This window comes from Balaenoptera ricei, chromosome 11, assembly GCF_028023285.1.
Source record: "Balaenoptera ricei isolate mBalRic1 chromosome 11, mBalRic1.hap2, whole genome shotgun sequence".
In the NCBI taxonomy this organism is placed as follows: Eukaryota; Metazoa; Chordata; class Mammalia; order Artiodactyla; family Balaenopteridae; genus Balaenoptera; species Balaenoptera ricei.
In genome coordinates, this window is record NC_082649.1 from 80,119,747 (window position 1) to 80,191,835 (window position 72,089).

Below are 72,089 nucleotides of genomic sequence, written 5' to 3' on the forward strand. Positions count from 1 at the left end.
CTCAGAATGGGAGACAATATTTGCAAATGAAACAATGGACAAAGGATTTTTCTCCAAAATATACAAACAGCTCATAGAGCTCGGTATTGAAAAAACAAACAATCCAATTAAAAAATGGGCAGAAGACCTAAATAGACATTTCACCAAAGAAGACATACAGATGGCCGAGAGGCACATGAAAACATGCTCAACATCACTAATTATTAGAGAAATGCAAATCAAAACTACAATGAGGTATCAGCTCACACTGGTCAGAATGGCCATTATCAAAAAACGTAGAAACAATAAATGCTGGAAAGGGTGTGGTGAAAAGGGAACCCTCCTGCACTGTTGGTGGGAATGTAAATTGATACAACCACTATGGAGAACAGTATGGAGGTTCCTTAAAAAACTAAAAATAGAACTACCATATGACCCAGCAATCCCACTACTGGGCATATACCCTGAGAAAACCATAATTCAAAAAGATGTATGTAAAACAATGTTCATTGCAGCACTATTTACAATGGTGAGGACATGGAAGCAACCTAAATGTCCATCAACAGATGGCGCATATATACAATGGAATATTACTCAGCCATAAAAAGAAACGAAACTGAGTTATTTGTAATGAGGTGGATGGTCTGTCATACAGAGTGAAGTAAGTCAGAAAGAGAAAAACAAATACCGTATGCTAACACATATATATGGAATCTAAAAAAAATTTTTTAAATGGTACCGATAAACCTAGTGGCAGGGCAAGAATAAAGACACAGACATAGAGAATGGACTTGAGGACATGGGGTGGTGGGGCAGGGGGAAGGTGGGGGTAAGTGAGAGTAGCATCGACACATACACACTACTAAATGTAAAATAGATAGCTAGTGGGAAGCAGCCGCGTAGCACAGGGAGATCAGCTTGGTGCTTTGCAATGACCTAGAGGGGTGGGATAGGGAGGGTGGGAGGGAGGCTCAAGAGGGAGGGGATATGGGGACATATGTATGCATATGGCTGATTCACTTTGTTGTACAACAGAAACTAACACAGTATTGTGAAGCAATTATACTCCAATAAAGATCTATTAAAAAAAAAAAAAGTAAACCTGAAAAGGAAAAAAAGAAAAGGAAAGTAGTATTTGGAGAATTAATGGAAAGAAACAAAGTATCACTGGTTCAAAACATTTTCATTGATATCCTATCTTCCTTGATGCTACCATTAAATTTCTATTTGTAATTAAAAATAGCAATTTTTAATTACTTAATATTTTATTCCTAGTTTTTTTCCATTTCCATGTGAATAAAAGTATTCCATATTACGTGCAAAAAAAAAAAAAAAAAAAAAAAAAAAGAAATATCAAAACTTCTCTTGGCACATCTTCTTAATTCTTCTGCCCTCTGCCATCCAAGTTTTCCTGCTCCTAAGCCCCACATCATGTGGAGAATATGTCCACCCAATCCTTCCCAGATTATATCTCTTCCATCTTTTAAAGTTAACACAGACTAAGCAGCAGTCTCTTGATCTCAATTCCAGATTTCCAGAATTACCCCACTCAGTCCTTCTCGGGTGAGGCATCTAACCTGAACAGTGGTAATCAAGATGGTGAGGTCACATATACCAAGCATGGCTGCCAATGAGCCAATCTGAATGAAAGATACAGGTAAATGGATCTGCAAGGCTATGTGGTGGTTGAACCTGGGCTCTAGAATCAGACAACTGGGTTTGATTTCTGGTTTCATCGTTTATACGTATGTGAAGCTGGGAAGGCTACTTGATGTTGCAAGTCTCAGTTTCCCCATGTATAAAATGGAAGCAATAAAGCCTACGTCATAGGTTGTTGAGAGGGCTAAATGATCTGATGTATGCAGATATCTTAGCATATGGCGCCCTGCACCCAACCATTAACGTGTGGGAGGCAGACAAAACAAGGTGTCTATTACAATTGCATCACAGCACATTTTGGTGAGTGAATTTTAATTCCTCAAAAACATGGCATTAAAATGCCAAGATTATGAGCTCCCTTGAAATATAACATCTTTTGTGCAGGCTGTCATAGTTGGAGATCCCAAGGGCTAATTTAGAATTTCATTGAAGAAAATAATGTAATTTTTTCTTTTATTTTGAGTACGTCAATTCTAACATAGAAACTGCAAATTAAATGAGGTTATTAGTTCCAGAAGAAAGCCGTAAACTCTGCTCAAATCACTAGATACGTCTCAGGTAGAATAGAAGCTTGGTATCAATGGCAACTCTAATCCGTTTCTGTAAAGGGAAGTGTAAATAGAATTCATAAACACTGTTTGCCGTTAATGTGAATTTATGAATTCACATTAATGCGAATTTAATGTGATTTGGGCTCTGAACTTGAAAGTGACATTCTTGTTTTAGATGCATCCTGCATTTAAGATGTGACTGAGGCCATTTTCTCCTGCCATTGTAGCAAATATCTTGCCGTATGAAACATAAGATTCCGTTCACCCTGGGACTAGAGTCACTCTTTTATACTATGTTAGGCATTTAGGCAGGGGCCCTAATTCTTTCAAGTCAAGTCTTTTCAGTCTGCAATATTATTCATCTACTGCTCAGGGAGACATAAGCCTTGGGGAAAATTAGGTCTGTAAAAGCTTCCACTGAAAGACTCATTTTTTACAGGCACTTGGATATAAAGAACGTGACTGAAATACGATGATGTGTGTTTGTCAAATATATATGTATCTATGTGTGGATAGATGGATAAATGGCTGGCTGGCTGGCTGAGCTGATGGATGGATGACTGGATGGGTAGATGGGTGGGTAAATGGATGTCTGGGTAGGTGGTTGGCTGGATGGGTGGATGGCTGGGTATTTAGCTGGGTAGGTAGATGAGTGGATGAATGGGTGGATGGATGGATGTGGAGATGGGTCTTATAATGAATATTTATTTATTTATTTATTTATTTGATTGTCCAGCATCCCATCTTGGGAAGGTACTATAACTATTAAAACTTTTTCTCCTCTTAGAAATGTGTCATTGTGTGCATTCTTGGGAACTGGAAAGCAACTGGGGCCAAATTCCCTTCATTTCCATTCTGGCAAGTTCAGGAGCAGGCATTTGACTTCAGCGTGGCCGATCGGACAGTCCTTTACAGCACTTGGAATTTGAGTAAGTGCTGTAGGGTGTGGTGGATTTGAAGGAAATCATCATCTTCACAGCAGAGGTGGCCTGTGGATATATGAATGGACCTGTTCCTACTGGGAGAACTGCTCTGGTTCCAGATGCCTGGCCCTCCAGAAGTTGCTTGGTTTGGGCTTGTTTTCTAAGCCTGTTTCTGCAGCCTGCCTGGTCCTCTCATAACTTCTCTTTTGCTTAAGTCACCAAGATTTTTTTTTTTTTTTTTCTATTGCAAACTGGAAGTCTGACTAATATGAGATACTGAGAAGTAACTAAGTGCCAGGCACATTCTAAGTTTTTTACAGACATTAATTTATTTGATATTCACAAGGATGCTATGAGTAAGTACTTTCATTTATTCTTGTTTTACAGAAGAGTAAACACAGAAAGCCTACATAATTTCTCAAGATCACATAGTTACTGAAAGCAGAACTTGGATCTGAATCCTGGTAGCCTGACTGGAGGGCATATTTAACTGCGTTCCTAACTGTTTTGCAATATTACTTCTGCAAAGATGAGAGAGGGAGGGAGAAAGCAAGGAAGAGAGGGAGGGAGGGAGTGTGGCAGAGACTATGACATGTTCACCAAAACCTTTCCCTTCTCCTCTTGGTATTCAGTTAGATTATACCTCCCTGCCTCATTTTCACTTGGATGTAGACGTACAAGTGAGTTCTGGCCAATAGAATGTGTAGAGAAACGATTTGTGTCATTTCTAATTCAAAGTAGTTAAGATGTGGGTGTGCTTTCCCAAATCCTCTTTTTCCCACTGCTGGCCGAGCGAAGAGGACCCTGAGGGCCTAGAGGAGGGTGGAACCACACGATGAAATGACCAAGTAGAAGGTTCACTAATATAATTTTAGGGTTGTCTTGTAAAGCCTCTAACCCACCCTAGTATGGGTATAATAAGTAGATGGTGGGTAGAGAGATGATAGAGCAAAGTAAACTTGGATTCCAATGTGGGGACTCCAATGCCACTTTCACAGGTATGTGTTTTTCTACCTGGAGGTGAAATTCTAATTCCCTGGAGAATTCTTCCTAGAATCTCCATTGCTTCATTATCACTTCTATCAGTGCTTTAAAAAGTTCTGGTTTTCAGAGTTTTCTCTCTCTCCCTAAATGACTTCGTATCTTTTTCTACTGCATCCCAAAGCAGATGGGGTAAGGAGACTGAGTCATATTTTACAATCTGCCTTTTGGAACTCATCCAAAACCTTTGATTAGCCTGAACCTGTACTCTCACCTCTCGAGCATTCTTTTGTTATAAGTCATATCTTGCATTTTAGAAGTGAACATTTTTCCTCCATGCCCACAAATTTTGGTGCTAGGCAAGAATAAAATATGGTAATTTCATGACATTGAGCTTGTTAAATTATGTACTGATGAGGCTTCATATTTCTCCTTCTAATTAGAGGGTAAGATTTGAGTAATAGCAAGTAAATTGCTGCAACATGTCTAAACGTAATATTTTATTTTGAATGACACCCTGGTAGTAAAAAGGACTAGTTTCACAACAAATCTCTTATCTCAAAATATTATATATTTTCAAAAGCATTCCTACCTGTAAAACATCTTCTGGGAAGTATAAAACCCTGCCTTATGGGGAAAATAATTAGCAGGGGATAGGGATGCTGTCTATCAAAGAATTATTAAACTATGTGAGATTATATAAAAGGGTTTTTTCACTGCATTTGCTAAATTGTACAAGGAGAATTTCATCAAATACATGTGAAACCAAAATGGATGCCGGGCAGATTTATTCATCAAAATGGGGGCAGGTATACTTAGGATCATGACACAGGTTGTGAATGATATCTTTGATTAAGTTAACTCAGACATTTGCCCTTGAGCCCCATCAAAATGAAGATACCATGTATAAACCAATTTTTGTGTATTTTCAGTTTAGATCAGAGACTCAGAAGAAGGACTAGATGACCTCTCAAGACCCCTACAATTATGACTACTGTATGAGTTACCCTTTTTATCCACGAAGAGGGCAGAGATGGTCAGCACCCTTTATTTTGTCAATTAAAATTGGGTCTATTTAAGAATTATATCAAAGAAGTCACTAATACATGGTCAGCCACAGTATCAAAATATGTAAGATTTGAAAGAGATCTTAGGCAGTCATCTAGTCCAATGCCTTTGTTTTATTGATGAGGACATTGAAGTCCAGAGAAATAAAGTGATTTGCTCAAGTTCATCTATCAAGTTATTGTTCGATATAACTGAGAAATCTAGGAGTGAAAAGCCTACTGAGTACAGTAACAGCTGGATCCAGGGGCTCAAACGTCATCAGCAATCTGTCTCCATCCATCACTTGGCTCTGCTTTTTTCTGTGTTGCTTTCTTCTCGTGCAATGATACGATAATTCTAGTCTTAGTTCCTTCCAACTCAGTGGCTCCAGCCAAAAGAGAGCTTCTTTATGCTACTGGTTCAAATAAAAGTCATTAGCCCAGTTTGGGTTATGGCCTAGTTCTGAACCAACCACTGGCCAGGGGCATTGTACATTCTGATTTTCTTGGTCTGGGTCAAGGTGCCCACCAATAAGGCAGGGAGTCAGGTCAGTGTCACCTAAACCATATGGGACTGTGCCTGGGGGACAGTAGTTCTCAAAGGAAATTCCAGGCAAAGTTGCCAGAAGAAGCGGAAATGATGCTGACCGGAAAAAAGCAAAAAATGTCTACTACGCACAGGGATGCTTCATGAATCCCCTTGTCAGGTTAAGAAATAACTTCATTATTTCTTTCATGGAATATCATGAAGAAGTGATTTTATTTTTATTTTTTAATTTAGATCTGTATTATATAATAAAATTTTAAATGATCATCGTTAGCAATCACTTTATATGTGAAAAGAAATGCAACTTTTCTCCTTTAAGAGGACAGACACTAGTTAATCTACTTTGAATCAATTCTGGAACAAAAATGCATTTTAAAAGAACATCATATCTTATTTAGTTTGAGGATTGAATGGTTATTAAAATAGAGATCAGGATTTAACAGGTGTTACAGCATCAAAAATAGATTTTTTAAAATGGCTTCATGACTCCATTGCTTGGAAGGCTTGGATTTTTCACTTTAAAATTAACTGGTTTATTTTTAATGCTTTTCTGTTTTGTTTCCAAATGGCAAGTTAGTAAGAAACTTCAGGGCTTCTATTTGCAACGTTTTTCTGCAAACAAACCATCATATGGGTAGTCATTATTATCTCCAATAAATCAAAAGCCAAATTGACTCTAATCACCATTGAAGTTCTTTTATTGAGTAAGGCATGGTAAGGCAATAGAGTCATCCTGACATGTGTGGTTTAAAAATTCTGATCAGATGAGTCAAGGTATGAATCTAGAAGGTACCAAAAATTGGGGAAGATTGTAGATTTGTTATCATTTGCATGATCATTGATGTCTTGCTTTTCTCCTGCTTCCTATCTTTATTCCGTCTAGTAAGAGTATAAATTAAGCAAAATATGTGAACAATAATAATAAAAAACCAAACAAAGCTATGTAACTGTAAAGCCCCTAAGTTGGTCAACAGCATTTAGCTGAGTGAAAAGTGACCACATAAACTTAAAAGTGCTAATGATAAGAGCTGCAAGTCCTCAGCGTATTCTGTTTTGTTTTGTTTCTTTAATGGAAAAAAACTTCACCTCATTATTTGATATTATAATTATACTCCAATAAAGATGTTAAAAAAAATCAAAATGAATGCAGATACCCCAAATCTCTAACAATGTAAACCCTCAGAATACCTCCAGTGACTCCTGGGGGTTTGCAAAATGCAGGTTAGCAAATATTGGCCCACTCCTGGCTCTTTTCCATGTCACTGTTCATTCCATGAAGACTGTTCCTTTCTAAGGATGGCTGCCCTCTCGCCTCAGGTGATAACCAGTTGAGAACCTCAATTGGTACTATCGGTGTCTTCGTTTCTCTGCTTTGTTATTATGAGGAAAAGTCCCAAGTCTTTGCCTCTCATGGGTCGCCATGTCATGGGCGCTCATAAGGCATTACGGGTGGAATGTGGCATTTGGAACCAGGCAGAACTGGGAAATGTTAGCCCTTTCTTTTGACATTGGTCCAGCTTTTCACCTGATCTAAGACAATCTCTTCACCTCTGAGGGAGCCATGAGCTTCACTCTACTGGTGAGCTACATGGCTCAGGACTGGGACTGTCTAGACCCAGAACCCCGTCTCCATCACATGCCAGCTGTCAATCTCTCTAGGCTCCAGTTTCCTCATGTGAAGTGGGATAATAGTAGTCCACATCCCTTGGGGCTGTTGCAAAGATTATATAATCAGTTGTGTGTGCAAGACAGAACCACTTCCTCTCAAATCTTCTCTTCATCCTTTTCTACCCCATTCTGTGCCTGGTAGGCTGACCATATGGACTACATCAATGGGCTCCCACACCCTGTGGATTCTGCTTGACCGGTGTGAGAACAGCAGGAGACCTGAGTGCAAGAGGAGCATGAGGTCAGGATACTGATTTCTCCAGGTCCCTCCCTTCTAGGTTGCCCCTCAGAAAGACCACAGCTCCCCTTAGTTGACTCTCTTCACAGAGTTCTCTCCATGTTCTCGTGACCCTTCCTTCCCCCGGTTGCTTCAGGCTTATCTTCCTCTTTGTAAATAACATCTTTATTAATGTCTCTTCAAATTGGAATGTGCCCTCTTGTTCCTGTACACACACCATGTGTTTCCTAGCACACATACCATGAAAAGTGCTTAGCCTGGCCCATCAAGCACTTGCATGGTTGTTGGGAGGATTAAATGAAACTATGTGCATAGAAGGATTGGTGCAACATAGGGGTCAATTCATGGTAGTGATAATGTATTATTAATACTATAACAGGTATTATTTTAAGTACTCATTATAACAAAGCACTAGACTAGCACTTTATATTCATGATTTCATGATGTTCTCCCAACCCCCAAATCTACAAGTAGTTACTCTTTCCCCCAATTTATGAACAAGAAAAGAGAGACTCAGAGAATTGAAGTAACTGGCCCCAGAACACACATCAGGTTTGTTCTGACTCCAAAGCTCGTTCTACTAATGGCTTCACTGCCATCATAGGAGTTTCTAGTTCTGTTTCCTGATAGAGACTTTTGCTTTCAAATATCAAATTATTTTAATAAAGAATTCAGGTTGGAATAGTATTTAACTTACAGGTAATTTTGGAGAGACTTGACTAATTTCCAGAGTAGAATATTCCTATCTGTTAACATGGTAGCAATTTTTTTAGCTTTATTCCCCAGTATCATAAAAATGTTATAAATGAAGACTTTTAAAATCAATTTTCTAAATCTTTGATGCAGATGTATAGAGTTATTTTTTGTACTGATTTTATATCCAATTACTTTTCTTAAACTCTCCTCTCATTCATTCTAATAATTTGGAGATGATTTTGAGCTTTTTGAGCTTTATCGTTTGTCAATGACAGTTCCATTTCTTCCTTTCTAAACCTTATAATTTTGTTTTCTTTTTCTTGTCTTACTCCAAATTCCTGCAATCTCCAGGATAATAGAAGAAGTTAGAGTGGATATGAGGGGATTTTCTTGATTTTAAGAGGAGTGCATCACCATTAAGTGTGGGGCTTGCTCTAGGCTTTTAGTAGGTAACCTTTTCCAGGTTAAAGATGTTCCTTCTATTTCAAATCTCCACATTCTATTATTGTCCTCTGATGGAACTTTTTCCTTGTTTACCAGTCCTGTTATAGATACTTAAAAATGTCTTCTTTGTTTTAAAGTGTTTAGAACAGCAGAACTAGATTTGGGTCCTCAGGCAAACACATAGATACTCTCAGTGTTTAACTTTTTTTTTATTAATAAATTTATTTTATATATTTATCTTTGGCTGCATTGGGTCTCCTTGCTGCGTGCGGGCTTTCTCTAGTTGCGGGGAGCGGGGTCTACTCTTCGACGTGGGTGCGCGGACTTCTTATTGTGGTGGCTTCTCTTGTTGCGGAGCACAGGCTCTACGCGCATGGGCTTCCGTAATTGTGGCACATGGGCTCAGTAGTTGTGGCGCACGGGCTTAGTTGCTCTGCAGCATGTGGGATCTTCCCGGACCAGGGATCGAACCAGTGTCCGCTGCATTGGCAGGTGGATTCTTAACCACTGTGCTACCAGGGAAGCCCAGTGTCTAACTTTTGAAAGATGCAAAAATCAAGGGGATTATTTATATGTCAAGAAATTCCCCCCAAACTCCCACGCCTCCCCCACCCAAAGGCAGCATGATTCAACGCCAAAAAGCTCTAGACTTCGAGTGAGGAGGTCAATATTCTCAACCTAACTAACTGATGCCGGCTTTTCTCAAAGGCCTCTTTGCAGGTCACCTATTTTCACTGCTGTTGCACCACCACTTGGGGATTTGCTTGAATGATTTAGAAAAGCTGAGTTTTATGGTAACAGGGCCTCCACTTCTGGTTTTTCTGAGACGGTATTGCATGGACAATCCAGAAAGCACAGTTGTCAGGCCCCTCTTTTCTCCTCTCTCTTAGCATATGAAGGTAAACTAAAGCTTTAACTGGAGCAAGGAGAAAGAGGTCATTCAGAAGGAAAAGAGCTTTACTCAGTCTGAGAGGAAACACAGTTCTTAATATCTCAGACTTTCCACCTGAGTGAGAGAAAATTGCACAGGTGCTGTTCAGCGTGCTGGGATCAATCCACTGTGAGCCGAGAGAGACGTTTCCTTAGGTGGTCTTGGGAGAGAAGGCAGTAGCTGGAGGGAAAACAATGCCTCTTGATGTTAGCTGAGGTGTGATGTTGAAAAAGACAGACTCAGCCCTTTTCGGAGGAGAAGAGGCCCTAGACTCGCGGAAATGAGGTTTGAAGGACGGGATTTAACACTTGTGCTCCCAGGGAAGGTTAAGAGTGAATAACAGGGGCTTCTTTTCCTGCTTTGTCGGTGGCTGCTGACACTACTGATAGCAGTCATGTTGTGTCTCTTAGTATATAATCGTAGGCCTATTGCTCCACAGAAAGCAGAGGAGCTCATTAAATCCACCCAGCAGTTCAGAGTGGAGGATTTCAGTTCCTCCTCTGAGACATTTTGTGGGTGAACACAGCTCAGTTTTATTTATATGTAATTTTTGCACTCAAAAGCCTTTTTTTTACTCCTACTTGAAAAGTATCTGTCCATCCATGCATCCATCCATTCACCATTGAGTCAGCATGTATTATAATAATAATTATTATTATTACTAAAAGCTAATGTTAGTTGAACTCTTACAAAATTTCACTAATTTTACAGGTACTTTCTCACCTATTCTTCACACCACCTATGAGGTACTTACTGCTATTATTCCATTATACAGATAAGGAAAGTGAGGCATAAGGAGGTGAAGTAGATTTGCTCAGTCTCAGAGTTAGTAGTTGAAAGAGTCAGGACACAAACCCTAATCTTTTGGATCCAAGAGCCTTTTCCAGTGGCAACTGAGGTCAAATCCTACCGGTTCATAAGAGCCAACTGTTAAATATTCAGGAATGTTGAGCACCCATTGCTAAATGCAGCCATTACTAAAAATTAAATTACACAAACTTTTGACTAAATAAATTGCAATAAAACAAAGGTAATAAAAACTCCAACTCATCACTTCCTAATTATTTTAGTACATTCTACTTTATCCCTGCTCTTCAAGTCATTTTTGTATATTAAATCTCTACGGTGGAAATACTGTGTAATGGTGTGTTACGGCATATCTTTTTGCAACTCTGCATTCAATGACATCACATCGGTAGATTGAAATTGGCGATGGTTGACTATTCACACCATGGAAATAAGCAAAAGCTACAAATCAGGGGGACTTTTTTCTCCTAGGGAACCAGTTGTTAAACACCAGTGCACAAGTGGCCCTTTCTCTTTAGAACTGTGACATATACCTCCATATAATGCCATGATATTATGTACTAGGCGTTATGCTGGATGCAGAGGATACAAAGTTGAATCAGTCACAGTTGAGGGAAGGAAGAGAAAATCTCATCCTCCACAATTAAAAGATTGTGGAGGCTGCTTAATTCCATTTTGAAACGTCAGGTCAAATAAATTGTCCAGGTACAGTTTTATGTATGGCGAAATAAGGCTTAAGGTAGCCAGGAAAAATATAATCTAGGCTTTAACTTAAGTTTCCTCAGACTCTCTTCACTTTTATTCAAGAGAACACAGAAGGAATCAACTGTACTGTGAGGTGGACCCATTTCAGGTACAGTGTACCCTGAATTTGAATGAGTCCCATCTTGTATCTTTGAAATATATGGCTTTTTGACCAAGAGAAATACCATTCCTTATCTTGAACCCTTTTGTTTAAGAACCAACTAACTAATCATTAAACCAGCTGGATGCTTTGTACAGTCAGGAAAATGAATCCTCTAAGGGACAGTTAAAGCCCATTGATATGGTAATTTCCCCACCGGATATCTTTCTAATAGAATGTCACACCAGCTTGGACAGTCTGGTCAGCCAGATTCATTCTCAGTGACCCTGTGGAAATGGATGTACAGAAGGGTAGAAAGCAAGAGATGAGGTTAAGAGTAGGGCAATCAAGATACATGGGTATAGCCCCAGCTCTGCCATTTCCCGACAAGTCATTTCCCCTTTCTGTGCTTCAACGATTCTGTTTATAAAACGGAGTTAGATTATCAACATTTTTTCAAGTGTAGCCTTCATAAGCATCACCAGTTGAGCTAATTAATATTCGGGTTCTCAGATCCCACCTGCAGATCGTTAGCTCATTAGCTCTTGGTCATGCCCAACAATTTGCACTTTAAGCTAGCACCTGAGTTAATTCTCCTCCCCGTGGTCTGCTCTGTCACACATCCAGATCACCAGACTAGGTGATCTCTATTCCTGCCTGAATCTGCTGCAGTGCTGAGGTTAAAAGCAATACATTTTCAATGTTAGTGAATACCTTTTTGATTGTAAATAGCAGTCTTAAATGTCACTTGAAATATACACTTAAGGAAGAGATATTTTGCCTTGTATTACCTACCGGTTTACTTCTTCTATTTGAGTCTCACCTGTTATTTCCCTAATTTGATAAAAGTCATCTGTATCCTTTCATCTTTTTTATTTCTGATAGGCTTTAGTGTGTATGTTTATGCTATCTGGGTGACGGAAAAATTTAACTGCTAGTTTTAGTGGCTAAGAAGCATTCCAATAATGGATTTCCTGAAAGGGAGAAAAATATAAAGCTATCACCATGTGTTTGCTGGGAATGATTCTGAAAGCAGTTGGAAAGTGACCAAAATCTGAATTATTGTACTACTGAATTCAAGTCAGTATTGTAGGAAACAGTGTGTGTATGTCAATCCCCAACTCCCAATTTTTCCGTTCCCCCTACCTTTCCTCTTTGGTAACCATAAGTTTGTTTTCTGCGTCTGTGAGTCTAACAGCTTTCTTTTGGTCACTTGAAACCAAACTAATCCTAACTGATTCACTATACAACTGGCCCAAATGTAAATTGGGCATGTAAATTCTCTAAGCTACATGGCTTTAGTTTTAGGGGTTTTTTTAATGTATGCAAAAGGAAGGTACAAATTTAAAAAAAGCTTTAATTCTCCCAAGCAGTAATACAGTTATTAGAATATATAAGCATATATAAGAAAAGAAAGGAAGAAACTGGTAATAGTGTTTTCCTTGAAGAATGGAGAATTAGAGTTAGGAGGGAGACAGTTTTCACTGTAGATCCTTTTGTACTATTTGTGTTTTTTACTTTTATTATGTATACATTTTACCGATTGAAAATCCCAATTACATGATTCTACAAAGTTACTTTCTTTGACAAGCAATAGCATGTTTTTTATTTACATACCAAGTACATCTTTTCAATTTACTACTTGGTAGCATTATGACACAGTGAATAAATGCTAAAGTGTATTTTTCCATTTGTTAAGATTCATTTTTCCCCCAAATATGCTATAACAATGACAATGACACAAACATTTAAATTAATCTTCAGATGCATCAAAATATACCATATGCTTTATTCATGCTTTCTGAATTTTGTAGACAATGTGTCTCCTCCCTCATTTCCAGAGTATTAATGTATCAAGATGCCATCTGTTCCATTCCTCTAATCCTCAGCTCACCCATTTTGAAGATGAGACATCTCAAAGTAAATGAGATATTCAAATTCTGGACTTAGGGGTGGCTTTTGTAATTCTATTTCATTGCTTCTTCTAGCCTCAGGCATGGGTTATGCCATTTCATTTGATTTCCCACTGTCCCTACCTCATCTTATTACTTGGTTTTTGGCAAACAGAGCTTATTGAAATGACTGAAGAGAAACTTCTGCTCAGACGAACGGAAAAACAATATCTAGAAATGAGATCTATAAAGATGAATATTAATTGGGTATATTTTGATCCTCCTGTATTTTATTTTCTTTATCTTCATGAAATTACCTACCAGGGTCAGAACCAGGTGGTCTTGAGAGGCTTGTTCCTTGGCCCAGCTATTAATTTTCTGCCCCCTTCTCCTTCAGGCGTTGATTACAATATCATTCGTATTTTCGATCTGAACAGTAGAATTGTAAAGACCCTTTTAGAATTCAAGGATCTAGGGGGTACTTTTCTGGTGGTCCAGTGGGTAAGACTCCACGCTCCCAATGCAGGGGGCCTGGGTTCGATCCCTGGTCTAGGAACTAGATCCCACATGCATGCCACAACGAAGATCCCGCATGCCCCAACTAAGACCTGGCGCAGCTGAATAAATAAATAAATACTTAAAAAACAAAACAAAAAGGATCTAGGGGTACTTTGGCAGTCGAGACCCAGTGTTGTAACTTTACTCCCAAGGTGGTATAAAATCAACTAAATAGCACTAAGGATAAGAAGACTATAATTAATAACAGCTAATATTATTTAGTAGCCCATGTCAGGTATTTTACTAAATGTTTAATACTCATTTAATTCTCTCAATATCACTTTTAAGCAAGTACAATTATTATTCCCATTGTACAGATGATAAAAAGGAGGCATGCTAGCCCCAGTTGTATAAGTTGTCCAAACTGTCCAAGGTCCCACATGTAAAAAATGGTAGCCCAGGGATTTGAACTCTGGTAACCTGATCCCAAAACCTGTGACCCTCAATGGGCTCAGGCTCGCGTAGAGAGACAGATCACAGCTCAAACCAATAGATAAGGGTGAAAGCGGGCTCAAGCACAGGCACAAGGATAGATTAGAGGAGGGCATGATTAATTTTATCTGGAGGGACCAGAGAGGCTTCCTAGAGGAGGTGATGTAATAAGTGGGTTTTGAAAGGTGAATGGGTGTTTATCAGGCAACCACAAACTGCATGTGCCAAAAGCAAAGGCACAATTTTACTCACTGATCTCTAAAATTTAACTTCAAACTATCATAGCATATATGTGCAAACCAAAGGATAAGATGCTAGAAGTAAAAATAAATTTCAGCATTGAAACAACTTATAGCTGCCTTCCTAAAAGAATTAACTCTCTTCAGTCCTTAGGGATGTACTTAGATATTAGAAGATGCATAACAATGCTTGCCAAATACACAACATCACAGAGAAATGCTAGTTCTTATTATGTAATTTTATATGGCACGTTGTTTGCGTTATTGGCCTCAATTTTTTTAACCCTCTCTTGTAGCCTCAACTTTTGCCACTTGACTTTGCAATTCCTTTCACCAAAGAGGCAGAATCTACTTCCTCACCCTTGAACCTGGGCTGTCTTAGTTACTTGCTTTAGCCATGGGGATGTTAGCAGACATGACACAACAGATGCTTAAAAAGGCACTTGAAAAAAAAAAAAAAAAGGGAAAATATAAGATGTATTTTGAAAAAAATGATGAGGGAATAAAAAGCACTTGGGCATTTGTGCTTGTGCTTGCTCTTCTCCCATCTGGAGACCATGCCTAGGATAGCCTGGAGGACAAAAATCATTTGGAGCAGAGCCCCTGGCCCCTTTGTTTCAGCCTAGGCTACCCTGAAGCAGCCCACAGTCAGCTGACCTTAGACACGTGAATGAGATTGAGTCCAACTCAGATCAGCCAAGCCCAGCTTGATCGACGGTACCCTGCAGACTCAGGGGTTAAATCAATGCTTATTATTGTAGGCTGCTGAGTTTCCATCTGAATTCTCTCTTTCTATAGGTAGTATGAGGGTTACAGTAACTGACCTTGCAGTTACCCCAGGGGAAAACATGAAATATTCTACTACTCTCAGGGAAGTGATGTTGCTATGTCAATTTCGCCTAGTTATGTAGCATCACCACGGCACACTGATAACTGATACAGTGTATAAGACCATTTCATAACAGCAGCAACATGGAAAACTCCTGGAAGTCAGAGTCTTCTATTTATGTTATGTTCCAAATAAAAGCGGAAGCAACAGGCACATGGTACATACGTTTTAGACAAAAAACCCAACAGCAATCTGGCTTCTTTGACAGTAGTAGAATATTTCATGTTTTTCCCTGGGGAACTGCAGGGTGAGCTATGTAACCCATCACTTGTCAAGTAAAATCACGAACTATTTTTACACAGGAATAGCCAGCAGCTAACTTAAATGCCTTTTGGAACCAATAGGTAGAAAGAGGTGGGTATGTTATAATTCAGGGGTTTTTTTTCATTGTTCTTTAAGGAGTTTTAAACCAGAGTTATTTTTGAAAAAGCCTTTAAACTTCAGACAGGGAGGAATTGAAATTACAATATTAGGAACGTTCTTGAATGTTTTGTAGTCCAGGTTTTTCAGATGCCTTTGCGTATGGGAAGAGATGAGCCAACCTTAATTTCAAGAACATATTATTTCACTTGTTCCTAATTGTAATTCTATACATGCTCAACATAGAAAATGGGGAAAATAAAAGAAAGCAAGTAAAAATGTTTCCATCATTAAAATACAGTCATTGTCAATCATTGGTATTTTAAATGTATTTTTATCGTATTTTATTTTAATAATGGTAGCACACTTTCTGGCTCACTGCGAATTTTACATTCATTTCTTCCTTTAACTGTCACAACCCAGTGAGTTGATATTACCTCCACTTTTTCAGGTAAGGAAATTGAGAATATAATGAGAGGAATGTGGCTGACCTATTAGCACCCCCTGCCGATATACAAATTCAGCACTCGTGTTCAGGAGGCCTGCAGTTATTTTTCCTTTATTTAACCTTTAATTATGGAAAAATCAAACATACATAAAAGTAGAGCAAAAAGTCTCTATACACCCATCACCTAGCTTCAGCAATTATCAATACACATCAGTCTTGTTTCATTAACTGCACCCACTTTTTGCTCATGTCTTTTGGCTCCAGGTTTCCATTTGGACTTCTCTGTCTGTAGATCACTTGAGGTTACCTCACCCTGCAGATCCTCAAGGGCAAACCTGAAATAGTCCCATACTTTTAAAGAGGCAAGTTTGCTCTGTTAATTTTGCCGAAGAAAGAAAATGTGCCTGGTGCCTGTTATAGTGGGCTTGGCCCTGGTTACAGTGAAGCACAAGGTCCCAGGTAGCTAAACATATAGGCCCTGTCCTGAGATGTACACAGCTACCTACACAATAGGACGGAACAAGATGCTACACAGTTTGCAAAGCACCGACCTAAGTTTTATCATAAGTGATGGAACGTCCCTCTTTGAGAAAATTGCTCTGCTTTGGGCATTGTTTCTCTGGCTCCCAGAGAAAGCCTTCGAACTGTCAAACTGGACTGTCCTCCCTTCAGTCCTTCCCACCTAAAGTCCAGGCTCTTCTTCACCAGTTGGCCTGGCATGCTTGGCTGTGCCAACATCATTGACCCTGAAATGTATAAGTGGTAAATATTCATGAGGGCTTCTACCAGTGGAGTCCATAGAGGCATATGGAGACCACAGCCTCTGTTCTCAGCAAGTTTGCACCAAAGCATGAGTCTATTTACTCACCATTTCCTGATGTTTTGACATTTCCTTGCTGATTTGCCTCATGAATGAATGCCTCATGACACATTCGAGATCGGAAGTGACATCCCAGTGAGCCAAAGATTGGCTTCTCCTGTTGCCATGGGCCATCCCCTCTCATTTTTGCACAGAATAAATGTTGCACTCAAGGCAAAATAAAAGAGGTGGCCGTACTTAATGTCTCCAATTTCTGTCTCTTACGCCTGGTCTCCGTAGATGAGAAAGGAAAGCAGAACAGCCACATAGCTCTACAGCATTTACTTTGGTATGATAACATTCGTCGCTCCAGTCTCGTGAAATAAGAATGAAGACATTATTATTATCATACTTTTTTTTGTGATTTGAAAAGTAAAATATGCTCATTGCCAATACAATGCAAAAAGTGTAAAAAGTATAAAATCTGAAAAGCAAATCTACCTCTCTCATCTCACTCCCAGCCCTATTTGCTTAATTCTCCTCCTTCAAAGTGATTGCTGTTCATTTGGTATGCATATTTCTAGGCCTTTTTCAATGCTTTGATATATATATATCTCAAAGTATATACATATATAGACACACACACATATACACTGTAAATATATGTGTGTGTATACATATACATAGTGTAAAGGAAACATATATGAACACATCCACTCACATATGTATGCGGTTCCTTTTGCATACTGTATTAAATCTAAGATGCCATTGATTATACAATCTGTCGTTATTGTATATAACACCATCAAGACTGTTGCCTGGCCAGTAGCAACTGTAAGACACCATCAGTTATAAGACATAATGATGTGAAAATGTGAAAAATGCACATTTTAAAATCAATGAAATATGGCAATGTTTTGCATTTTATTTTTTCAATTAAGAGTGAAGCACAGTTATATTCTCCCGTCAGTGCAAATGGATCCACTTCTGTTTAAACTGTTGCATATTATAACATAGTTAACTCTCCCACAATTTTTTGAACATTTAATGAATATTTCCCACATAGTGCTAAACATTTAGATTGCTTCCAAACTTATTATTAAAAAATAACACTGGATGAATATATGTCAGCATAAACCTTTGCATACTTATATGAACATTTTATAGAACATATTCCTAGTAGTATAACTGCTGGGTCAGAAGTTATAAGCCAGTAAAATGTTTACAGGTACTGAGAAAATAGAATCTGGTGATCTGAACGCCTGTTTTCCACTGGAGAACACCGGTTCTGAGGACCCAAGTGCCTTGCTCAGGCCCATGTGGTTGCTAAGAGACGGAAGAGTTTGCCAATTGTTTTTGCACTAGGACAGTACTCTCAAGCCCACACTCTCCCTCCTTTGTCTTTTCTACTATGGATTCATCTTTGACAGAACATAAAATGATCAATAAGTTTAACGAGCAGGGATTTCAGTCCTTGGAGAGAGGCATTCTTTTTTTTTTTTTCAAGGCTCTGAGAGTGACCTTTATGGGAACAGCTGTGCACTTTGTGGGCATTTAATGACCTGTGATGGCAAAGACACCTAAATTATTTGTACATGCATTTGAGCAATCAGATTCAGAGCTGATTGGTCCAGTTCAGTAAAAGCTGTTTCTATTTTGTGGGAGGAAAGGAAAAGAAGGCATGGGGGGCTTCTTGGTTTTGTGGAATGGTGTGATGATTTGTGAGTTGCACTGAATTAGACCGTCCAGATTTGGTGAACTGTTCCAATTTTGTAGTCCTTAAAACGGATCCTTGGGCTTCCCTGGTGGCGCAGTGGTTGAGAGTCTGCCTGCCAATGCAGGGCACACGGGTTCGAGCCCTGGTCTGGGAGGATCCCACATGCCGCAGAGCAACTAGGCCCGTGAGCCACAACTACTGAGCCTGCGCGTCTGGAGCCTGTGCTCCGCAACAAGAGAGGCCGCGATAGTGAGAGGCCCGCGCACCGCGATGAAGAGTGGCCCCCGCTCGCCGCAACTAGAGAAAGCCCTCGCACAGAAACGAAGACCCAACACAGCCATAAATAAATAAATAAAAATTAAAACAAAACAAAACAAAACAAAAAAAACGGATCCTCCTCAGCTTTTCACATTCCTCTCTCCACTCATCAGGAAGAATAAACAGTGTGGACCTGGTCACAGCAAACCAAGCAAATTTCTGCTGTAATTACACTCAGGCAATGTTGAATGGAAATAAAAGTTTATTTGAAAACTCATATAATTATTCTGGTTGATAGTCAACACTATGCAAGTCTCTTAAAGTAGTGCTTCTCAAATGTTACTGAGCATATGAATCCCTGGGGTTCTTACTAATTTTAGAATTTATTTTCTAATTTAGCAGGTCTGGGCTGGGGCTCACACTGCACTTCTGGCCCAGGCGATGCCTATGCTGCTGGTCCACAGACACTACTTTTGAGGAACAAGGTCCTGGATGAGCAGTCAGCAAACTATAGCCAGTGGGCCAAATCTGGCCCTCTACCAGTTTTGTAAATAAAGTTTTATTGAAGCACAGCCATGCCCATTTGCTTATGTGTTGTCTATGGCTGCTTTCCCACTGCAATGGCAGAGCCAAGTAGCTACAACAGAGACCTTATGGCCTGCAAAGCCTGAAATATTTGCTGTCTGGCCTTTTACAGAAAAACTTTGCTGCCACCACCCTATATGATTCCTTTGATACTGAATACTTGGTCCTCAGGAAATTATTAAATTGTCTGTTTAATTAGGCACTAAACAATGTGCTAAAAGGATACAGTCATGAACAAGATACAGTCCCTATTCCCATGGAGCTTATATTTATTTTCTTCCTCAATATGTGAGCAAGTGACTACATTCTCTAAGGCTCAGTTTTCTCATCTATAAAATGGGGATAGGGCTTCCCTGGTGGCGCAGTGGTTAAGAATCCGCCTGCCAATGCAGGGGACATGGGTTCGAGCCCTGGTCTGGGAAGATCCCACATGCTGCGGAGCAACTGGGCCCGTGAGCCACAACTACTGAGCCTGCGCATCTGGAGCCTGTGCTCCGCACCAAGAGAGGCCGCGATAGTGAGAGGCCCGCGCACCGCGATGAAGAGTGGCCCCCACTCGCCGCAACTAGAGAAAGCCCTCGCACAGAAACGAAGACCCAACACAGCCAAAAATAAATAAATAAATTCATTAAAAAAAAAAAATGGGGATAAAAATGCCTAACGCTTAGGGTTGACGTAAGGAGAGCGATAGGTACATTGCAAATACTCAGAAAAGGTTAACTATTATTGTATTATTTTTATTATTTTTCTTACTCTCCAGATTTCTGGACAATGAACATCTTCCTTACAGTGTGTGTGTGTGTGTGTGTGTGTGTGTGTGTGTGTGTGTCTGTTTCCCTCCTGGCTATTCAGAAAGAACTGGCGCTGAAAGTGACTTTTTCTTAAACTTTCAAAGAAAGGTTTATCATTTCCATCATAGCTTCTGACATTGAAACCTCTCTTTGATTCTGAGACCAAAGCAGGAACAGTGTTCTTGGTTCCCAGAAGGAGCCTTTCTCTGTTTCTCTAGTTGCTGAATTTGCCATCAATGAGGTGCTAATGGTGGCATGGCCCCTGCTGGGACAGGGTGGAGGAAACAGGAGGAGGGCTGTGCTCCCTCAGCAAGAAGGACAGCCTTTGATGGGATTAGCTAACAACCCCCTGTGGGAGCCACAGACAGCTAAGAGCTAAGCTGAAATTTTCATTTATTATTTATTTGATTTCAAAGAAAGCCTGGATGAACATTGAAAATCTGCATGCATGTTTATGTTATGTGTGTGTCAATTGAGTATTTAATAGATTATAAATTCTTCAAGGTCGGGAATGACACATGCCTTAATTTTGTTTCCTAAGACACAGATCTCTGAAGCAAAGATTCGAGTGTCAGTAGTTTATTTGGGGGGTGAGGAAATCAGTAGAGCAGCGAGGAAACAAGAGAGGGAAGAGAAGGCAGTGACATCTTGCTGTGTTGTCATGACGTAGGTAGCATCTAGCTACCACTAGAGAGCTCCTGGAGTTTAATCCTGCTGTGGAACTCTGAGGAATGGTGTAGAAAATGTGCCTCAGAAGGATCCCGCTGAGAGCTGTGGGTACTGGTGACTTTATACACCAACTACCATCACTCAGTCATTGGTCAAGGGCTCCCGTAGGGGTGTCTGTTAATTTTAGGTATTTCTGACTAAAGAGAGGCCACTACTGTCCACTGGAAGCAGGCAGAGGGACTGAGGTGGTGAGGCCCAAGTGGTAGACATAAGGCACTGAGAGCCTCTGGATGGCTTAGCTGTTTCTACTTCCCATTCCTGCAGTGTGCACAAACTAGGTGCTTATTAACCGTTAACTATTGTATTCTGGATGAATCTAGACATAAAAACCAAACTGGGGGCTGGGGGAGGGGAAGAACAGGGTTAAAACTGCTTAAGTGAATTTAATCACTTGTGGGAAAGTGAATGACAGAGAATGCTTCATTCTATAAAGATTTTGAAGAGAAAGAATAGAGTTACCTTGATGTTGATGGGGTTCCGGACATGCCACCCCCAAATATGGTACCTTGGCATATGGAATATTATAAGATGAAGGAGTTTGAGAAAATGGCAGCAGTAGGAAGGTCACTCTGACCTTCCCCCTCCTGAAGTAGGTCATAAAACACTTCCTCAAATACAAACATTGTAGCAGCAATTTCCTTTTATGACTAACTTCTAATTATCTATAAACACATGCTATTATGAGACGGTTCTCCTCCTTTGATATATAATATCAAACATTTAGGTAGTCAAAACCCTACTTGACTACCCTGCTTGCAGCATTGAAACCCAGGTAGCATAGAGCTGTGGTAGAATCATCTACAGACATGTTAATGTGCATGGTCTTCCCATACATTTTTCTTTTCCCTTCCCTCACTCAAGCAGGTAACAAGGTTTGCTCTCTTGCCTCTGGGAATGCTAGCAGCAAAAAAGAAAGAAGAGGGACAGTTCCCTTTCGGGCTTTGGATCTCAAAAGTCTATGTCCACTTAATAGATGATACTAGATCTCTTTCTGGCAGGGAGAGAAGAGGGAGAGGAGCCTCTATGGGAAACAGGAGTAGAAAAGAAGAAAATTTTTACTTTGGATTAAAAAACGGATTTTTTGAGACAGAGCTGTGTGTGTGTGTGTGTGTGTGTGTGTGTGTGCGCGCGCGTGCGCGCGCCTGCCCTAAGCAGTAGAGATTTGAGCTGTCCCTGGAAGCGGCCTTGGAAGATGTCCCGACTGCCAATAGGAATGAGTGCTTGGGGTCGTTGGAGACCCCAGAAGCTCCAGCCTTCCCAAAGACCCTAGGCGTGGCCCTGAGGAAGTGGTGCCATCAGAACTGGGGGGATGGTGTGGGCTGCAGGCACCATGGACTCTCAGTGCTAACTAGGACGGGTTAAAGTTCATGATCAGAGAAGCTTTCCTGAGGTTGTGATGCTACACAGCCTCTAGGATGTCCATCATCTCTAGGAAGGAAACTCTCTAATAGCTCATTCTCTACCAGTTAGCCAGGAGGTGTGGACTCTGAATTAGAAGCAAGTAGATTGAAGGAAGATAAAGAAAAGAGGGATTTTGTTTTGTTTTGTTTGTTTTGCTTTGTGGTATCTTTCTCTCTCTCCCTCTTTTTTTTTTTTTTTTTTTTTGCGCAGCTAAGCTCATGAACTGAAAATCATACTTTCTGTCTTCATTAGCCACAGGCACAGGACCGGAACTAGTTAAAACTCAGGACCTCTGGCTCTGTCCATTTAGCCTATTTACTCCTCTTCTGAGAATCCACAGCTGGGAAGTGTGGGAAATTCTCTAGCTGTTTGATTCTGTGCTCCAGGTCTTTCCTGAGTCAGTTGGCTTTGATAAATACAGACTGATCCAAAATGGGAAAGGGACGGAGAAACCTAGCACAAACCATCATTCATACACAACCCTGAACAAAACAGTAGCTGAGTGATTTCCCTGGAACTCACAGGAGAGTGACAAGGCAATGAGGGGCATGTTTACTGTAACACATGGCCAGGGGACATTCCAAACTCAAGAGCGTTTCAAATCTACACAGCACAGACTGTGGGCTCATTGAGGGCAGGGACTGTCTTCTCCTAGCTCCCCGCTGTGGCTTGCACAGTGACTGGCATAGAGCAGACACTTAATATATAGTAATTAAAAACATCTCATTGTTGAGAGTCTACTATGTTCCCGAAATTGCCCTAGACATTGGGGAAAATATTACTTCATTTAATTCTCAGTGCAACCCTGTGAGGTAAATTGCTCAAAATCTTGATGTTAATAAGTGGAAAGATTCCAGTTCTGGTCTGGAATCTTTTTTTTTTTTAATTTTTATTTTATATTGGAGTATAGTTGATTAACAATGTTGTGTTAGTTACAGGTATACAGCAAAGTGATTGTTATACCCATAAAGTATCCAGATATGTTTTATAAAAAAAGAATGGATACTTTTTTTTTTTTTTACATTTTTGAGTCTCTTGGTAAATGGTAGTTGTCATAAATTAATCATTTGGGTTTTAATTTGCAATATTAGGGAATCAATAAGGGAGCATTTCCATTCTCCCCTTAATCATCCTTTCAGTCATTCATCCATTCAGTGAAAAAATATATACTGAGTTTTACATGCCAGATCCTTGCCCCTCAAAATTACTTTGCAAATCAGCAGGAAATTTATAGAACTCAGTCGAGTAAGAAAACCGATAGTCAAGTTCTAAAAATATCTGGTTGTCTCATGAGCTGCTTGTTGAGGCTGCCTGGGCTGGTGGAAAGGTTTTAAGATTTGGAATCATAAGACCGGGTTAAAATATTGGGTTAATCATATCCTAGATTACTAGCTAGCTTTTGTTTTGGGCAAGTTAGTTATTCTCTCTGAGTCTCAATATTCTCATCTGTACGATGGGAATAATATCCACATGTGATGAACTTGTGAGGTAATGTATGGTATAGCAATTTGTTAACAAAACCTAAACACATGTAACCTTTACTGTAATCGTTATTGTTGTCTATAAGAAGAGGTTTAAATATACACATTCACACGTAGTAGATTTACTATGGGAAAAACTGGATTGGGGGGGCATATGGTCACTTTGAAATTTGATAAAAGTTGATAAACCTCAGAAATGTTTTTGCTACATCTGAAGAGATACAGAAAGAGACTAGGATAGGAAGGCCATGTACCGTTGTGCATTTTGGGGCTGCACAAAATCATCTGGGAGACAGACCAGGTGGGCTAAAATACAAGCTATGCTTATGGCGGGGAGGGTCTATGTCGGCCCAAAGGAAGAGGTGCGTTTTTGCTTTTTGTAATTTTTCCACCAGAGTGGTCTCCTGTTTGCATTCACACACATCTGGGAGAATTTTTTTGTAATACGTTCAACATCTTCCCTAAAATCAAATCCTGTGACAAGGACTTGGAAACAAGTAGTTTATTTGGGAGGAGACACCAGAAAGCACAGTGAAAAAGAAAGAGTGATACAGGGAGGGAAAAAGTCAGTAGAGTTTACATTAGTAAGCTGCTTCACACTGTTGGCAACTAGAGCTCAATTCCTCTGAGGACCCTGTGAGGAAAATTTGCACAAATTGTCAGTCAAAGAATGGGAGACTGGGGCACTTCTGACTTTCACCCTCCACTGGTTGAGGATTACGCCTCAGACACAAATTACCCCACATTTTGGGGCCATTTCTCCTTCTGAGGCAGAAAAGTGGATAGACTTCCCCAGGCGTGTGAGCTTAAGGTGGGATATTGTCCATATGCATGGAACTGTCCATCACAGAGGTTCTGAAGTTGGGTGGGCTTAGGGGATGTGTTGCAGGGCACAGCTGTAGGCTGGAAGTTTTTCTGAGAGTGCTCTGGCAGAAGTGGGTTTGAGGAAGGAGCATGCTAAACAGAGGTCCTCAGAGTTTACACAGACCTGGCCAAGGGCTGATCTTGTTCAGCTCTCATTTTCATTCCATTTGCCTTCCCCTCAGTCTCCTTGTGCCCATGAATCACACAGAGCCTGGAGTCAACTCCTTCCCCTCTTCCCTTAAATAGCTGTTTGGGCAGCAAGGCATATGACTGGATACAGAGACATTTAAAACGATAACTTGGCTATTCACAGATGAATGTAGACCAGCTGACTCATCAAGCTGCTTAAGTGCCACAGCAAAACATATCTACCAACGATCACGGTCTCCAAGGGCTCTAAAGCATCTCTCTTTCTCTCTAATTCTCTTCATCCCTGCTTTATTTCATTAACATATGTTAATGGGAGTGAAATTATTATCTAAATAATCATAATCATTTTAAATTAATTGAGATATTTATTCATTCAAAAATATTAAACATGTATTGAGTGCCAGCCCCATGCCAAGCTCTAGACAAGGCACTGAAAATACAAGAGTGAACAAGTTTCAAGATTTCTGCCTGCATGGAGTTTACATTCTAGTGGGGAATAAACACAGAATGAGAAGAATATACTGAAGGAAACAAACAGGATGATGGGATACAGAGTTCCTGGGAGGAAGCTAGTTTAGATTAGGTGGTCAGGGGAGGCCACTTCAGAGTTGTTAACTGACTTGAGACATGAATGACAAGAACAAACTTCTTAATTAAGCAAGGAGAAATAGAAATTAAAAGGGCATTAAGTAGGAAGGAGGGTCTGAAAGGAGGCAATGTGCTTTTAGGGATTTTAGAACAGTAGTTAATTGGGTGGGCTCTGAAGCCAGAATTTACCACTCTGTAATCTTGGGCACATCATTTAACTTTCTTGGAGTCTTAGTTTCTTCATCTGTAAAATGGGATAATGTAACTACTACCTCATATAGATGTTGTAAAGGTTAAATAAAATATTGCATGTTAAGTGCTTATCACCATACCTGCACATGGTAAGAGCTCTACAGATTTCACTGAGTTGATCATAAGTCCTTTTCCCTCCAAAATTCAACTCAGACAATAAAGTGAAATGTGTTGTTTCACGTGGCAGAACATTCTAAGATATGTCAAAATTTTAGGTGTGGCTTGATCTAGAGATTTACAACGGACTCTGGTTCTTCTTCCCTTAATTTTCTTAGTTATACCCTCCAGGTGAATCTGAATTTTCATCTGACTGGCTTCCAACATGATGACAAGGCTGACTGCATCAGCCACAGGCCTTATTCTATACATCCCTGCCTAAGTTCTAGGACTCACTCAGGCACTCCGTTCTATCTAGAGGAAGAAAGCATATGCAAGAACATTTCTTGTTGATGTTCTGAGAGTCAGTCTAATTGGATTGGCTTAGGTCACATGCCTTCTCTGAACCAATCACTGCAGCTAGAAGGTGGAATGCACTGATTGGCTTAACTTAGGTCATGTATTCCTGGAGTTGGGAATGGAGTCAGATTTTTAAAGATCCTGTGTCTCTCCAGTGAAAACTGGGAGCTAATGGGAAAGCAGAAAAGGAAATGATGCTGGGGATACAGTAGTATGCCCAGGCATGTTATTTTTTTATTATTATCATTCTAATTAGATAATAGAACATTGGGTTGGGGTAAATTAAGAGACTCATGTCATAATTGTGATCCTCTCATAGCTCTAAGACTTGCATATTCAATTAACCTGTAGAAATCAGTTTCCTCATCTTAAATTTATTTGCTCAACAAATTTCTTAAACTTCTGTTATGGGCAAGACGTTGATAGAGTGAAAATAAGCAGAACCATCCTTGTCCTCATCAGGCTAATGTTCTAGTCTAGTGGGATTTAAATATGAATTTTATAGCTTCATCAAGCAGATGTTCTTAACATCAAGGTGCAATAAAATATGGGGCAATCTGTTTATTTTGCCCTTGTGTCTTGATTCCTCTGTTTTACTTTGCATGAGAGCAGAAACTGAAATATAATATCAGAACTGTAAAAAGTTCATAAAATAGCTTTATTTTAAAATAGCTTTATTTTTTTCTTTTAAACTTCTCAATCCAAGAGAATTTGGATCCTGCTAGAAACTGTTCTGTCAAGATTTCATTAGAATCTGTTTTATTAACTACCAGTTTCTATAAGCATCTGTTATGAAAAATGTTAGGGCATAAAAGTAGAAATAATACAAGGAAATATAATTTATTTGTTGGGAATATAAAAAAGTACAGTAAAGGTTTACCAAATCCCTTGGGGCAAGTGTTTAATAAGGAATCATTCTAATTAACCAGCAAAAATCAGTACTAGAAAATAAAGCACGTAATTCACAGCCTGAAACTCACTCTTTAATTTCTCTAGTTTCCTCTCAAACCGAACTTCCCTAGTTGGAGATATTTGCTGGTTTTGTTTTACAGAAAGATTCTTTTTTTCCTGTTGAAATTTAATGCTTCTTATAAGAGCTGAGAATGGTAGTTCATTTAGCCATTAGTTCTCAACAGAGATTGTTACTGTCAATAGAAAAGGGCTAACCAATCATGGTGATGATAATGATGAAATGTCTCCTTTGGCCACAGCTAAAAATTTTTTTAAGATTTTTTTGATGTGGACAATTTTTAAAGTCTTATTGAATTTGTTACAATACTGCTTCTGTTTTATGTTTTGGTTTTTTGGCCACAAGGTATGTGGGATCTGAGCTCCCCGACCAGGGATGGAACCTGCACCCCCTGCATTGGAAGGCGAAGTCTTAACCACTGGACCGCCAGGGAAGTCCCATAGCTACAATTTTGAGGGGAGATTGATGAATTTCTTCTCCTGACCAGTAGAAATGACAAACCACATCCAACCTATTTTCCCTTTGCTTTGTACCACTTCTTCTCTCCCTCTGCCCTTTATTGGACTATTAGTTAACCAACCACAGTATCACTTACTACTTCTGAAATTCTCCTTTTTTATAAAAAAAAGAATTCCATAGGCATATAGGTATAACTGACCCATAAAATTGTAAGATATTTAAAGTGTACATTGTGATGATTTGATGTATGTATACATTGTAAAAAGATTCTCCCCATTTAGGTAATTAACATAACCATCACATCAGAAATTTATCTTTTTAGAATAAAAATGTTCTTACCAAATAAACAAACAAACAAATAAATAAATAAATTTTCCTGTAAGTCATGTCAAAAGATGAAGCTTTGACCATAGCATCAGGTATCTAGAGGCACCCACCACCCTTTGCCTGGTGTCATCAGGGGGCATAGAGCAGCCAACCGCTTTCGATTTCCTTAAGAGCAAAAATGGTACCTTAAGCCAGGATTCTGAACTTCCTCGGGGACTGCTCCAATCTTAGTTGAGTGTATCTGGGTGAAGTTGAGTCCCCCTCCAGCTCCAGGTGCAGATCTTGTGACCCAGGCCTATGCCAATTGAAGGATTGTTCCCCTTGCCTATATAAGAAATGGGTACAGCACCAAATCAGGGCAGAGGTTCAACTAAAGGCATTTCTTATAAGCTCCTAGAGAAGCAGGCACTCTCCCTCCCACTGGACATAGATAAGGAATCATATAGTCTGAAAAGTGTTGCTGTTTATGTTGGGAGCACATGGAGTGAGGTTGCCCAAAACAGATCCAGCAATGAGGAATCAGAATTAAGAAATGGAAAGAGAGAAACTAAGTCCTGGTAACACATTTTTCAGCACCTAGATCAAAGCTTACCTGAAGCCTGTTGAGCTTTTCAATGACATGAACCAATAAATATTTTTTAATGTTTCCAGTTTGGATTGGATTTTCTTTTGCTTTCAACAAAAAGAGTTTTAGCTGATATGCTATAAAACAACAATAACACCCTATCAGTCTTCTGTTTTAAAATCCCCTAGTAGCTTCTCATTTTCTTCAAGATAAATTCACATGGCTTAGCTTAGCAGAGGATCTGACCCATATAGTTCTTATTCTGAGCTTCTTCCCTCTGGGGATACCCAATTTCCTTGGATCCCTTCAGTGCATTATGATTTTTCTTATCTATGTGCTTTGTATACATTGGCATAACATAGCTCTAGATCTAGAGAAAGACAGTCTCAATTCCATTATCTGTAAACTGGGAATAATAACAGCATGTTCCCTATGGAGTTGATGTAATGAGTCCCATGAGAGAGTATGTGCAAAGTATTTAACACATGTATCTTTTCAATAAGTGTTTATTAAATGAAAAATATAAACACAAATTAAAGAAGCAATTCTCTGATGTTCTGGGTGATTCATGTGATAAATGCTTTATGAGGAATATCTAACATTTCCAGACCCACTTCTCACCATGTTGGAATTTTTACACTGAAATGGTCAGAACATACAATTTCCAACTAATTAAAAGTGCTCTCAAATTGAAAGGGGAGAGGTGATCCATTGGGTCTCTTAACCTCAGAGAGAATTATGGGTTCTCTTTTTTATAATAAGTTCTCCTCTTTGCTCCAGAAGTCCCATGTATTAGTGTCTTCGTAGAGAGATTCGTTTCAATAGTACGTACACTTTGCTTCTACTGAAACTCTACTGTTGATGACTTCACTGAGTTATTAATTCAGGCCCTTTTCAAGTGAGTCCTGATGAGTTCATGGGTCTACTCCAAGCCTCAGTTAACTCAGCTGAGGAGGGCCTAAAACGCATGAAATGGCCCCAGGTGAGCCAGTATAGAATCCAAGTCTCATTCTTCTGGATTCTGTAGACATGGATTTACAGCAGGATGACAATAACGGTGTAGTGATGAAGGAAGCAGAGTGAGTTATGGTTTGGACATGGGCTCAGGAGCTGTGCCGGCCAATACTCCAGCTGCAGTCACTGAGTACTTGACCTGTGACTACAGGAACTGAAGAACTGAATGTTTAATTTTATTTAGTATCAAATTAAACTTAAATTAAAAAGTGGCTACCCAGTTCAGTAATCAGAAACTTTTAAGTATGCTTGGAACAATTTGTGTATGTTTATCTTAATTTTCATCTGTAAGTTTTATGAAATTGAAATACAGATGAAGTATTTCTGCTGGAAATTTAGCATTCAAATGGAGATGTGCTCTAGGTACAAAATACACACTGGATTTCAAAACTTCATATGATTAAAAGGAATGTTAAATATCCCATTAATAATCATTACATTGATCATATATTGAAATGGTATTTTCGATATATTGGGTTAAGTATAAACTATCATTAAAATTAATTTCACCTGGTTCTTTTTACTTTTAAATATAGTTAGTAGAAAATTTTAAATTGTATTATATGCCTTGCGTTATATTTCTGTTGGATAGCCCTGCTCTGGAGTGGACTCATCTAGTTCAAATCTTAGCTCTTATAAGCTGTGTGACCTTAGGCAGGTCGTTTAACCTCTCTGGGTGGAGTGAAACTTATAATAGTAATGTTCATCTTTTGTTCCTTTCTTTTTTAAGAATAACATGACTTAATACATTCCTTGTGCTTCACACAATGACACACCATAGTATGCAATAAATGCTAGCTCTTAATGCGGTCAATGTGTATAAATTATCACTTTGCATATTTATTATCTATGCTACAATTTTCACTTGGGAAAATACCAAAACACTATTATCATGCCTTTGATTCCACTGTAGCCAAGTTCCTCTGGTTTGTTCTAAAAATGAAGATTGATACAATATTAACCAAAGCAATGAGGACATGTGTGGTATGTTAGAAAGAACACTGTTTTTGGAGTCAAGGGGCGTGCCTGTTCATCTCTGACCTGCTGTTGCCTCACAGTGGCACCTTGTTCCACTCACTGTTGGTCTCTGGGCCTCAGTTTCTTCATAAATAAGTTACTGATGCTGGAGTAGATGATGCCTCAGCTCCTTTGCAGATATAAAATCCTGGAATTCATTTGAAGTTGAAGAGCATGAAGCCATGTGTTAGGTGGAAAGGAACCCAGCTGGGAAGGTGAAAAGAGAGAAAGAAAGAGAAAGTGTTTAAAAGTAGAAGTTCTTATAAAAACTATCAGGTGTAGAATGGATAAACAACAAAGTCCTACTGTATAGCACAGGGAACTATATTCAATATGCTGTGATAAACCATAATGGAAAAGAATACGAAAAAGAATATGTATATATACATATATAACCAAATCACTTTGCTGTACAGTAGAAATTAACACAACATTGTAAATCAAGTATACTTCAATAAAGCAACTGTTTTAAAAAAGTAGAAGTTCTTTCCATGAGGCTCTCAATTTAGGTTTTTTCCAAATAAGTCCTGCTGAGGTTCACGGGTCAACCCCAAGGCTCGGTTAACTCAGCTGAGGAGGGCCCAGGAAGCACGAGGCGGCCCTGGGTGAAATGTGTTGTAGGTTTCAATTCTCATTTTCTTGGATTCTGACAGTATATTATTAGCATAGCATTAAAGGAGGCAGAGTGGAATGGTAGTAGTGATTGAATCCCTAAGGATAATTCCTCCCAATTTATAAACATGAACTCATTTGACACTCACAAACCTATGAGGTAGGTTTTATCATGGAGTCTAGTTTCTGATGGGACATGTAGACAAGAGAACTTGAACAAACTGCCCAAGGTCACACTGCTAGCCCTGAATTCAAACCCAGACAGTCTGACCCCAGTTCTCACACTTAGCACTGTGCTGTGCTGGCCTACTCGTGCCAGCACCCTGCCAAGTATTGGGGTTACTGGAGAAAACATGACATATGGTTCCTGCCCTCATAGAGCTTAGAGTGTTTTTGCAGAGACTGTACACATTAAATGCACTAAGAGCTACTGTTTGCTGCATATTCATGGTGTGCAAGGCACTGGGTGAAGCACAGATAATCTCATGTTATTCCTTACAAACAAAGGGGGGAAAATCTATCACAAATGCTACAGAGAAGATGTGAGGAACAATAGCATGAAACTGGGGACCTTGACCTACTTTAGGTGCATGAAGAACATTCAGGAACTTCTTCCTTAAGAAAGAGAAATTGCATCTGACACCTGAGGTTGCGTAAAAGCTAGACAGCAAAGTGTGTGTGCGTGCGTGCAGTCAATACTACTGAGAATAATGGAGAATATTGTAGGCAAACAGAACCTGCAGATGTTGTACTCAATTTCTGTTTATGTAGTTGATAAACCTTCAAGGCTCTTTTTAAGTTCCAGCACTATTCTTTTGTTATCCTGCTTTTGAATTATCAGCTCCATTGTCACTTCCTTGGGAAAACTGTCTCTGACTTTCCCAATCAAGTCAGTCCACCCTTTTGATATACTCTCATAGGGCTGTGCTTGCCTTCACTCAGCCATTAGCATTAAGTTTAAATTTATTTGCATGATTCTTTGATTAATATCTGTCTCTCACCAGACTGTATAATCCATTAGGGGAGGGACCAAGTTTCTATTTGGTCAACAGTATATTACTAGTGCTCAAAATGTGTTGAATAAATGAATCAAGAGGTATTTCAGACTAATATTTTTGTTAGCTTAAAATGATCAATGTGAGTTCATGTTTATCCCTGAAAACATACACCCCCAGATGAAATAAACATGAACTTAGATTATGGACTAATTATAATCTACTAACAGGGCACGAAGTTGGCCTCACCTGCCTTTCTAGCACTGCCTTTACAAATAATCTATATACACGTTGTTTTCTAGGTAATATACATTACGCAAAAGCACACTGACAGGTCTATGAATGAGTTGATAAAATAGGCAATCTAAAAGTTTCTCTATTCTTTAAAGAAAAAATGGGTAACTGTCTTTTAAGAAATAAATTACTGTAGAACCTTTTATATGGTTTCTCCGATTTTTCTAGGTAGTGAATCAGATACATTATTCATAATTAGTGCCTTTGCTTTCTTTCCTGCATGGTTTTACTTTTTATACATCTTTTTTTTAATCTAAAAGATATTAAGAATATGTATTATGTCAAATGAAAGAACCAGGTGCAAGAGTATATACTTTATCATTTTATTTGTGTGAAATTCAAAAACAGGGGAAATTAATCCATTTTTCAATGGCAAGTGAGTTGTTACTCTTGGGAACGTCGCACCTGGAGAAGACCTGAGAGGGGCCCTGGGGGTGGGGATGTTGTTTCTTGATCTAGGTGCTTGTTCTGTGCATGTTCAGTTTGTGAAAATTCATCAGGCCATACAGCGATGATTTATCTATTGTATTTCAAGAAAGATTTTACAAATTCAGGGACACCAGTGAGTGTTTTGAAGCAAGGAATTGACCTTTTTTTTTTTTGGTGGGGGGGATTGCCAATGACTTAGATGGAAGACCACATTAAAATGACTGAGAGTTGAGTATTTCAGAAAAATGCCAAAGAGAGGTTAGTTTAAAGGGCTGGCTTTGGATTCTGGTCAGTATCTCTGAGAACGGATTCTGTGGGCTGCTCCACCAGGGGTGGCGGAGTGTGGTGTGTGGTGAACTTTAGAAACTCTGGAGAGATTTGGGGGCAGGATTGCACCCCCGGCAGGCTGGCTCCTGAGCTTGACTCCTGACCACTACACTCTGTTGTGGGCAATACCACTAGTCCTCCAACCCAGCTGTCATCGGAATCAGCTAGGAGCTTGAAAGAAACTGCTGAGGTCCCACCCCCAAGGATTTTCAGATAAAACTCATAGAGGGACTGGGATTTTTTTAAAGCTGCCCTGGTAATTCTGATATGAATCAAAGTTTGAGAACTGCTGTTCTTTTTTATATGATTATACTAGATTATGTTATACTTTAATACTCCACTATGCCATGTTGTGCTTTGCTATGCTTTAGTACAGTATACAACTACTTAGTGTTATGTACTGCTTAAGACTACACATATATGTAAGATAAAGAAATGCATGGAAATGATAAGCACTAGATTCAAGATAGTGATTACTTCCAGGAGAGAGGAAGGTACCTGAAACCAGGAAGAAAAGATGAGTTACATGGGTAACACACACACATACATAATTTTTATTTTATTTAGATTATATGTATTTATAATTTTCTTGAGCTGGAGGGTAGGAGCAGAAAAAGTTGAAATCATTCATTCATTACACTTATTCACTGAGCACCTACTGTGTCTCAGGTTCTTTTCTAGATTTTGGGAATATAGCAGGAAAAAAACAGACAAAAGCCCTGACTTCCTGGAACTAACATTTTAGTTAGGACCACCAGACAGTATTTAAGTACACAACTAAATATACACTGTATGTGATTGGTGCTATGGAGAAAAACAAAGCAGGCTAAGGGGATATGAGATACTGAGCCTGGCGCTGGGGAGAGAGAGCTGTTTCATTCAGGGTCGTCAGGAAAGGCCTTTCAGATAAGGAGACATTTCAGAGAGAGCTGAAGAAATCAGGGGAAGGAGTCCAACAGATATTTAGGAGGAGAGTACTGAAGGTAAAGAGAACATTGTGTGATAATGTTCTGGGCCCTAACCAGGGAAGCAGCAGTGGCCGAGTGGAGAGGGGTAGGACCAGGACAGTAGGAGGTAGGGAAAGCATCTCACGGAAGGCTGGAAGGCCGTGTCAGGAATTTGGGTTTATCCTCTGTGAGATAAGAAGTCTTTGGAGTATGTTTTGTAGAAAAGCTCTATTCTTTGTGCCTTTTGTGTATGCCTTCAACATCTCAAAATGTTTTAAAAGATAGATGTTATCTGATGCAGATATTGCAATGTGAATTATTTTATTTGATTCACCATATCTGTGATAAGAGGGACTTGGGACCACCTGAGGGCCCCATGAAAGTAAATTTGTTAAAAGTGCGGTCAAAGGACACAAGAAGGGAATATGTGTGCACCCATGGGTGTGTGTGTGTGTGTGTGTGTGTATGTGTAGGGAATGGTCGCTGAAGACAAATTGAACTGTCTCAATTTTGACGATCAGATAACAGTCCACAAACAATGTGTAGGAGATCTCCTCTCCATGCAGTGGGCTGTACAACTCTTAGGATTCCAGAAAACATTCTCAGTGAAGGCAGAGAGGGATAACAGCTCAGGTCAGCACACAACCAGGAAGACAAACTTCTGAGTCTGCTTTTATAAAACGTCCATTGTAAATGCCTCCTATTTCTTCAGTTCAGCTACGGTTGGGGAGGCACTGTACAGACATGTTGCGTTAGAATTTAAAATGACTTGACTGTTCATAGAAGAGAGTCCAGTAGATTAACTTTTTCCAGCCTGACATCTTCAGCCCATTTGCTTTGGGGCTAACTTCCTGCCCTGAAAAATTTCAGTGGTTTGTACTTTTCATTTGAAGTTCATACGAAATGCATTGTCTTTGCTATGCTCTCAGCTCCTACTCAGCTGAGATAGAGGATTCTTAAAGACAAATGGTGAACTACTTATTTCTCTTAGAGGTTTTCAGAGAGCACACACAAGCGTATTGATGCAGAGGGGAAAAAAAACCATGAGGAAAGCGCTGTTGTCCCCCAATCTTTGTTAAAATAGGCTCAAGAAAACTAGAAATGATCACCTCTTAAATTTTTACTATTTGTTCCCTTATGTTTTATCTTATTTGGTCAATTGTAGGTGTGGAAAGTGGGAACCAAGCTACCAGAGTGTCAAGAATCTGTTTAAAACCAATATATCTGTCTGTGGCTGTGAGGAAGAAGAAAGGTCAATTAACAATTTCATGTTAACATCAGCCTGCCAATTCTGATAAAGCTGCATGTTTATAGTCCACAAAGAAATCTAGCCTGCTTTTTAGGTGATCAGTGTCTACCATTCAACCCCGGTTTTATAAATGATCGTCAAAATTAAGAGAGTCAGTGTTTACACTGAATGTTGTATATTGATCTTTGCAATGGTGAAACAATTTTAAGAAGATGAAAGACATGTACAATATGGTAAAGAAATGCATCTGACTATCTTTGGGGAAAGGGCGAAACTATATTTTATTTATATTTCTAAAATTTTCCTTACAATAGTAATAGCAAATATTTATGGAGCATTTACTGTGTGCCTAGCATGTGTAAATGCTTCAGATCCACTCTTCTCACACTCTAATGTGCATGCGAGTCAGCTGGGGATCTTGCTAAGATGCAGTTTCTGATTCAATAGGTCTGGGGTTGGACTTAAGATTCTGCATTCCTAATAAGCTCTTAGATGATGCAGATGTGCTGAACTTCTGACCACAACTTGTCTAAAGACATTATACAATGAGTTATATAATTCAATCAGAGTACAGCCCAGTGAGGTGGTTAATGTTATCACCTCTTTGTAGGTCAGGGAACTAAGGGTCAGAGAGGTTAGGTGGATTGCCCTAGGTCTCAGGTGGGACATGGCAGACCTAATTCCGACTGCAGAGCTCCAAACATCCAACAACTATCTTCTAACTGCCTCCTATCATAATGGAATCACTCTTGATGGTTTTAGCCTGGAATTAATGAATACATTTTAATAGGCAATAATATGTCTAAGCCTTTTAGTTTAGTCAAGCCCTTCTCCCTTCATTTTAATAAATTTCTGCAGTCTGTATAAAGCTTCAGTTTATTAAAGGGAGCTTGTTTCCTTCATCTAGACCAGCTCATAATCACAAACCACACCGACATTTCCCAGACTGCTTCTGGCACCCTGTTTTAAATGTTAGCCTGGTTTCAGGGGAGTCATTATGGAGAACATCAGTCTCAGCTCAGAAATGTACCCTGCATTAAAATGCAGGCTGGATGAGGGTTTCTTTGAATGTTCCCAAACTAATTATTATGGATAAGCGCATTGTAAACATTTGTATTTGGTATTAAAGCAATTTGTCTACATTCAGTTCAATTCCAGAAACCTTTATTGAGCACCTACTAGATTCTAGATGCTGTGACTTAGCCTGTACCGGAAGCACAGATGAATAAAGGTGAGCTCCGTTTTCTTAGGAACTTACAGTATCATCCTCACCTCTCAATGCATCTGAATTTTGTGTAATTAATTAGCGTCACAGCTGAAGTGTCAGAACCAGCCACGGACACGTTTGTGAATGTGGCAATGTCTACCTGCGTTACACACATTTGACTTTTTTTAACATCTTTACTGGAGTATAATTGCTTTACACTGGTGTGTTAGTTTCTGCTTTATAACAAAGCGAATCAGCTATACATATATATATATTCCCATATCTCCTCCCTCTTGCATCTCCCTCCCACCCTCCCTATCCCACCCCTCTAGGTGGTCACAAAGCACTGAGCTGATCTCCCTGGGCTATGCGGCTGCTTCCCACCATCGATTTTACATTTGGTAGACACACATTTGATTTTAAAGAATCCTGAGAATAAACAGGCTCACTGCTGTTGATGTGATTCCTTGCCTTCGCCTCAAATGAATCATCTGCATTGTGTGAAAATGCTCAATCACTCTTGTCTTTTGTTGGCTCAAATTAACGTCAACTTTATTATTATTTTTTTTAAAGAGTCATATGATTATTGTGGGTAGGGACACTGGAGAGAGAACAATAGGTCTCATCCTCGAGCATCAAAATTCATCCAATCAGCTAATGTGTATTGAATACCTACTAACTGCAATCTCCTGTGCCAATTTTTTGGAAAGTACGATAAATGTATTAGGCATTGTTCCTGCCCTTAAAGAAGCAACAATCGAATTCAGTGATTCTTAAATTTTCATGTGCATAAACATCACCCAGAGTGTATTCATACAATCGAATTCTGCTTAGCAATAATAAGAAATGAACTGTTAACGCACTCAGTAACATGATGCATCTCAAAAACGTTATGCTGAGGTAAAGAAGTCAGACACAAGAGAGGATATACTGGGCGTACCCATTGTTATAAAATTAACTATTAGGAATACACCAGACAATTCTCAAAGAGACTCATGATTTTGAAGCTGTTGCATGGAAACTATCCCTGATCACCCAATCTAAAGGACACCCTCTCTGTTTATTTCTTCATAACATTTGCCATAATTTGTAACTACATATTTATTTACCAATTTACATGTTTATCTCCTATCTCTGTACTAGCCTGTAAGTTCCAAGAGGATAGTAGCTACACGTACATTGTTTGCCACTATATACCTGATGGGTTTTACAGTGACCAGTATCAATAAAATGCTCTATAGGTACATGTTGTAATAATGATCACCAACTCTGAGAAGAACAGTGGCTCATATTTCTTTATGTCTCTCATAAGTAACAATAAAGACACAAAGAGGGCTCTCAAAAATACTTTTTGAATGAAAAAAATCACCAGAAACAATTGTATGGCTCATAATCTAGAAACAGAGTGACATGAGATTCCTCATCCAAATTTGGATGGATGACTTTCTAAACAGTGAAAATTAATTCATTGAGTAAATGATGTAAATGAGTCTTCACTTCAGCTACTTTAAACTAATTAATGGAATACATAATGGGAAAGATGTTGCTTTAGGTTAATATTTATTTTACACATTTCAGAAGAGAGCAGAGTCTAGATAAGTGGTTCTCAGACCTGCCAGCACAGTAGAACCACCTGGAAACGTTTATAAATTACAGGTGCCTATTTTCCCTCCACCCCCTGCTGAGGTGATTCAGTTGTTTCGGATGAGTCCTGAGTATCAATAGTTTTCAAGGCAGAGAACCTCTGTCTTACGGAGGGGTGTATATATAATATAATGTGGGCTTTGGTCAGAAAAAGCAGGATTCAAAACCCATCTCAGTCACTTGCTAGCTATGTGACCTGGTGCAGAATACTTAACCTGTCCCAGCTTCAGAGTTTACATTTATTAAATAGAATAAGGGAATTCCCTGGCAGTCCAGTGGTTAGGACTCCATGCTTCCACTGCTGGGAGCCCAGGTTAGATCCCTGGCCAGGAAACAAAGATCCTGAAAGCTGAGGGGCACGTGGCCAAAAAATAAATAAATAAAATGAAATAGAATAATAATATCTACCCTTTCAGGTGGTGAGGATTCGAAATTATATAAAATTCCAATACAAAGTAGGTCATCATAATTGGTCACTTTTATTATTCCTATATTTAGGTAAGATCATTTTTGTTTGTTTTCTTCAGTTTATCCCCAGACAACTCAGGTACACTTATGTTGAGTATATGGTGATAGCATCTTGTCTGGGCTGTGGAAATGGTACTTGCATCTCTAACAGATTAAACTGGCAAATAAGGTGACAGCTTTATTATCAAAGCTAACTTTTGAATGGTAGAGCTCTCTCAATTCACATTATTCCAAATGAGAACTAAGGAAATAGAGTAAATTATTAATAACAGAAAATCAATAATGATATTTAACCTTTCTGAAGAATTTACCATGGGTCAGCCATTGTTTTATAAGTCCTGCATGTATCTTTTTATTCAATCCTTAGGCCATCTCTATGGGACTGGGTACTTTGGTACTCTCATTATTATCCGTATTTACAACTAAGGAAAATAAGGCACAAAGATATAAAATAACTTGCCCAAGTCCCACAGTTGCTAAGTGGCAGGGAAAAGATTCAAAGACTGATTTCAGTTGCCCTGTTCTTAATCCTTGCACCTCCATCACTTTCTTCCAGAAAACAGTCCTTTATGAATATATCCACAAGACTGGGTAAGGGAAATGACCCCTAGTTAGTCTGATATAAGGTGTGTTTGGGGATTGAGTGGCTACGGTTCTGAAAAGAAACAAAATGGACTGAGTATATAAAATTAATGAGAACTCCTACTTATCATGGAATTATTTTTGAAAGCTATCTATTGAATAATCAACTTTACATTTTCAGTATTTTTTATAGGTAGTTTTCCTTGAGAAATAAGAAACTTCCCTGAATACGTTCTCTTGTATTTTCAACTGCAATTCTCCCCTCTATCCCTCAGCTGAATTACATCTGAGACAGAGGCCAGGAATCTGTCCCCAGTGGGGATGAGTTTCATTTAAATTCAAGCATCTTGTCCAGTACAGCCCTATAATTACCCTGAGTTCCTTTGGTCCACCTGCTGCCTAATATACGTGTTAGGATGGGTGGAACATTGATGATAGTTTGGAATGACTCTGCTTTTTAAGTGGATACATGGATACTTTTGGAAGCCAAATTGTATCTGGGATTTTTATCTCTGGAACTTGTTTGTGTTGTTTACCTGAAATTTGAGAAGTGTCAAAGGGAACATAACTTTTGGTTAAATTCATTCATTCCCTTATTCAACAAACATTGGTTGTTCCACAACCTAAGGCCTGACTATAGTAGGTGTTGGGTATACAATTAGAAGAAACATAGTATCTTCTCCAAGAAGCTCTTAATCTGAGCTGGGCTGAAAGTAAAGGATGCACATTTTTGTCCTGTGACTCTACTAGCCAGCCTTGTGTGAGGAGAAGTAAATGGATTTGGAAGGGCTGGGTCCTCATTCTGGCCCACCACGCCTCCCGGTCCTATCACCTATCCTATCCCAGCACCCAGTGTGGTCCAGCCCTGTGGTTGGAGGGCAGAGGAACTTGGCTTGAATCCCTGCTTCTCCACTTCTGAGTTGTGTCATCCTGGATGGATTACTTAGTCTGTGTAGGTTTCCCATATATAAAATGGGGGCAGTAAAAGGCCTTCCTTCATAGGGCTGTTGTGAGAATTCAAGAGTTGCCATATAAAGCTTTTATCAGAGTGCCTCACACATAATAAATGCTTGGTAAAAGCTTAGGATGATGATTTATCTTCTGAATTTTTTTTTTCATGTGTGTGTGTTTCTCTCCTCTGCAAAGGAGATAGCCAAGGTCTCTTCCACTTGAAGCATCCTCAAATTCTAAAACATGAACAAGGAAGCAAGTGCCAGCAAAGGATCAAAGGTGTTTTAGCCCCTGTGGTGGTCATGTGCATGAAAAGATCCTAAACCTTGAGTATTGTTTAGCTGGAAACACTGCTGACCCAATAGCAGGAAATAAGGACGATTATTTAACATTTTAAGAAAATTAGCCAATATCTCTGTTAATGGGTTAACAGCAAAGGGGCAACTCCTTCACTAATCAGGGCTTTGTTTGTTTGAGACATTTTCTAGTTTTTCCTCTCACAGAAGAATGTGTTGAAAGGTTGGCATGGCTTTCTTTTACCCAGTTGAAAACAGACTTCCCCGAGGTTTGGCCAACAGTCAGACTCAGTGTTTTTATTTATGGCATTCTCTGTTGCATGCCTGACTGATGCCAAACACAGGAGCCCCGATTAATTTTGTGTTTGCCTTGTAGAGTGATTTAGAGTAACTGAGGCTCTTCAGGTTCTCAAGAGTCATTTCCTTTGTAAGTGAGTACAGCTTGGGTCTGGACAGAGTAGAGCAATTTGAAAGTAATGGAGTGCCTTAAGTCTGTTAAGAGGGCTACATTTGGTAAACCTTTGGAATTTAGGAACTGGTGAACATCAGTGAGTGTCAAAGATCTGGGCCACTGCAAAAAATATGACCGCTGTGCTTAATAGCTGGCATCTTGAGAATGCTACCCCCGCACTCGCACCCAATATTTTGGGTTGGACACATAACAGTTTGCTGAAGAATCAAGGCTACTAATGTGGAGTGTAAATCTGCTGCTAAAAATTCACCAGCTCATTTTTCTCTTCTTGGTATTATTTCAAGTGGCTCTTAAAGGGCCAGACACATGCAAACCACCTTCTTTCTCCCTCTTGCCTAACCCCTGCGCCCTAGACGCTTGAGACAGGGTCTGAGCTCTGGAAAGAGGGAAGGATCTTCCCCATATCTGCAAACTCACAATCCTGAGACTGACACACTGCAATGCCGCACTTCTGCTCTACTTTTGCGATTTGCTGACATGGCAGTGGCTGAGGGAGAAAATACAAGCTAAGGAAAAATGTAAAACCACAGAAACACTATCAGGTTTCTAAAACCTGACTCTTTCCCACACTTTTTTTTCTTGCAAAGAAATAATGCTCCTCTATCTAAGATATCCAACCTGACCGTCTTCAAGTAATCTTCTGCTCACCCTTCAAGATCCAGTGCAAATTCCACCTGTACCGGCAGCTCCCCTGAGAGCTGTGTGGGGCAGTGATATGCTTACAGCAGTTCTCTCATGTACTGTCCCTCTCCCTCGCCAGCAGGTGATCCCCTTCAGGGCAGGGACATGTTCAATTTTCTGTCTCCAAACTTTTCACTGAAGAGAGAATATGAACTGACACTCAGCACATCACTGCTTTATGCCTGGCATGGAAACGCAGGCACTCCTCCTCTCCTGGGGGCAGGAAGCTTAGGCAACTTAGGTGTTGGGTACTGAGAATCTCTTAATGCATCTCTTGCTTTGGCTATTTGCCTTGTCACTCGTAGGTATCCCTTGGGCCCACTTTTTTCATACTGTGGTGATCAGAGCTGACTCGTGTGGGCCTGGGAAGAGGAACTGGGAGATGGAAAAACTGACACTTCTCATCTTCTGTTTGACTCCAGATGTTAAGGTTTTTAAAACACAGCTGGAATTCGATGTGGTAAGACATGCAGACACAAAAATGACAGTCATGAAGGAAGAAGTTTTAAAATCTCACAGATACCTAGAACCAGGAAACACATCACTCCCACAAAGGGCTACATAGGAAGCACCAGGGTCATTTAGGAGCCAGAAGGAGGGGGTGGGATGTGGAGAGACACTTTACTGTAGTTTCTGCAGGAAGAAACGTATGAGGCAGGGCAAACAGGCTTAGGATTGGCTAGTTTGAATAATTTTAGCAGACTCTGTGGCATGGGGACTGACCTTAGTTGTCTGTTACCTGGCCTGGGGTGATTGGGACAGGTGGATGTCGACCTAGAACATAAGAGCTAGGTAAAGGACGTGGTTGGGGAATCTGGGTGCTGGATGGTTACTTTCCATGTAAAAGGTGCAGTCTTGGGGAGTTGTTTGCTTTCTCTAGGAATTAACTGACTCTGGGAAGGGCAGTCCTTTCCAGTGTCAGCAAGGCCCCAAGATGTCAAAGCATCAGAATAAAAAGACATGCTTTCTACATAAGGGCTAACTAGCTCACCAGATGACATCCTTACTTGTCCTTTCTAAAGGATGAGAGTTCTGCACTGAGGATTGGAAAAAACATCATGACACTTCGGATTGAAAAGAAAAAAAATGAAAGGAAAGAAGAAAGGAAGAATGGGAGCAAGAAGGAAAGGATTTTTTTAAAGAAAAAAAGTAGAGGCAAGGAAGGACCTGAACACACAGTAGGTGCTCAGAATATATTTGGTGAGTAAAGAAATAGATGATAGAGTATCAGTCTCTCTATCAATCTATCTTCTTATTTAATCATATTACATCATTAATATGCACGCAAGACTCTGTGTTCGAGCCAACAAGGATATTTGCAATTTAAGTCTTTATTTAATTATGTAAAAGAGCCTGTGCTATCAATTTCAGCTATCACTGAGCAGATGAATGGATGTATTTTTCATAGCCTGAAAATTACAGTTTGTAAGGAAACCGTCTACTTAGTCTACTTGGAAGGTGGTTTCTGCACATTCACTTAAGGGACCATTCAATCAGTCACTTAATCACCAAGCAGTAGTTCATTGGTTTAAGGATGACATTTTGATTCTAGGTGAAACCTCAGTGGAATCACTGCTCAGGCAGTTACTCTGATTTCCACATCTACCAAGGAATATGTCCAGGGCTGCCTTCATTTAAAAAAAAAATCCTATTTCCCAAAGCAGACAGGTGACTGAAGCAAGGATTTGTCACCAAATTGCTTTACAAATAAACACCTTCAATAAATGGAAGTGTTTGTTGACAAATCATTTACAAATCAGCTTGTCAGAGAGGCTGGGATCAGAGAAATCTGGAAGCTAAGGGTTAGTGGACATCAGAGACCCACAGATCCTGCCGAGATCAATCAGAAATGATGAGAATAAACATAACAGCGCTCTGGGGAAATAGGATCAATTTATATCAGTTGGATCTGCATCCAACTTTTCAATATCGCCTCCGTGAAGTGGAGTTCTCTGAGATGGTGGTGAAGGTTGGACAGGATTCCTGCCTGAAAGTAGCTGAAAACTCCACTTTTCCATCATTAGGAAGGACACGAATAACTCTCATGATTGGCCGTCAGTCTGTCCTAAGTCTGTAGCAGGGTGACCCAGCTTGAGCACAAGAGGAGACTGGGGTTATGGGTTGACGCCCTCTCCTTTCCACGCAGGCATTGACTTGCATAAGTTGATGTGTAATTAACTGCAATCGATTGTAAAATGGCCTCAGTCCTTCCTACCTTCTCTCCCCCTTAGCCACGCTCATTGCATGGCCAATAGTTGACAGTGACTGGCTCCGGCAAATATTTAATAGAATGTGGTAGGAGAGGCGACGGTGGGCCAGCTCCAAGTCTAGGCCTCAAGAGGCCTGGGTGTTTTGGAAGATTCTGATCCCAATATTGTCGAGAGAGAAAGAGAATGGATTAATATTTATTTAGCACCTACTTAATTTCAGCCATCTAATTAAGCTTATAAATAAGGTTAACCACAAGCATAACCATGATCATAATAAAATGGCAAAGACTATTTATTGAGGACTTTTTAGGTGCCGGGTCCGAGTTAAAGGATTTATGTGTTTTCTTTCAGTCTTCATAAAAACCCTAAGAGGTTGGTGTTATCAATGGCCCCACGATACAAACAAGACAAAGAGTACCTCTAGGTTAAGGAACTTGGCTTAGAGCAAAGAGCAGGTAATTCGGAGAACCAGTCCATATACAGCTGCCCTCCATGTCAGAATATATGAAACCACAGATACAGAGGGCTGACTGTACCATCTGTTTCATATCAGGGACTTGAGCATCTGGGGATCTTGGTATGGAGCGGGGGTTCTGGAATCAATACCCCTGTGGATACCCAGGGCCAATGGTATATACAGTCTCTTTTAATGATCTGTGTGAAAGCACCTGGTCCAAAAATGGCATCGCTCCTCATTTGATACGTGTGGGTACTAAGGATATGTGTGTGACCACATGCTTGTGTACAGAAACCCTGGATTCTCCTCAAGGAGAATACGCACGCATTTGCGTAGAGAAGAAGGAGAGATTAGGTGAAAGGAAATGGCTTTTTCCAAGACACAGAGGGAAAGCTGGGCTGACTAGGTAAGCCTTGATTATTTTCTGCAGCTTAAAAAAAATGTAGAGTAATTAAAGCAAAACTTGTAGCAAAACTCCCCAGATAGACATTCCACGTTCTATCAGTGGCTGCCACTTCCCTCTCAAACTGAATAGCTTTGCGTGCGCCAGGGAGACTGAAGACACAGTTCTATTGTTCTATTTAGGGGCAATAACAGCAGCCCAAATTCCATACTTTGCAGTCACTTTGTGCTCTACCCTGGCACACCTGTGTTCCACTAAGCCTTATTTTCACTGTCTCCAGGTTATTACCCCGAAGCGAGAGTCCTAGGAGAGCAGGTTTCCCTGTCTTGGTGGAGTAAGCTGGTTAGTGGGAGCCAGCACGTGATGACTGGAGCGCCAGGGAGCAGTCCGGTTACGGAGGCTCCGAAAAACCCTTGGCTTCATCGGCAGACTCTACTTTTCTCTCATACCCTGCCATTTAACCCATCAGCAAACCCTACTGGCTCCACCTTCATGATACATCATGTGACCCTTGCCACTTCTTTCCGCTGCTGTTCCCATCTATGTCATCTTCATTTTGCCTGAGCGGCTGCAGTACTTGTAAATGGCTCCATGAGCCTCAAAACCAAAGGCAGACAGATGTTCTTGCAATATGAGATCATGCCCTTCCTCTGCTCAAAACCCACCCGTGGCTCCCAGCTCCTTCTTAGAAAAGCCCAAGTCTTTACAGGGCCCATAGACCTTCCAAGGTTTGGTTGGCCGCTCTCCTCCTCACTCACCCCTCTGCAGCCACACTGACCTCCTTGTTCTTTCTACAAGGTGCCCAGCCTGCTCGCCCTTCAGGACCCTTTCATGTAGTCTCCCAGGCATCCTCAAGGGCCCCCCTTGACTTCCTTGAAGTTTTTGCTCAGTGTCACCTTGGCTCAGTAACCTTCCCTGAGGCCGCTATATCTGAACACTGTAATCCCCTCCTACACTCTCTACTGTCTGCTCCTGCTTTCCTCTTGCTCCACAGCACTTAACATCTTCCAAAATATTATGCAACTTGCTTATTTGTCTATTGGCCTCCTTCCTGTAAAGACCAGAGTTCAAGAGGCCAGAGATCTTTGTCTCTTGGGTTCACTGACAGGGCCTGACACATACTACGTGTCAAATGGATTTCTGTTGAATAAATGGATGGACTTGAACAGGGCAGAAGTCAGTGGGGTGTTTGAGAACAGGGACCATGCAGACAGACTGCCCAGCTCAAAATTCCTGTTCTACTGCTTAATAGTTTGGGGACGTTCACTTCATCTCTATGAGCCCCCTCTTCCTCCTCTGCAAAATGGATATGAAAATAGAACAGAACTCTTGGAGAGGATGCATATGGAATACTTAGCCTAGTGTCTGGCATATACTGAACACTCAATAGACACTGACCGTTATCTTACATTTTGAAAAAAAATTAGTATTTAAATTCTTCTTTTGCTTTCTTTGGAGGTACAGTGATTTCAGAAGAAAAATGAGGTATGAGGGAAGGGTATTAACATGCAATGGACACCTCAGCTCATTTAATCCTCACAACCATCCTATGAGACAGTGTTATTTTCCCTATTCAAAAAATGAGGCCAGGGAGCCTTAACGAGGTTGAGTTCAGCGTCCAAGGCCACATAAGAGGCAGAGCTGGGCTTCACATCCAGATTGGCCCTATCCTACTCGTCTTCCTCTTGCCCCTCTGCAACACGCCCCCCTCTTTAACCCATCAGTAGCAACTTCCAGCATCTTCTCCTTCCCTGAACACATCTGCCCTTTCCCAGCTCCGAGAGTTTGCTTATGTTTGCTCTGTCTGGACTTACCTTACCCTCCACTTATCCCCCTTACCATCCTACCTATCTTTTCAGGGCCGGCTCAAATGCCACATCCTCCCTTTAGCTTTTAGGATTGTCCTCGGATTTAACCTCTTCCTCTGCTCTGCTTAAGACATTCACTGCCTTGTTCCTTGTGCTTTATCCTGTACTGTCTTCCTCCCACATCAGGGTGGGATCTTCTTGAATTTGGGAACTGCACAAGGCTCATCTTTGTGTCTCCATGGTACCTAGCACAGCACAGTGGACTCATGACACAGGCAGATCCAACTTGCAGGATCTCATCTATGCTAGTTTGAAATGCTACCATTACACTTGCTATTTTAAATAATCAGTGTAAGCATGTAGGTGAGCCAGCCACGGTCAAAGCATGTTGGCAAAACCTATAGACAAAAATGTATGGATGACTCTAAGGTGTTCCAACTAGTGACCAAGAGGTGAAACACATCGATCAAGTGGCCAGGCAAATAGGTGGTGATGCTGTATAAATATCCACAAGGAAAGAAATTCAAGTATTCATTGCTAATCAGAGTAATACTGAATCAAGAGAATATAGGTAAACTGATACAGGGCTATAAACACAAAAGTCACAAGAGTGTGATACACACTGGGTGAATTAGCAGCATTTTGTTTGTTTGTTTAAACAAAGTAGGCATTCAATAAATGTTCACTAAGCAGTAGAGTTGATTTGAATTGAAATAAGCCATAAATGTATGACTTTGCAATTCAGGGGATACAAAAAAGATCAGCATAAGAAAATTCCAATCTAGCTCCAAAATACTTTCCCACAATTTGTTATATAAATAGAAATATTTCTTGAATGCTAAAGATAGCACAAGTAATTGAAGGTGGACTGAAGGGTGACAAGTGATTTGACTGGAAAGGAAAATTCATCTTGTCACTTATTACCTGCGATCCAAATTTATGCAAGACCAGCCAGGAGGCAATTTTCATTTTATCCAGGATAAACCAGAGCGTAAGCTACCAAAGCTTGTCATCTTGAATGTCTCAAACAGTCATTCAAATGGTTTGTGTCCTCTTATTTAGAATGTTTGCTGTTATGGTAATTGTCAGGATGCCTTGATTTTTCGAAAATATTGCACAGTGCAATCTCATTATAACAGGATTTGCTGTAGAATGACACTTAGGCTAGAATAGCTGTACCTGGCTTTGGCACTTGTAATTGAATGTCAGGCTAGTGGCCTTTAAACTACATTTGGCTTAGAAAAGAGGTTTAAGGCATGTCCTACCTCTAGTAACAGGAAACACAATAGGTATGGGAGATTTCAAAGAGAGAATCAGTTATAGTATCTGTGACCAACTTGGGAGCTCAGGGAACTTACTACCATGTCATTCCTTCATGGGTAGATTAAAAATGATTGATTATATGATATAAAATGATTGTCATGGTCCTAAGATGTTATGGCCAAGTGGTACTTAAAGCTTTTACACGGGAAGAAATGGCTAACCTTTTCCACTATGACAACTGGGGAATTTTCTTTCCTACCAAATAAAGAAGCAAAAAGTCATGTGGAGGTGATAGTCCAAAAGCAGAACATAGAAGTAGAGTGCAGAGAGGACCCAGAGAGATCTCCCAAACTGTAAAGACATGCAAAATGAAAGGGAAACCATTACTAGCTAATGGGCAAAAGGCAATTTGCAGGATGCATGAGAGGGAAGAAACCACTATTTTTAATTTAGTTGATCAAGACTTTATTGTACTTCAAGTGAATTTACCACACAGAGATGCACCATATCAATAGAAAAGCATATTGTGAAGGTCAGAATAAAGCAGTTGAGGACTTGAGTCCACAGAGTTTCTCAGAAACAAGGTAATTCAAGTTCCTCCTTCAGGGATCCCTTGAGAATAAGCCTAGTTAGTCTAAAGGGTTTAGAAATGCTGCCCATTGTGCTTAGGCTCCTTTCTGCAGGACTCTTACTGCTGAACCATGTCTTCCTTAATAAAAATGATTAGCACTTAGCAGCATCTAACAGGAAATGCGTACCAAACCTTTCAGAGAAATGCCAGGCAAACTCTGAATCTAGTCCATAATGGAAGCGTAATGGGTCCTTAGGGAGGGGGTATGGTGCAGGGATGCGACTAGAAATTGTGAATGAAGATAGAAATTGGGATAATGTTATTGCTGGGATTCACTTCCCCCGTATGTGTTTAAAAGACGTTTTTCCTTCTTGAATCACAGTTGCCAGGCATTCTAATTTCTACTTCAAAATACATTCTCTTACAAGGACTAGCTTTTAAATTATGGCAAAGTACAGTAGATTTTAAATTGTTAGGAGGAATGGGTTTTCTATGTCATTGGTCTATTTTGAAAATGACTTACCTACCACTCTCTTTCTTTCTTTCATGGAGGAGAGAATAGAATACCTTAGGAATGGCCCGACAGTGAAGATGAATTGACATTCTACCCATCACCTAACATCAACTTCTGCTTTTCCAAGAATGGAGACCATTTCAATTCTTATCACTCCCTTTGGTTTGTTGATCTTACAAGCTTATCTATTTTCTTGCTCTGCATGAAATTTCATCACTTCCAACTTCAGAAAATGTTCATAGAAGAATAATATTCAAAGACTGAGAATTCAGTAACATATCCCCCAGTCCCTAAACTCCCTCAAATTAAGTAGTTTAACTTTTATACTATCAAGTAACTTGGCTGTGAGCACATCAGCAGCAAGGATGGAACTCCATTCATTGTAACATGTTGCTACTTAATCAGATTCAGTAAGTTGGTTGACTAAATGAAATACAAACCTTTACTTTATAGAATTAGTTTGACCTTAAATAGCTTTTAACCACACTGGGTTCATATCCCTTAATTCTCCCATTCTTTTTCTCCTTTTGAGGTTGATTTTAAACAGCAAGAAATGATATAAAATTTAAGAATTATCTGGTTACTGTAGTTAAAAGAGATCGTTAAAGTAAATGAAAACACCCAGGAGATTGATATATAGCTGAAATGTTGTCTATACCATCAAATCAAAGTCAGTTACGTCTGTACAAAGATTGCACAAGAATGTTCATAGTAGCTTTTAATAATAGCCCCAAACTGCAAACAAAGCAACTGTCAATCAACAGGGAAATGAATAAACAAACTGTGTCTATCCATACAGTAAAATACTATTCACTAAAAAAAAGAGCTAACTACTGATACATGCAACTACTTGGACAAATCTCAAAAATGTTTTGCTACACGAAAGAAGCCAGACACAAAAGAATACACACTGTATGTTTCCATTTATATGAAGCTCAAGAACGGGCAAGATAGTCCATGGTGATAGTAGTCAGAACCAGGCTCCCTGCTTGGGTTGTTGATACCACCTGGCAGGGGAATTTGAGAACTGCCTACTTCTACCAAGCCAGTCGAGGGATGGGAAAACAGCTTCCCATTTGGCCTCACCTACACCACTTGGGTGGGGGAATCAGAATGCCCCTTGCTTGGGCCCTGGAGGGGTTGGGCTTGAGGAGGACGCATTTGTTCTATTGGCTTTTGGTTGGTGTAGGGTGGGCATAACCAAAAAGCTCTGCTGTTGTTAGCCTACTCTTTGCCTCATCCTTTGGTTGGGGAAAACAGGGTTTTCTGGAAGCTTTTTAGGCTGTACTGTTTGGTGGTGCATAGCTGAAGGCTTCTGAAGTGCCCTGTCCTGCATAGGTGGGAAGAAATAAGGAAGCCCAGGGAACTAGTTGCCGTGTCATTCCTCAATTTTTAAGATTCCTAAGCAGTCTGCCTCCTTCCTTCCACTTTTCGGAGTTTTCTTATGCTGTATATTATATTATGTCCAGGGATTTTTAGTTGTAAGGAGAGCTTGGATGGCGTGGGGCTACTCCATCTTCCCCAGAACTGGGAGTCCTCTGCTCCATTCTGTTTTAATATCAACATTTAATAGTATAACCCAGCTGAGGGCTGGCACACAGTAGGTGCTCAGTAAGTGCTAGTTGATTTGGAATCCAAGCTTTGCTTGATTTGACCCACCTGTATATTGTTGAAGAGTTGTGACTTGATTACCTGATTGGTATACTTTCAACTAGCCAATTCTTGTTGTAGCCTTACGGTGTAACGATTCCTCTCATGACTTTGTGCAGGAGTCCCCAGGCCACCTATGGAATTCTAGCATTCACATGGGCATGGCACCTCACTTGTATCTAGGATTGGCCAGATTTCTGAAATTCTTTTCCTAGAATTTGCTTCTACCTGTCCTTCTCTCTGACCGCTTAGAGTAATTACTTACTTCAGCCTTGCTGCTGTTTCCTTCATGTCTCTGTAGACTGCATGCTTTTTAGCCACAGAGGTATGATAAGGCTTGTTTGGGTTTCCAAAACCCTTTGAGGTATTTGAGTTAAAGGTCCTATAAAGCTGTAAATTACCATGATTATCATTATAATTTAGCTGCTAACCGAGTGAAAGCAGCAGTCCCGGTCACCAAAAAAAATCACTTCTTTTGTGATTTTTTTTCCTTATGTGGGAAGCTGTATTTTCAATGGGTTCCTCACAATTTTCCAGAGGCTTCTGGTTCCAACATTGGTAATATGCGTTTACCCCTGCGTGTCTGGGACGACCTGTAAGTAAGATGAAATACATTCTGCCTCATTTTAGCAAGTGTAGTGAGAAGAATAATTAAACTTCTCCAGGGAAACCCCAAACAGGAGCTCTTGAGAGAATAGTGCACCCTCACTCCATGTTAAAAGTATCAGTATATTCAACATTAAGGGGGAAACACTAACCAGTGAGTTCATAGGTCCACTTTATTATGTGTTCTCATTTCTGCCTTATTTGAGCAAGACTTTTGTGAAATTAAAAAACACTAACCTATTACTGAATTTCCACCTATAAGCATTACATCAGACACAAAAGAGTCAATGAAAAATTTTCTGAAATATTTAAATGAGTGCCCACATTCTCCAGTAACGGCTCTTCCAACGGCTTTGATATCTTCACGAGTGGCCCTGAAGAGGACACCCAGGCCACAGCAAGGGCTCCTTTTTCATTCTCACCTCACCAGCTCACAGTTATAATCTTACTAGGAGACCACTAAAATAATCCTGTGATGCTCTACATCCAAGGTTGGCAAACTATTGTCCGTGGGCCAAATGTAGCCCACCGGCTGCTCTTGTAAATAAAGTTTTATTGGCACACAGCCACCTTCATTCATTTACGTACTGTCTAAGGCTGCTCTCATGCTACAACAGCAGAATTCATAAGGGCGACAGGGTCTGTATGGCCCACAAAGCCAAAAAAACTTTGCTATCTGCCTCTTTACAAATAGTTTTCTGACCCCTGCTCTACATTCCACTTATCTTGGTGTTTGGCTCCTGTGCTGGCCCCTTCTCATCTTCCAGATTTAGGACGTCTAGAGCCTTTCAGGGCTTACTTCTTATACATCCCTTCCTCTCTTCATTGACTCTGTAGGTCAGTGGTTCTCAACCCCAGCTGCTTTTTAGAATCACTTGGGAGGCTTTTTAAAAATACTGATGCCTTGGCATCACCCTCAGAGGTTTTGATTTAATTAGTCTGGGGCAGGGCTCAGTCCTCACACTTTCTGAAAGCTCCCCAGGTGATTATAATGCACAGCCAGCATTGGGAACAATTACTCTAAGTGATTTTTGTCTAGTCTCAAGGCTTTATATTAACTATATATCAGCAACTCCCAACTTCTATCTCCAGTCCCAATATCTCCCCTGAATTCCACATTCACATATCCAACTGCTTATTTGACATTTCCACTTGAATTCCTAACAGGCCTCTCAAACTCACCATAGCTGGATCAGAACTCCTGATTTCCTTCATACCATTCCTCCCATCTTAGTCAACAGGACTCAATTTTTTTTCAGTTGCTCAGGAGAAAAGCCTTAGAGTCATGCTTGCCTCCTTCCTGGCTCTCATGTTCCATCTCTAATCCACTGGCAAATCCTACTGTTCCCTCCAAATGTATGAGAATTCAACCACTTACAATCTCTTGTGGCCCCAGCCATGAGCATCTCTCATGGGTATTGTTTCAGTGGTCTCCTGTTGCCATGGTCTCCTGGTTTCTGCCCCTCCACCTCTGCAGTCTTTGTTAAAGCAGAAGTCAGAATGATTCCGATAATACATGAGTCGGATAAAATCACCCCTCTGTTCAGAGGCTGCTAATGGCTTTCCATCTTCTTCAGAGTAAAAAACAAATAAAAGTATCCCTTGAATTTAAATACCAGAATGGACAGAAATGAATGGTACCTGAAAGCCTGAAAACAACTATTTTTCCCATGGCCAGTGGATCTTAATTTGCTCCATTCTTCCTTATGATGGTGAAGGGAAGAGCAAACAGACTGATAGCGAGGAAAGGCAGATTGTTCAGCAAAGGTTGAATAGAAATAGTCATACTTTCTAGAATTCTTTTCAATGTCCTCATATGTTTGAATTATGCATCATGTACCTTTTCATGAAATGTCACCAACGTCTTTTCTCCAGTCAGCTTGAGTCTGCTATACCCGGGAAATTATCTGCCTTGAGCCACATAATTGCATATTGTGGGAAACTCATCTTGCAGATGCTAGAGGAAAGAAACTCAATCTCAAAATTATACCTTTCTTATCTATGGATAAGGGGAAAATGTCTTATATGCATTGTCACTTTTCCTTAGAAAAACTGCCATCTCTTTAAAAAACATTGTTTGAAAGCAGTAAATGATACAGAACAACAAGCTGTCAGAGGAAAGACCAAAGATATTTTAAGACCTTGCATAACATTTGTAGAAATTCTCAGCATCAGAGTAGAAATCATAATCTTGAGAAAGGTTGCACTGAATTCAAATGACTGATCTTCACATGGGTAGAGCGGTGCTTTTGCCTTAAAAATTTTTTCCTTGGAGAGAAAGAAACACTGCACAATTTGCACCTTTCCTCGGATCTTTGTGTCAAACAAACTGTCAACAAGAACAAAAAGTCTGCTAACTGATAATCTTTTAACCTTAACTCCTTTAGTGGACTCAGAGACAGGAAAGACTAAACATCATTGGGACATTGGGAGTGGTGGTGGAGAATAAGGTGAGAAATTTTTTTTTTATTGATAGAGGCCAAAAATATATAAGAAGAATGAGGTGCAGTTAATGATGACTGTTTAATTCGAAAAATAATGAAAAATGTCCAGAAGGGAGCAAATTCAAGTGAGGAGAAAGTGATTTCTTCTCTTAAACACACTATCTTTAATATAAACATTTAATTAACTACTTTATCTTTCACTGAGAAAAAGAAAAATAGAAGCCCAAAAGAAAATAAATACTAAGTCATACTGACCTCAACCAGGAGTGAAATACTAAATAAAACTATAAAGAAGATGGCTTGCACTTTAAAAAAAGAATTATAGAACTAAAATGAGATGAGAATATTTTCCTTATTTCCTTCTTTAATTAACCAACCTGAGCTGCTAGCAAGATAATCTGTTTAAAGTGTTTAAGGAGATTGAAAATGATCACTTTAGCTGTGTGATCCTTTTTACAAAGGCAGACATTAAAGAAAACAATCTCAAACAATGAGAAGTCTATCATTTCTCATGATCAAGCTTTCTATCTTTGTAGCATGGGTTTTACCTGAAAGTATCTCTATATGCATTGTAGTTATTGGATTGGACGAATCAAAGCAGAAATATCTATAAAGCTAAGCGGGCGAGTAATTTAAATGATAACTAAGTTTTGAATGGCATTTCCATTTCTGTTCTGTTGATTCAAAGATGTTAAGTCCAAAATTTTAATTACTTTTTAGCTGGAGATAAAACCCATCCGTGTTTTTTTTTCCTAGTTCTTTTGTTAGTTCAGATATAATAGTTGTAAATTGTATATGAAGATATATTCCCTTCCTCTTCACTCCCACACACTCATGCACACACACAAACTCACATATCCATTTATAGTTTAGTATAGGGTTTGCAAACTTTAAAGACAAGGGAAGTAACATAAAGGAGGAGAAAAGGCTCTATGTAAGACAATAGGGAGTAGGAAGGATTACAGCAAACTTGCCTGAACAGATCACTTCAAGGAGTCGCTGCTAATTATCTCCTGTCAATTATTGACACATGGGAACATAACTCCGTATTTCTAGGTTCTTACTTTGTAAAGGAAGCCATGAATCCATGTTTTATTAAATCTCCCAATGTTTATGTACTGTCAATTAATTCAACTAAACAAACAAGCACACAGAACACCTTCTTCACCAAAAACTTAGGTCTGTGGCTGTATTTAATCAGTTCCCTACCAAGATGTTGCCTCTGGCTTGGTAGGTAATACAGTCAGGAGGCTTACTTTTCAGTCTCTCCTTTCCACTCCCTAGCTGGGAGGGCTTGCCCAAGTCCTATAAAAGATTTGCACCAGAAACACAAACCAATTTGAAATCGTAAGAGAATTTAGAGAATCTCTCATCCCAACTACTTATTTTTGAGATGAAGATGTTGAAGTCTAGATGAGCTCATTGATTTATCTAAGGTCCTAGGGGGGGAGTAATGACAGATCTGACACTACAAATATGGCTTCAGACTCCCAGCCCACAAAACCACTCAATGACTAAAGCCATGGGAATATTCAGGTCCATGGGGGATAAAATCATGAGTATTATATTTAATTTTAAAGCATTCAGTTCTTAAGAACTGCTGGAAGGCAGGGTCTCTTCTATGCCTGTCCGGCACTCAGCACACTCCCTATCATCATCTTGTCCTCAAATCCATATTGAATGAATGAATGAGTAAATGAGTAAAGAACTAAATTATAGTCAGAACAAAAGAGTCATCATTAAGAAGCCAGTGACCAAAATAACAGAGGAAAGCTGAAGTTCAGAGAGAAATAAACTGAACTACGGGAAAATGCCTTACTGTTCACTGGAAACATTAAAACAAACAAAACAAAACAAAAAGCTCCTTCCTGCTGCCTCTCTGACTTGGAGCTGAATAGGAATGTAGTCTTTCCTAGATCTGATTTCTGATTACTCTTTACTGATGCTGGCTGGAAATTCAATTTATTGACTCCATCAAAATGCCCTGCAGAGACGAGTATAAGCCCTGGCTGAATGTAGACGATAAAAAGAAACTTGATATTAAAGATGGTTTACATGATAGCCCACAGAAAATACAGCCAAGTCAAGTATGCCCTTGCTTGTGGCTTATTAAAAAACTTTTTTTTTTTTCCAGGACAATGTATATACTTTGTGGAGCTTTGGCCTAGAATTTAATGCATGTGGTTTTATATCCCCCATGAATGCCTGTTGCTCCCAAGCTCAGAAAGCTTGCCTACTGCCTTCCTTTCCAGCTGCTCTACTGATCAGTTTTTCATGAAAGAGAAAAATTAAAGTGTCAGATGAATAAGGCAAACATTGTCCAACTCTTATAAAGTTAACGATTTATTTGAAATATTTGTATAAAGTATCAAGCAGAATATATAAACCATATACACAACAGTAAATGAATACAATGAATTCTGCTGTCAATATTCTGGTTTTGATGTAACCGGGCGCATTTCCCCTCTATAAAATATTCCTTGTTGCATCAAATTGAACAACTGTTACTCCACTTTGTCCTCCAAAATTCTCATAAAATGGGGTATGAGTAGAACGTGTAAGGGCAGATTGTGAATTTTATTTATGATTATTTGATTCTAGATTTCTAGGTAGCTGGCTGAAAAGGTCAGGTGGAAATAGATGGGGTACGATCCAGAGCCAAAGTCAATGCCCATGCATGCAACGTCCATGTTGATTGTGGCTACATCCGGTTTGGATGTTTGTAGAGTTTGTACCGATTATGTTAGAACCACAGAAACAATGACTTTGATAAATAAATTTTGAGTAATAGCCTGTCAGTGCAAAGAGACCCTCCTCCTGAGATGAGAAACATATTAACACTGGGTCATCCAGGTTCTTTCCTTTGTGTATGTGTTTGTTTTCAAATCTCCTTTTCTTTCCCTAGGCAAGTCTAGGCAGATATTTCAACTCAATGAATATGTATTAATTGGCCCATGTGGGTCCAATTCTGAGACACAACTAGCTATTAGAAGCTGCAAAACATTCTTTGTGAAAGCAATAACTGACATTTATTGAACACTTACTACATGCTAGGCACTAGACCTTAATTTACATGTATTATCTCACTTAGGTGTTACAATAACTTTACCAGTTTGGGTTTTCCTTTAACCTAAGACTTAGATAGTTCTATGTTTAATTTTTTTAGGAACCTCCATACTGCTTTCCTTAGTGGTTGTACTGATTTACATTCCCACCAACAGTGTACTAGGGTTCCCTTTTTTCCACATCCTTGCCAACTCTTGTTATTTCTTGTTTTTCTCACAATAGAAAGGTATGAGATGGTATCACATAGTGGTTTTGATTTGCATCCCCTGATGTTTCATGAGGCTGAGCATCTTTTCATGTGGCTGTTGGCCATCTATATGCCTTCTTCGCAAAAATAACCTATTCAGGTCCTTTGCCCATTTTTAAATTGGATACAATCCAGCAATTCTACTCCTGGGTATTTAGCCAAAGAAGATACTAATTCAAAAAGATGTATGCACCCCAATGTTCATACCAGCATTATTTACAATAGCCAAGATATGGATGCAACCTAAGTGCTTCCTATCAACAGATGAATGGATAAAAAATTGTGATTCTATATATAATCACACACACACACACATATACACACAGTGGAATATTACTCAGCCAGAAAGAATTAAATCTTGCCATTTGTGACAACATGGATAGACCTGGAGGGTATTATACTTAGAGAAATAAGTCAGAGAATGACAAATACTGTATGTTTTCACTTATATGTGGAATCTAAAAACCGAAACAAATTGACAAATATAAAAAAACAGAAACAGACTCACAGGGCTTCCCTGGTGGTCCTGTGGTTAAGAATCCACCTGCCAATGCAGGGGACACAGGTTCCAGCCCTGGTCCGGGAAGATCCCACATGCCGCGGAGCAACAAAGCCTGTGCACCCCAACTACTGAGCCTGCATCTAGAGCCCACGAGCCACAACTACTGAGCCCACGAGCCACAACTACTGAGCCCACGTGCCACAACTACTGAAGCCCACGCACCTAGAGCCTGTGCTCCGCAGCAAGAGAAGCCACTGCAATGAGAAGCCTGCGCACTGCAACAAAGAGTAGCCCCTGCTTGCCACAACTAGAGAAAGCCAGCATGCAGCAACGAATACCCAATGTGGCCGAAAATAAATAATAAAGTAAAATAAATAAATTAAAAAAAAAAAAGAAACAGACTCACAGATAAAGAGAACAAACTAGTGGTTACCAGAGGGGAGGAGTGGGAGGACAGGTGAAACAAGTGAAGGTGATTAAGAGGTACAAACTACCAGTTATTAAATTAGTAAGTCACAGGGATGTAATATACAGCCCAGGAAATATAAACAATATTTTACAATAACTTTGTATTGTGCATAATCTATAAAATTATTGAATCACAATGTTGCCCACCTGAAACTAATATAATATTGTAAATCAACTCTATTTCAATAAAAAAAAAAACCCTAAGACATAGGTTAAATCACTTGCCCAATTCAGGTCTGTCTGACTACAGAGCCTAAAATATTAACTTCCTTGCAAAGTTTCAGCTTCATTCTTTAGCTTCATAATCCCAGAAAGAATGGGAGCTCAGTAATGGTCAGAGCATTCAGATCATTCATTTCAGCCATAAAAATAAACTCTGGAAAAATACCTGGGTCAACCAGGAATTGAACAGAGAGCCTCAAGTATGTTTTTTTGTTCCAGGTTCCTAATCCCTTTTGGCTTTGTTTCTATGGGGATTTATGCTGTTTTGTCAGCCACAGCTCACTGTTGACTCAGAATATGCCTACCAGCCATTAAAATCCCCCATCCTTTTTTCATACATGCTACTGAGAAGTCTTATTTCCTCCCTTATCTATTCACACAGGTGGCACTTTTGGACACAGTGTTTTATTAAAAATATTCCATCTCATTGTTATGATCTTTGTTCTTTGATAAACTATAGATAGTTCCAAGAATTATGCTATTTTGCTCACTTTTCTATCCTGAAGAACGATCATGCATGTAGCGGATATTGGCCATTTTTGGAACCACCCAGTCTGGGCATGATTCCTTTGGGGTAAATCATGAGACTGAATCATGGTGGGGAGCAGAGCCCCCAGCCTCCTCCTACAAAACCCAAAGGAAGCAAAGAATTCCTCTCCATGTCCCTGGCAGCCTAGGTACGGGCCTGTGACTGGACTGGCCATTCAGATGATCCTGCCGGGGCCGTAAAATCTTAAGGAAACAATGTGAAGATACAGTAAAAGTGCAAACATATTCACAGGGAGGTGGTGACATGGAGAATACAGCTTTGAAGGGCCATGGTGTGCTGCTTGCACCTGTGCTATTTTTATGGCGTGGCCTTGGCTGGTTCCTGCTGCCTATATTTCTTTAGTCCCTGAGCATCTGCAGAGTTTACTTCTTCAGCCTTCACACATATCCAGCTCCCCTGCCCCAACCCTTGCCCAAACTCCCTTTGGTCCTAGAGGTGCCAGAGTCAGTTTCTAGCGCTGACAACTAAAATCCCCAACAGATGCAGGTCACTTCTCTTTTCCACTGCTATCCCCCCAGACTGAGGACCCACCATCTCACAACTGGACCAGTACAATAGCCTCTGCCTGGCTCCCAGCTTCAGTGTTCCCACCTGCCACGACCTAGCCTCCTGCATCACTTAAAACTGCCAAGTCAGATGAGGCCATTCACCCTATAAAGGCCCCCAGTGACTTTCCCTCACGTTAACACTAGTATCCCAGCCTCTCACCTTGATTACTTCCAGTTTTCAGCCTCATGTCCCATCACTCTCCTCCTCCACTCCAGCCGTCCCAGCCCTGCTGATTATACCAAGCTTAGTCCTGCTTCTGAGCCTTTGTCTTTTTAGAGTTGCTAGATTTAAAAAGCCCTTTTGTTACTAGAAGTATAAAAAGTATGTGTTTATCTGAAAATCACTTTCAACTGGGTGTCCTGTATTTTAGTTGGCCAACCCAGACACTTACACTTGCTGTTTCTCAGCCTGGGTCCCTCCTCTCTCACTTGCCCAGGGAGGCATCACCTAATCACCTCTCTAAAGATGCCACGCCCACCAGTCACTCTGTCTTGACACTCTGTTTATCAAAGCACTAACACTCTCTGAAGTGACCTTACACTTTCATTTGTAGGGCTTTCCTGTTTCAGATGTCTCCACCTAGAAAGTGAATTCCACATGAACAGTGGCCTTGACTGTACTGGCCTCTTGCTATAGCCCAGTACCTGGAACTGTGCTTGGCATGTGGTAAATGCTCAAGAAATAAATATATATTGAACAAATGGAATTCATGTCTGATATCAAGCCAAAGAAGAAAACCCAAATTCAATAATTTTCCAAGCAAAACCTTTCTCTTTTCCTTTTTAAACTTTTCAATTGTATGCCAATCACCCCAGAACTTAACAAAAAATCTATAAAGTAACAGTACTAGACATCTATAAGAGTCACAATGCTGTATATTACCAAGCAGCTGTGGTTATTTTATTAGGAATGTTCAAAAGGACACTGACTCCTAAAAGAAGCTATGTGTAGTTTCTTCTCTCTTCAATCATGTTTCAAATCTAATTTGGTTTGTATTCTCCATCTGAAAGGCAAGATGGACACAATGAAAACTGGGCTTATTGTTTTCCAACTTCAGCTTGAACAGTGAAATGATTTGAAAAGGACCCCTTGTTGTTCCCCTCACTTCTCCAACACCCTCAATGTTCCTTGTGTTACCTCTGAAATGACGAATGGGACTCAAGGGCCCCACGAGCTTATCACATAGGGAAGCATCTGTTTTTCCCCTTTTCAGTGTAGCTTCATAAAAGCCATCAGCATTTTAATAGAGCTGGGTATATATCTGGAGGTTTATAAACCTGGGAAAATGAGTTTGTATTTCCAATGTAGACATGGATATTTTTATTAGTTTGGAGAACCAATTCCCCCAGGAAAATAAGATTCTGCTTGAGCTGTTAGTCTTTCAATTGTTCTGATGTCTTGTGCTTGAATTTTTTGAATAGAGCTGCAGAGCCCACAGAGAGATGCAGCCATTCCATAACCTTGGGAAGGTTGGAGCCAGACATGAGGTGAAATTGAGAACACACATCACTCTGACAAGAATCCCAACCAGAACCAAGAAAGGAAGGGAGAGAAATAGAGGGAGGAAGGCAGAGAGAGAGAGAAAGCAGAGAGAATTTACTGATCCTGTAAATAAGAAGTCTAGAGGCAGTTCTGGCTCAGGTGTTGTTTGATCCAGAGGTTCACATGAAACCATCGCACTTTCTCAAAATTCTACTTCCTTCTTGCTTGGCTTCATTTTCAATGAGGTTGTCCCTAAACTGGTGGCATGATGGCTGCCAATCTCTCCAACTTTCTATTTTTTTTTTAATAAATTTATTTATTTTATTTATTTTATTTTTGGCTAAATTGGGTCTTCATTGCTGCACGCAGGTTTTCTCTGGTTGTGATGAGCGGGGGCTACTCTTCGTTGCGATGCGCGGGCCTCTCATAGTGGTGGCTTCTCTTGTCGCAGAGCACAGGCTCTAGGCGTGCGAGCTTCAGTAGTTGCGGCACGCAGGCTTCAGTAGTTGTCACTCGCGGGCTCTAGAGCACAGGCTCAGTAGTTGTGGCGCACAGGCTTAGTTGCTCCACGGCATGTGGAATCTTCCTGGACCAGGGCTCGAACCTGTGTCCCCTGCATTGGCAGACAGACCCAACCACTGCGCCACCAGGGAAGTCCCTCCAACTTGCTATTTTTTCCAGCTAGTGACCTCAGCAGGAAGAAGACCCTCTCTTTGCCAATTCCATCAATAAATGTTCCGGAGCTGATTCTCATTGGTCTAACTTGGCTCAAGTGCCTATCCCTGGACCAACCTCAGTCACCACGAGGATGGAACATGTTGATTGGCCAGCCCTGAGTCAATTCCTGTCCCTCAATCAAGGAAGAAGTGGTGAGTAATGTTAATTTCACCCAAACCATATTGACTGTGAGTGAGGAAGGGATTATTTATTGAGGAAATTTGGGGTGCTGTTTTTAAATAAAGAGGAAATGATTGTACAGCCTTCTTCCCCTTTGCCCCCCCCCGCCTTTTCTCATAATGTCCTACTACTCTTATACTACAAATGTTTTTCTAACCGTTCAGTGAATTTGGGGAACCCAGAGGCTGCCATCTCTTTATTGTACCAAGAGGGACACCGCAAATGTGTTAATATAAGCCAGACAAGATGTAAACTTGGCTTTGAAAGCAGTGCATGTCAACCAGCACAGGACATGTTTGAAGCGGTTTTCTTTCAGGCAGCAAAGCAGAGAGCAGATGAAAGATCCCCTTCCCATACCCACTGCATTCCTCCTTACACTATTTCTATTATCTCAGCTTCAAATGCTTTTGGAAAAAGCAACAGTGCTTCGAGTAAGAATAGGGACTGCCTGCATTGTTGATCTAAACTTGACTTATATATGAAATACTGATGGTGCTCCCTTCCTAAATGTATGAATCCTTCACAGTGAATAATAATGATACTCATAGCACTGTTTGCTTCCTACCCCCCAGCCGCTGAATGTATAATATTATAAACAACCCTATGAGGTATATACTATTCGGAGGTAAGGAAACTGAGGCACAGAGAGGTTAAGTAACTTATGCAAGGTCACACAGCTGCTAAATTGTAGAGCCAGGATTCAAACCCAGGCAGTCTGATTTGGGCACCTGTGCTTTAACAATTACGTTTTTTGTTTCTTATCGGGCTTTGTATGCATGATCATCCTCATGGAAGTCGTGTAGCTGGGCATGATAAGCCATACGTTATGGATGAAGTAATTAAGGCTTAGAAAATGGAAGATGGCAGGTCCCAGATTTTCTGACTTCCACATCAGCATTCTCAGGAAGCCCTGGCTCAATAATGCCTGTGTTGTGCTGTCCCATCTCCCCACCAGCCCTTTGAGGCAGACCTGGCATGGGAAAACAAACATCAGACCAACACATATTGCTATTTAGAACAAAGTCATTGGAACCAGATTGCTTTTGTTTCAATACCAACTCTATCTTTTACTTACAGGTTATATCAACATTCTGGGCTTCAGTATCTGCTCCCAAGAGTTAACTGTAAGGATGAAGTGAGTTACTACCTATAAGAGTATGTAGAACAGCGCCTGACACATAATAAGTATTCAAGGACCTGTGTGTACAGGGTCCTTCAGTATTACTTGCCAGTGCTTTATATTGGCAAAACAAAAGTCCTCCAAGGACACCTGGGAACGAGTGCACTTGTATTATGTTTAGCTCTTTCTTTCAACACCTACAACTATACTCAATCTCTTTACTAGTGCTATTTCTCCAATACACAGTCTACTTTGCACGGCTGAATACTTTCTGTAGAGTTAATCTGGTGGCTTACACTAAGGAGAGTGAGAACAGTGTGGGAGAAAAAGCCTGGGCGTGGCGCTGTCAGGGGAGGGGAGATTGAATGTAGGCTTTGACACTTATCACCTATGTGACCTTGGGGAAGTTACTCAACTTCTCTGAATTCCATTTCCTTATCTGAAAAATGAGAGGGACTTGCCTGGTGGCAGTGGCTAAGACTCCACACTCCCAGACGAGGGGACCCAGGTTCGATCACTGATCAGGGAACTAGATTCCACATGCGTGCCACAACTAAGAGTCCGAATGCTGCAACTAAGGAGCTGGCGAGCCGCAACTAAGACCCGGTGCAACCAAATAAATAAATAAATAAATAAATAAATATTTTTTAAAAATGAGAATAGTTACACTTCCCTTACTGAGTGGTATGAGGATGAGTACTACATGTGTGGCACATGAGAGCAAGTCACAGCTCCATTAGTGTAACAGGGAAGAACAAATCTGACTCCTTATCATATCTATTCCTTTTTACTTTAAACTTTGTGCTCTATTGCCTGTGCTTAGTCATGCTGGCTCTGCACCTTTTGTAAAAGAACGTTGCCTATAGCCTGAAATATACAGGATAGCCTATTCTCAAGGCTCTGACCTTTTTTTTTTTTTAATAGATCTTTATGGGAGTATAATTGCTTTACAATACCGTGTTAGTTTCTGTTGCACAACAAAGCAAATCAGCCATATGCATACACGTGTCCCCATATCCCCTCCCTCTTGAGCCTTCCTCCTACCCTCTCTATCCCACCCCTCTAGGTCATCGCAAAGCACGGAGTGGATCTCCCTGTGCTATGCTGCTGCTTCCCACCAGCCAACTATTTTACATTCGTTAGTGTATATGTGTCGATGCTATTCTCACTTTGCCCCAGCTTCACCCTCCTACCCCATGTCATCAAGTCCATTCTCTATGTCTACCTCTTTATTCCTGCCCTGCAACTAGGTTCATCAGTACCTTTTTTTTTTTTTTTAGATTTCATATATATGCGTTAGCATACGGTATTTGTTTTTCTCTTTCTGACTTACTTCACTCTGTATGACAGACTCTAGGTCCATCCACCTCACAACAAATAACTCAGTTTTGTTTCTTTTTATGGCTGAGTAATATTCCATTGTATATATGTGCCACATCTTCTTTATCCATTCATCTGTTGATGGACATTTAGGTTGGTTCCATGTCCTGGCTATTGTAAATAGTGCTGCAGTGAACATTGTGGTGCCTGTCTCTTTCTGAATTATGGTTTTCTTAGGGTACATGCCCAGTAGTAGGAATGCTGGGTCATATGGCAGTTCTATTTTTAGTTTTTTTAAGGAACCTCCATACTGTTCTCCATAGTGGTTGTATCAGTTTACATTCCCAACAACAGTGCAGGAGGGTTCCCTTTTCACCACACCCTTTCCAGCATTTATTGTTTCTAGATTTTTTGATAATGGCCATTCTGACGGGCGTGAGGTGATACCTCATTGTAGTTTTGATTTGCATTTCTCTAATAATTAGTGATGTTGAGCAGCTTGTCATGTGCCTCTTGGCCATCTGTATGTCTTCTTTGGTGAAATGTCTATTTAGGTTTTCCACCCATTTTTTAACTGGATTGTTTGTTTTTTTGATATTGAGCTCCATGAGCTGTTTGTATATTTTGGAGATTAATCCTTTGTCTGTTGTTTCATTTGCAAATATTTTCTCCCATTCTGAGGGTTGTCCTTTTGTCTTGTTTATGGTTTCCTTTGCTGTGCAAAAGCTTTTGAGTTTCATTAGGTCCCATTTGTTTATTTCTGTTTTTATTTCCATTACTCTATGAGGTGAGTCAAAAAAGATCTTGCTGTGGTTTATCTCAAAGAGTGTTTTTCCTATGTTTTCCTTCAAAATTTTTTTAGTGTCTGGTCTTACATTTAAGTTTTTAATCCATTTGCAGTTTATTTTACACGTAGCTCTCCAGTTTTCCCAGCACCACTTATTGAAGAGGCTGTCTTTTCTCCATTGTATGTTTTTGCCTCCTTTATCAAAGATAAGGTGACCGCATGTGCATGCGTTTACCTCCGGGCATTCTATTCCGTACCATTGATCTATATTTCTGTTTTTGTGCCAGTACTGTACTGTCTTGATTACTGTAGCTTTGTGGTATAGTTTGAAGTCGGGGAGTCTGATTCCTCCAGCTCCGTTTTTCTTTCTCAAGATTGCTTTGGCTATTCGGCGTCTTTTATGTTTCCATACAAATTGTGAAATTTTTTGTTCTAATTCTGTGAAGAATGCCATTGGTAGTTTGATAGGGATTGTATTGAATCTGTAGATTGCTTTGGGTAGTATAGTCATTTTCACAATATTGATTCTTCCATTCCAAGAACATGGTATATTTCTCCATCTGTTTATATCATCTTTGATTTCTTTCACCAGTGTTTTATAGTTTTCTGAGTACAAGTTTTTCATCTCCTTAGGCAGGTTTATTCCTAAGTATTTTATTCATTTTGTTGTAGTGGTAAATGGGAGTGTTTCCTTAATTTCTCTTTCTGATTTTTCGTTGTTGGTGTATAGGAATGCCAGAGATTTCTGTGCATTAATTTTGTATCCTGCAACCTTACCAAATTCATTGATAAGTTCTAGTAGTTTTCTGGTGGCATCTTTAGGATTTTCTATGTATAGTATCATGTCATCTGCAAACAGTGACAGTTTTACTTCTTCTTTTCCAATTTGTATTCCTTTTGTTTCTTTTTCTTCTCTGATTGCTGTGGCTAGGACTTCCAAAACTAAGTTGAATAAGAGTGGTGAGAGTGGACAACCTTGTCTTATTGCTGATCTTAGAGGAAATGCTTTCAGTTTTTCACCATTGAGTATGATGCTTGCTGTGGGTTTGTCATACATGGCCTATATTATGTTGAGGTAGGTTCCCTCATTTCTCCTCCCCCCTCAGTCCCCCTACGTCCTACCAGTTCACTCTGGAGTTCCTCCCATCTTCTTGGGGGTCAGAATCCCCCATTAGTGGCCGGCAGGCACCCTAATTGTGGGGAGATGCTAACTCCGCGTCTTCCCACACCACCATCTTGACTCCTCCCCTACAATCCAAGGCTCTGACCTTTAAGAGTCCATTCATATAGAGACAGAAAGTTGCAGAACAGAGAATAACATTTGTTTTATGAGAGGTTTACAGCAATGTCATGACCTGACCTACATGGACAGCTACAAGAACGAAGGATTGTGACACCAAGAAGTTTGCAACTAACCACACCCCTCCCTCACCTTGCCTTTAAAAGTGCTTTGCTGAAACCCTTCAAGGATTAGGGGCTTTTTGGGGGCACGAGCCACCTGTCTCCTTGCATGGCCCTGCAATAAACCTTTCTCTGCTCCAAACTCCGATGTTTCAGTTTGTTTGGCCTCACTGTGCCTTGAGCATGCGGACTTGTGTTCGGTAACATTAGTAATGATTTCACAGTGTTACATCACTGTTTCCTGACTATGTGCTCTTCGCCTGTGAGGGCAAAGTCTTTTGATGGTCTTTCAGAAGATTTTGCATGCTTCGTGGTGGTCTTTGTGAGTAGACTGTTCATGACAACACAACTACTTACTGGCCAACTCTTTAGTGTGCAGACATAAACATTTATAAATTTACTTTTTATGAATAGAGCAGATATGTGAGGTTTCAAAATGGTCAGAATGCTAAATATGGCCCAGTGATAACTGCTGAGTAGGTCGAACTCCCATTTACTGACTCCCTACGTGCCAGGCATTTTATTTCTCTCTATGCACTGAGAATCAAAGAGGAAGTGTAACTTGCCCAACGTCATAGAGTTCCACGTGTGCAGAACCAGCCCCCAAACTCATTACCTCCTTCCCTTCTTTCTTTCCTTCTCTCCTCACTCTCTCCTTTCTTCCTCTTTCCTTCATCCGTTCTTCTTTGCCTACTTCTCTCCCTGTCCTCCTTTTCCATTCAATAAATGTTTTCTGAGAACCTACAGGAATGCCAGTGTGTCATAAATCTCTGGGAGAAAAAGACAAAGGGAACATTTCCAGCTGCGATGACTTACCTGTCTTGAAAATAAGTTTCTCAACTAACTTTGGGGTTCTCCTGAGCGAGTACTCATCAGACCTCAGATCATGGACAATCCACTGGGTATCTATCTATCCCAATTGATTTCAAGTAAAGTTCTTTGGTTTCTTTTGAAACTTTGACGTATAGGCTCTGGTAGAAAATTTTAAATTGGAGTATAGGTTTTATTAATGAAAGAAATAATACAAATATAAAAATAGGGCAACCTCTGAGAGCCAAAGTTAAGCCGTGAAACTATCAGTACTATAACTGCTTAAAAATATATTACAGTGGTATCATATCCTGTACCTATTTAACTTACTTAAGTTCATCTGTATAGGCTTGGCAAAGAGAGAGAAAGGTAGTGGGTAGGAAGGAGGTGATACAAAAAGTGAACAATTTAAATAATGCAGGAAATTCAGGCCATATTCCGTCAGTATGCCTCCTCTGGATTGAGCTTGAGATGTAATGGGAACCTACTGTGATGGGAACCTACTATTTCTATGTTTATCTCATAGGGTGGGCACCTTGCCATGCTTAATGGGATTCCAGTATTTAAAAGTAATCATTTTTCATTCAACGTGTCTCCTAAATGCCAATGCATTGCTATTCCAGAGAAAAGGGTGATCTGTGTGGGTGTGCAGCCCTGATGGACTCCAGAATGTTGATCTCCAATGCAGTGCCATTGAAGGGCTGGTCAAGGGGGTAAATTTGACTACACACATTTCTCATCTTACATTCTGTCTTTGGAGCTTACCTTTTCATGGTTAGAGACACCTCTGCTTGATGTTTAAAATTAGTGTCTGTTAAGGCCCCTACATAATAAATAATGGCTTTTCATCTGCAAATGGTAATAATCTCTAGAAGGAGATAATTTGCAAGGACATTAACTTGAAAGGCAAGCCACCATTAATTAGAAATCTTAGCATGTTGGCTTGTAAATGGCTAATTAAGTCTCTATTGAGATCAATTGCAGGTAAGAGGCAACGAAGAACAACCTAGGAATATGAAAGCAATGTTCTCTTTTGAAGTGGACTGTGCTCAAAAAGAAAGGGACGTCCAGGTGGAATTCTAGTTAAGAAAAAAAAAGTATCCACCAACAAATTAAAAAGGAAACAAAGGGGAAAAATAAGAGCAGTTAAAATTAAAAATGGAATCCATTACCTGTGTAAACACTTGTATCACTGCATGATCTGAAAATACTCTCAGGACTGTTTTTTTTAAAACAAGTGTGTAAAATGTCTTTAAATCCCCCAGAGACACACCAATGATTTTACTAGAATTAAATATTTCTAATTATATGTTATATAATTTGACATTCTGTTTCTCTTCCCCCCACACACATCACAGGAGGGTAAAGTGATGTTGCCAAATCTGGCTCCCTGTTTATATTGTTTCCCCAGCCTGTTCATTGTTTCCTTATTTTCCTTGTTTATCAGAAAAATCTCATTTCTATTTTTGCTGCAACAGTAACACCATTTTAACTGTCAAGAAATACATAAGCATCACAATTATATTTAAGGCCTGTCATTTTGTCCCTTCTCTCTTTTTTTCAAATTTAATGGGCAAAAATCAAGAAACTCCACTCCTTAGTTCTCAATCTATCCATCATAACCTAGATTTAGAAATTCCTGAGTAAATGCTTTTGAGAGGTTCGTTTTGAGCTCTTTAAGCCTTGATCATTGGTTTCAGTTTCCTGGGTGCAGTTTGGACTGAAAGCGGCAAGCCAGTCAGAAATCACCAAGAAGGAAGATGGCTGCTTGATCGAAGGACACCCAGTGGTTTTCTCATGCTCTTCACTGACCACTGTTCAGAGTAACACGTGTCAGTAAATAAACAAGCTCCTCTTTCCCTCTGACTCTCACAACCCCAAGAAGCGTGGTAGGGAAGCCCCCAAATTAAAGCATCCCCTCCTCTAGACATCTCATTATTTGGAAATCCACAAAAAGTCAGGTGACCATCTCACACATATTTGACCAAGTTTCCTGGTTTTAGGCAACAGAAACCAACTCTGGGCATCCTATCTTAAGCAAAAGGAAATGTACTGCAAGGTCATCAGAAGTTTGTGAAACCTATGAAAGTTGCAGGGGCATGATCTGGGCACAGGAAGGCTCTAAGACAACTGCAGAGAGCCAGAACTCCGGACACATCTTTGCAGGGGCAGGGAGAGTCTGTAACTGGACACTTGCTGGGGTAAGTCCCCCCATCAGCCACTCCTTCTGCTTTTCTGCTACTTACTCAAGATTCACACACCTGAAACAGAGAGCCTACATGCCTGAGTTTAGGTAATACAATGCCAACCTCAGCCTAATCCAGCTTTCTAATGGACTCTTTTGGTTATAAGGTCTTGGTTTTAAGTTTCTTTTTAAAGAATAGGCAAGAGCTAAAGTTTCTTACTTTCATTTCAGTTACCTGCATTCCATTCGCCATGATATTCTTTTTAAAAAAAAAAATTTATTTATTTATTTATTTATTTATTTATTTTATTTTTGGCTGTGTTGGGTCTTCGTTTCTGTGTGAGGGCTTCCTCTAGTTGCGGCGAGCGGGGGCCACTCTTCATCGCGGTGCGCGGGCCTCTCACTATCGTGGCCTCTCTTGTTGCGGAGCACAGGCTCCAGACGCGCAGGCTCAGTAGTTGTGGCTCACGGGCCTAGTTGCTCCGCGGCATGTGGGATCTTCCCGGAGCAGGGCTCGAACCCGTGTCCCCTGCATTGGCAGGCGGATTCTTAACCACTGCGCCACCAGGGTAGCCCTCGCCATGATATTCTTAAACATTTATTTTGTTGGGCCAATAAGTTGGCAGATAATGAATTGGAAAAGTGTTTATTAAATGGCAATAAATAAACCATTACTAATTAATTCATCTGATTTGGAATTCATTTACTGATCTGTGGAGTAAAACATGAGGTTTCTCCAGAGAGCCAATGAAGATAAATTTGTTCTCTAAAAGAATGGGAATAAAAATTTGTCACGCTCTTTGTTCACTCAAAAAATGCTCATGGAGAGCAAAGATTCTTATTTTACTGGTTTCTTATAATGTTCTGATAACAGAGGTTGTTTGAAAATACAAAGAAACCCCTGAAAACACATTTTATAGTATGGCATGTCAAGCTTCTCTCTGGCACCACTCATATTTCAAGCAGTGTGAGCTGGGGACATGCCTTAGCTCCAAGCACAATGTAGGCAGCCAACAAATAGTGAATTGCACTAAATTAAATTGACCCAAAATGCTCATCCAAGAGAAAAGCACTGGTCTCTCCATGATTCCCCAACATGGTTCTGAAAAAAGTATTTGTCTAGGAGTAAGACATCCTCGTATTTTTAATCTTCCACTAGCCAGGCTCTCAAAGTTTAAGAAAAAATCCCAGGGTCTGTCCTTTCTGATTCCTCTTCATCAGCACTAGACTTAATTATTTACATGTAATTTGTTGAAATGTCAGTGTTTAATTTTTAAAGCCAGTGATTATCAGTGCTTTAATAAATAATGTTTAATATCAACAAGGGTGTAAAATGTGTAAACTATTCCAGCTCCTGTTTTTCTCACAAATAAAGTTTTTAAAATGCTACCCATTTCCCATCATCTCATCATAATCCACTCCCTTACTTTCTCTTTACTGTTGAAATTGGCATAAGCCTGGCTGGATCCACTATTCACTAAATTTTGCAGAGATTAAATGTCATAGAAGAAGTACAATGGCTCTTCTATGTGAAGAATCACACCTGAAGTGCCCCCTACTACTCCATGGCCTGGGAAGGAGCATGACACATGGGAACGTGCCACACTAGAGTTTCCAGGTAACTACGGACTTTTACAGTCTATTAAATAGGAACTCTGCCACTGTCCATGCATTCTCCTTTCTGACTTTCAGTACTTTCTAAATGGCGTGAACTTTCTAAATGGTGTGAAAAAAACTTGGTCACATCTGACTCAAGAGAAGTGGGATGGAATTTTATTCATTAAATAAGGACATATTAAAACGTGTTAACATAAATATTACTGGATATGAACATTAAATTTTATCAGCATATAGCTTGTGAATTTAACATGTCTGTTAAAAATGAGATTCCTAGAAGCTTAATCTACATGTATCATTCTAAGAAAGAGATTCCACTGTGTTCCTTCATAGAAGGAGAACTTCTGTCATCACAGTGTTTTCTGGACTAACTACAGAGAGTTGGCATTGGGATTTCACATTTTCATTTTGGCATTTTAAAGACGGCTCTGTCCTCCCCCCATCATAAGCTTCTCCATTTCCTCTCCCTGTTCCTTCTTGTTTTCTCTCCTCTTTTGTCACTTCTCCCTAGAGACACAGTTCCACTTCTCATTTCCATGAAATCTTGGTCTAACATCAGTTAAACGTTCTCTACAGTGCCCGGAGCTCTTTGGAATAGAGACGTTATATAAATCTAATGAATAAATAAAAGACTCGCTGTATCCTTGGGCCCTTGTATTGCCTAGTGCTGATGAAGTTAGCCATTTTCTAGGATATGAATAAGTATGTTACTGAAATGAAGGCTAAATGAAACAATAAACTTCATTTAAATGAAGAGAGGGTACTCTTGTGTAATTCCAACCACACTAAGGGTCTAATCGTAACCTCTGTGCATATTTTTTTTTTTTTTGCTAAGGTATATGTATCCAACTCTAATTCTAATACTGTTATTCATAAGACATTAGAATGCATTTTATAAACCTTTACTTTTTCTGCATTGCACGTAAGCTGTATTTTTCTGTTGGCATAACACATGCGTAGCTAAGAAGCCTGTGTGTTTATGTAATTATATTTGGGTTTCTGGTGGAATCCTCTAGGGACACTTGATTGATTTAAAATAATGAAATATCATTTGTAAGCTTAAGGGAGGTTTGGAGAGCTGGACGCGGTGCGTGCTGAACACAGATTCTGGTATCATTACAAAAGCATCGTTTCAGCTTTGTTGATCCCTTAATTGCCACAAATTCTCCACTTAGACACATATCTCAGCATCTAAAAATTAGAAAAATTTACTATTTTTTCAAGTTTGCCC